The 61,045-nt window shown below is 40.9% G+C and overlaps 1 protein-coding gene across 1 annotated transcript; it reads right to left on the reverse strand.

Moving 5' to 3' along the window:
- Positions 1-807: 807 nt before the first annotated feature.
- On the reverse strand, positions 808-27,820 carry LOC118358502 (secreted frizzled-related protein 1-like). The gene is made up of 3 exons (XM_035736401.2): positions 27,030-27,820; positions 18,601-18,681; positions 808-6,360 (listed from the first exon to the last, which is right to left on the reverse strand). Exons 1-3 carry the CDS (start codon positions 27,553-27,555, stop codon positions 6,035-6,037), a joined length of 933 nt encoding a protein of 310 aa, XP_035592294.1. The 5' UTR covers positions 27,556-27,820; the 3' UTR covers positions 808-6,034.
- Between the last annotated feature and the right edge of the window lie 33,225 nt (positions 27,821-61,045).

A 61,045-nucleotide genomic window follows, 5' to 3' on the forward strand; every position in this document is an offset into this window, starting at 1 on the left:
AATTATGTGGATATATTGAAGCAACATCTCAAGACATCAGTCAGGAAGTTAAAGCTTGGTCGCAAATGGGTCTTCCAAATGGACAATGACTCCAAGCATACCTTCCAAAGTTGTGGCAAAATGGTGAAATGACAACAAAGTCAAGGTATTGGAGTGGCCATCACAAAGCCCTGACCCCAATTAGTATTTGGTCGCATTGCCTTTACATTTTTCAACTTGGGTCAAACGTTTCAGGTATCCTTCCACAAACTTCCCACAATAAGTTGGGAGAATTTTGGCCCATTCCTCCTGACAGAGCTGGTGTAACTGAGTCAGGTCTGTAGGCCTCCTGGCTCGCACACGCTTTTTCAGTTCTGCCCACAACATTTCTATGGGATTGAGTGTATGTAAACTTCTGACCCACTAGGAATGTGATGAAAAAAAATAAAAGCTGAATTAAATAATTCTCTCTACTATTTATTCTGACATTTCACATTCTAAAAATAAGGTGGTGATCCTAACTGACCTAACAGGGAATTTTTACTACGATTAAATGTCAGGGATTGTGAAACTGAGTTTAAATGTATTTGGCTAAGGTGTATGTAAACTTCCAACTTCAACTGTATGTGTTTTAATACACACTTGAACATTTGTGAAAAAACTAAATATATGAGCACCAAATTAATAACCAAAATTTATTTGAAATGTAAGTACTGTGGAAGTCATGTGCATGATTTACCGTTCAGCATGATTCCCTCTCTTGTCTCACATGTCTTGGTGTAGTGTCACGACTAGTCAAGGTGGGTGGAATCAGGCGCAGAGAGCAAATAATGAATATAGGTTTATTCTCCGGTGAACAACAAACACGGACAACCCAAAATACAAACAGGGTGAAAAATATCCAAAACAGGAAATAACAGACAAACGGAGAAATAAAACACAAAAACACCGACAGCCGAAACGAAATGACAAAAACAAACAATCCCGCACAAAACAAGGGCGGGACAACCTACATTATATACAGATACTAATTAACTAACACACAGGTGAAAACAATAGACAAAACCAACAGATAACCGAAAAAGGGATCGGTAGTGGCTAATAGGACGGTGACGACGACCGCCGAGCACAGCCTGAACGGGCAGGAGAGCCAACCTCGGCGGAAGTCGTGACATGTAGTTTATTTTACGGCTGCTTATATCATGGATGGGTGCCTACTCCAAACACCTAAAATGACCCTTTTATGTTGTTGGTTACTGATGGGGCTCCATAAAACAAGAGAATACAGCTATACCATTAAACACAAAGAATGTTTTTTACTGGAGTTCGAGGAATGGTTTTGATGTCTTTGAAGGCCCTTACGTGGATTAAGAACAGAGAACAAACTGCCTTACTTTTAAAAACCTGCAGGCTCAGCCATGGTAAAGAAAAGAGAAAACACTCTTCGTTTACAACGACCCATTTGCTGCCAAAAAAAGTCTAAATAACACTTGACAGTTTCCTCCAGTTAATGTAAGGGCGTGGAGATGCATCCTGACAACAACAGATAGTAATTACCATAAGGGTACAGATGTGGCGAGGAGGGCAGATTGTCTCCCAAATGTGCAGCCTGGGCACCTTTCTAAACGGAACAATTCCATACCATGAAAAATACATTCTTCCCCAGCCGTTTATTTATTTCACAGCGGACGTATCTGTAAGACTCATCTAACCCATGTCACGTCTTAGCGTGACGATAACATTGACATTTTAGTCATTTAGCAGACGCCCTTATCCAGAGCGACTTACAATAGAGCGCATGCATTTCCATACTTTTATTTTCTTGTTTTTATATTGACAGTGTAGTGCGTATGTGTAAAGACGTTATGTTATTGTTCCAGTGTGGAGTGGAATGATCTCGCCCATTTTAAAACCTTGTGCACCACGGGAAACATGCCAAATCTGCACAATCTTCTGCAAACAAATAATTTCATTTTGACAATTGATTAGACAGTGTTGCTTTATTCCCTCAGCATTTCACTGTCAACATGAGTTGTTAATGATGTATATCTCAATTGATTTTGTATAATATACACAACATGCTAGGCAACCAACAGCCTGTGAAACCACACTGGATGTTAGTGGAAGAGACAAGAATCTGTATACTTTGAAAAACAAGGTCTCATGAAAATAAATCAAAACAGCACGCATGATAGATCAATTCTTTCTATAAATATGGAGATGTAAAAATGGCTCCACCAAGAACAACTCCAATCTGTTTGACAGCCAAGACAGTCCTGCATGCCATGATGAAGACTGACTTTGAACTCCCACAAGTTATTCTGTCTGGCATAGGATCTCCTGTTTCTGTCTTTACAGCATCACATAACGTGCATCACATCATATTAAAGTTGACTGAACGTTAAGGCTTCACACTTATTTGAAGATAGACTGCTAGGCCACTCTTAAGAGCAGTGTCAATGCTAAAAGTCTCTTCATACATCGCTGCCAGCGATAACTGAGGTCCTCCTCATGTAGTGGAACTAATTATACGGAAACTGCAAATCCCTGACAATTAGGTCAGCATTAGCATTAAAACTAAAGCTCAGTATGTTAACCCATTGCGTACATGGTGCATACAGTATGTGTGAGGGCTCAGTTTTGTGTCAGCGTGTCAGTTCTTTAAGATGAGATAATGACTTTACCATCCCGTGGGGAAATGTTGTTTATGGCCCTGTGAATACTTTAACAAAACGGCAAACACACAAGCCTCAGGTCGCCACGGAGCAGAGCCCTTTGGAAGGTCTAGATTGTACTATGTTCTACATACACAGTACCTATCAGAAGTATTCACCCCACTTGGATTTCTTCACATTTTATTGTGTTACAAAGTGGGATGAAAATGTATTTAATTCTCATTTGTCAACACTACACAAAACACTCTGTAATGTCAAAGTGAAAGATGTTTTTTTACAAGATTAATGACAAATAAAGTGCTAATATACAGTACCTTCATTAGATAAGAATTCACCAATACATGTTAGAGTCAATACATGTTAGAAACACCTATAGCAGCAATTACAGCTGCATGTCTTATTAGGTAAGTCTCTAAGAGTTTTGCACACCTGGACTGTGCAATGTTTGCCCTTTATTGTTTTTCAAAATTCTGTCAAGGTGTTGGGGATCATGGCAAGACAGCAATTTCCAAGTATTGCCATAGATTTTAAAGCACATTTAATGCAACTCACCGGAACGTTCACTGTCTTCTTGGTAAGCAACCAATGTAGATTTGGCCTTGTGTTATACGTTATTGTCCTGCTGAAATGTCAATTCCTCTCCCAACCATTGAACTATGTAGCCATTTTAAAATCACCAATGGGCTCGTGGTGACATCCCTGAGCAGTTTCATTCCTGTCCTGCAGCTCAGTTCAGAAGATTGACTGTACCTTTGATGTGTTTGGGTGGTTTAATACATCACCCACAACATAATTCTTAACTTGAACATGCTAAAGAGATATTCAATGTCTGATTTGTTATTGTTGCCCATCTACCAATCACTGCCATTTTTTGAGGCTTTCGAAAAGCTCCCTGGTCTTTGTAGTTGAATCTTTGCTTGAAATGCAATAATTGAATGAAGGACCTTATATATATATATATGCTGTATGTATGGGGGACAGAGGAAGGGGTAGTCATTCAAAAATCATGCCAACCCCTATTATTTTACACAGTGAGGGAGTCCATGTAAATTATGTGATTTGTTAAGTCAAATGTTCCTCTCCCTGTGCGGGCGGCGCTCGGCGGTCGTCGTCGCCGGTCTACTAGCTGCCACCGATCCTTTTTCCTTTTCTTTTGATTATGTCTGTTTTGTGTTTCACCTGGTTTCATTTTGGTTAATTAGGGGGGGTATTTATCTCGACATTTCCTTTGGGGTTTTGTGCGGGATTATTTTTCGTTAAACTGTCAGTGAGTTTGGGTTTCGTTTTCATTAGTTCATGTTTAGCGGGTGGTTTTTCCCTGGAGTGTGTCTGAGTGGGGTTTCGTGGCTACTGCTGTAGTCCTGAATTAATTTAGTCTTGCCTAAGCAAAGGGGGTGAATATTTATGCAAAGACTATACTTTATTTATAATTTGTTTTGTACATTTTTTTTTATTTTCTTTTCAATTTGACATTATGGATTATTTTGTGTAGATCAATGACAAAATAAATCACAATTAAATCTATTTCAATCCCACTTTGTAACGCAACAATATGAAAGAAATCCAAGATGGGTGATATCCACTGTATGCTTAAATCTTAGAACTGAAAAAATCTCAAGCTGTACAAGCATAGCCAAGAATTCTCATCATGTGCAAATAGTTTGGAGGTTTGAAAATCATTATAGACATTACACGCAGGAAGCTGATATTCCAAAAATTAAACTGTATAGTACTGTGCCATGTATGTGGTTGTCACGCCCTGACCTTAGAGATCCTTTTATGTCTCTATTTTGGTTTGGTCAGGGCGTGAGTTGGGGTGGGCATTCTATGTTGTGTGGTTCTCAATCAGAGGCAGCTGTCTATCGTTATCTCTGATTGAGAACCATACTTAGGTAGCCTTTTCCCACCTGTGTGGTGTGGGTAGTTGTTTTCTGTTTTGTGTCTTTCTGCACCAGACAGAACTATTTCGGTCTTCTTCATTCTCTTCGTTGTTTTTTTTTGTTAATCAGTGTTCAGTTCAGATAATAAAGGATGAACACGTACCACGCTGCACCTTGGTCCTCCACTCCTTCCAACAGCCGTTACAGTGCTTTCCCATTTTATTACTGTGTTGTATGAGTATAAGCTGTGGGTATCATTGAAATACAAGCCACACTTGATACTTCATTCCAGCTTTAACTGCTTGAGAGCAAGCAGTACTGGGAGTAATATCTCCACAAAAATGGTTTAGGTCACACAATCTGAAATGGAAAGAGCATTCCAGACAACATGTCATTGTTTTCTATATTTATGTAAAATGTGTATGTACATAACGGGCAGCAATGCACTGCAGCCATAAAACAATCTGTAATTTAATGTGATAGTGCTAAGATGTACCATCAATACTGAACAAAACAATTAAAAATACAGATTTGTCAAGCAACTATATGCACTTTCATAGTTGTCACAAACTTAATAAACATCAATCTGGAGGGACAGCAATTGAAGACTGCATTAACAAAAAACAATAAGAAAACTTTTGGTCAAATATTATCTGACATCATATACAAATACAAGGGATTTATTGAATTATTCTATACTAGAGTGGCCACTCAAGAGAATTGAAACACCGAACAATGCATGCATTATAACATACAGAGTTTAGCACACAGTACAATTCATATACTGTACCATTAGGCTAAAGGTATTTTCACTCAGGTGATGCAGTTGATGTACTGGAATTGATTGGATTGACATTTCTACATATTTGTTAAAGTCAAAGAAAATGTCAAAGAAATGAGGCAACTGAAAAGAGGACGACATTCTTAATATCAACTGTAGTGCAGTCATTATTTTGATGAGACAATCAGGTGAAGGCACGCTATCATAATATGGTCAATAAGTTATTCAATGACCCTATCCATGCCTCCTCTATGATGTGGCTTTTAAAGCTAAAATACACGTTATTATTGATTCTGTCTAATCTATTCAATGTGATCTAATTGATGATTCTATGATCTACTTATCCATGTTCATAGCAAGTGAAGCAAGTCCATCCACTTCAGCAGAACTCACTGAATTGTTGTATTTTTACTGCACATTCAGGGAGTGTGTAACACAAGTATCTACATACACGAAGTGTAAATGGTTTCAATAGAGGAGGAAGAGGGTGCAGTGTCATTAACTTTTTCAGATAACTGGAAACCACTATAGCAGGAGGTATCAATGATCACAATGCTCCACTGCAAAATGGATGGTGGAAAAATGTAAAGCAGGACTGTAAATATAGAAAGATATACAGTTTATATAGATATATGAACAAAAACCAAATGTGGATTGTTGGTTGTGCAAGTTCTTGTGTATCATGATGATGAGATGCTTCTAAAAAAAGTTGGGTCTGATTATTTAAAGACATTCTCGAAAGCTGGACACTTGTGGGTCTTGAGTTTCTTGATGGCCTTTTTGAACTCTTTGCTGGACTTGTCCCACTTGTGGATGCCCGTCAGGAGGAACTGCGTGTCCACCTTGCGCCCCATGATCAGGTAAGTGTTGCCCAAGTTATCCAACTGCTGGCAAGGGCAGTCGGCTCCATTCTTCAGGTACAGAACCAGCTTTTTTAGGTCATTCTTCTTTAGGTTTCCCAGTTTCAATGGCTTCTTCCTCTTCTGCAGAATTACCTTGCGGTCCATGCCTTCCCGTCTCACCTCCTTGATCTTGGTCCTGATAGCTAAGATCAAAAGAGACATCAAAAGAAAGAAGGTGGTTGTTAAAAACAATAATATATGGTCACAGACATCAGTTCAACGTCTATTTTTTATTTACATTTGGTTGAGTTGTCAAGTAACGTGAATTCAACAAAAAATATCACCATGACATTGGATTTAGGTTAAAAGTTGCGTGAAAGACAAAATTCCCTTACGTTGATGAGTTTTTACAAATCCAATCAATTTTTCACGTCGATTCAACATTATCACATAGATGTTTTTGTTATTGAAATGACAATGCTGATTCAACCAATTCTTGCCTAGTGGGATGTGCCTTTAGAAAGTATTCATACCCCTTGACTTATTTCACATTTTTTTGTGTTAAAGCCTAAATTCAACATTGATTAAGTATATTTTCTCACCCATCTAAACACAATAACCCATCATGACAAAATTAAAACGTGTTTTTAGACATTTTAGCAAATGTATTGAAAATTAAATACAGAAATATATAATTTACATAAGTATTCACACCCTTGAGTCAACACTTTGTAGAAGCTTTGATTACTGCTTTGAGTCGTCTGTATCAGCTTTGCACATCTGGATTTGGTGATTTTCTCCCATTCTTCCTTGCAGATTTTCTCAAGCTCTGTTAAGTTAGATGGGGAGCGGCGGTCAACAGCAGTCTTCAAGTCTTTCCACAGATTTTCAAGTCTGAGCTATGGGGCCACTCAAGGACTTTCACATTCTTGATCTGAAGCCATTTCAGTGTTGCATTGGCTCTATGCTCGGGGTCATTGTCCTGTTGGAGGTCATTTACACTATGAAGCAGGTTATCGTCAAGACTTTGCTTGTATTTTGCTCCATTCATTGTTCCCTCTATCCTTACCAGTTTCCCAGTTCCTGCCGCTGCCACCACCATTGGGATGGTGTTAAAAGGGTGATGAGCTGTGCCTGGTTTTCTCCAGACATAGCGAAGAGTTACATTTTTGTCTCTGGCAACATAATATTTTGCCTTACAATCTCAGAGTCATGTGCCTTTTTCTCAGGAGTTGCTTCCATCTGGCCACTCTACCATAAAGCCCAGATTGGTGAAGTGCTGTAGAGATATATTATATATTAATATTATTATTAGGTCATTTTTGCCTGTTAAATATCTGGTGAGCTAGAATATTATGATTCACATTTAGCTAGCTGATAGTTATGAAGTAAAACGGTTGCTTTGTGTATATCTTGTTTCATTTCTACTGCCATTGTTGTTCTGGCTGGAAGATGGTTCAGTGAAGTCCATAGTAAGTCAATAGGGCTAACCGGCTAGCTATCTAGCCACAAAGAATTGGTGGATACCCACAAAATAAATTACATCTACCTTGGATAACATTGGTTTTAGGTCATCTTTGCCTGTTTAACTAGCTAGATTATTATAATTCACATATCTAGCTGATAATTATGAAGTAAAAAGTTTGCTTTGTGTATATGTTGGAAGAAGGTTCAGTGAATGGGGAGATGAAGCGTGAGGTAATACAATAGGGGGAACATGAGATTGTAGAGTACGGTAGTATGCATATTGAGAAACACCCATTAATGAACTTTGTCATCATGGGGTATTGTGTGTACTGTAAATGGGTGAGAAAAACATATAAATGTCATCCATTTTGAAATCAGGCTTTAACACTACAAAATGTGGAATAAGTCAAGGGGTATGAATACTTTATGAAGGCACTGTGTGTTGTGGTAAATATGTAGCTCGTGGGTAAGTTCAGCATGTTGTATCATGTCTATGGTTAGCCTGAGGAAGAGGAGTGTGCGGAGTATACAAGTATCGTAACGAATTTGGGCAATATTCTGGATGGGATTATGATCCGAGTATTTTTTTATTATCCTTGATCGGGGAAAAAATGTCTAGTTTGCCTGTCTGTAAAGAGAAGGGTGGGCTGTACACTGTACGCTGCTCTGATTGGACAGAGTGATGCTGTATTTCTCCATCCACTCGCTTCATAATTTGACACAATCACTTTTTCCTGCATGTTTTCGGTCTGATCATTTAGATCGCTGCTGCCTGCTACTATATGAATCACATGGAAGGACAGTTGTTATTAAGCGATCAATGTGCATAATATCTAACTAGTGGGGCAAGGGCAGGGAAAACAGATGAAATGCTGATGTGCAATCTAACTTAGTGCCAGGAAATTTGGCTGTAGGTCTGCAAGTTGAGGACACAGACATGCATAAATACACACACTGCTCCGTGGGGAAGGGTGTGTGTGTGAAAAATCTGTTGATTTTTTGCAGTGAGAACATGCAGGGTAGTATTCTGCCAAAATCTATTTAGTCATATTAAAACACTTCCGTTTTTTTTTCTGATCACCAGTATCAACCGATCCGACTGTCAATTTACAGATACGATTAAGAATACGAGTATGGCCATGTCGGCACACCCCTACTGAGGACTATGGTTAGCTTGAAGACTGTGGTTAGCCACTTTTCCTTTTAGCTGTGTTAATATTTAATGTCAGAACAGAATGACAGTCATATAAACAATGTGTATGCATTGTACCAGAGCCTGGGGCTCTGAGGAAAGATGGCAGGCAGAAGGGTTAGGTTGCAGAGCAGAGGGTATCAGTGGTTAGATAGCTAGGCCCCAGATGCCCAGGACCATTAAGGAAAGATAAGAGGGATTACACAGTGACTGCATCTGCATCTCAAATGGAACCCTATTGCCTATATATGGCACTACTTTTAATGTAAGCCTTATAGGTCCTGGTCAAAAGTAGTGCACTATAAAGGAAATAGGGTGACATTGCCAGAGGTATGGCTATTCTATATCAACCTCACCCTGCAAGGTCTTGGGGGTAGTTATGATAGGAAAAGTATTTATGTGTTTCATGACTAAGAGACAGCATCCAGACGTATTAATCTCTATGGGAAACTGATCAGTTTACATTTGCTGTCCTTTTCCATGGACAGGAATGTTCAAATTACTGCCTGTCTGCTCTGTGCCCCTCCAGCTGTAACAGGACTTGTTTTCTTCCCCCTTGAGTACCTCCTCTCTCTGTCTCATAGGCTTTTAGGGAAGTGGCCCTGTACCTCAGTGAGCTAGACTTCAAATATATTGAGTGAGATTAATGATCTATTTGTGAAATGCACCACCTAGAGTTGGAAAATTCTTATAACTTCCCCCAAATTCCTAGTGTTTTCCACAAATCCTGGTTGAACGATTCCGAATTTCCTGCTTATCTCTTCTGGTTCCGTGAATCTTCCAACCAGGCTTTCTGGAAGACCTGGACATGTTGGGAAAGTTACCATTTTGCAACCATACCTTTAAGTTCAATGGATGGGAGGGATGACAACTTCGCAAAAATGATGCGCACACATCTTGGAGGCTGAAGGCTGTGTGTTGTTAGGATTCTGAACGGTTTTCTTCTGGATCAAACGTGTCAAATAAATGGACATTTGGATATATACAGTGGGGAGAACAAGTATTTGATACACTGCCGATTCTGCAGGTTTTCCTACTTACAAAGCATGTAGAGGTCTGTAATTTTTATCATAGGTACACTTCAACTGTGAGAGACGGAATCTAAAACAAAAATCCAGAAAATCACATTGTATGATTTTTAAGTAATTAATTTGCACAAAGTTAGAGAATAACGCCTCACCAAAGGGAAGCATCAGGGAGTGCTTTTTTGTTTGGAGGTGATGTCGGGTCCGTCTATCAGTACCGGAGCTACCACGGAGGCCTCAGTGGGCTCGACAGGCTCCCATGCCTCAGCGGGCTCGACAGGCTCCCGTGCCTCAGCGGGCTCGACAGGCTCCCGTGCCTCAGTGGGCTCGACAGGCTCCCATGCCTCAGCGGGCTCGACAGGCTCCCGTGCCTCAGCGGGCTCGACAGGCTCCCGTGCCTCAGCGGGCTCGACAGGCTCCCGTGCCTCAGCGGGCTCGACAGGCTCCCGTGCCTCAGCGGGCTCGACAGGCTCCCGTGCCTCAGCGGGCTCGACAGGCTCCCGTGCCTCTGCTGGGTGAGCTGGTTCCCGTTCCTCGGTCGAAGCAACCGGGGAGTTTTCAGCTCTCACGCCTCAGCCGGTTTGTCAGGTTTCTGTGCCTCAGTGGAGTCGACCGGTCCACTCCTGATCCCCGGGATCATCCCTTTGGTTGGCGTCCTGCGGCTGGAGCCGCGTGCCGGAAAGGGGGTACTGTCACGTATGCTCTCTCTCTCTCTGAAGCTCTAGGTCGCCATGCTCCAGCACCTCCGCCGGATCGACAGGTTCCCGCGCCTCAGCAGAGGTGACCCGTCCACTCCTGATCTCCATCATCCCCATTGTCATTTTGGTCTGCGTCCTGTGGTTGGAGCCACGGGTCAGGGAGGGGGTACTGTCACGTGTGCTCCCTCTTTGGCCTCTAGGTCACCAGGCTGCTGATTATTGCGCACACATGTCACCATCGTCACATGCCTCATGACACTCACCTGGACTCCATCACCTCCTTGATTACCTGCCCTATTTATGTCGCTCCCTTTGGTTCCTTCCCCAGGCGTTATGGTTTCTGTTTCAGTTTCATGTCTGTGCGTTGTTCGTGTTTCTTGTTTTGTATTATGTTTCGTTCTTTTATTAAATTATTCACTCCCTGAACTTGCTTCCCGACGTTACACCCCCTATCTTCCCATTCTTACACCCTCTATCTTCCATTGCCAGAAAAAAGAGAGTCCCAGTGGTTTTCCAGCTATTAACAGTGCCTATGGTAGGGATTAGGACCTTCATCAACCATCTCTGGTCCCTGAAAAGTGTGTTAAATAGTGTTAAATGAAACCAAAATGGGCAGCTTTCATAATTAGCGAGTCATAAAATCATTTCTATGCCATCCCTGAAACCACTATCTGGATAAATCCATCTCAAACTGGATTCAGCTGAACTTTCTTTGCATCTTGGTTGTTTGTGTGCATAATCTCCCTTCCAGCCAAAGTGTATATAGTACAGTGACTGACCAGCTAGGCTATGGCACTTAATGTTTTAACTGTTAAGGGCAAAAGGCTCAGCCATTGATCAGTTGTGCCTTCAGGGCAGTTAAACTTGAAGTTAATCTAACACATTCTGGGCATGTGTTTTGGAAAACTATTCTCCCCAAACTATCATCTGACACGAGTTATAATCATTTCACAATTTTCCTTTCAATGTTACCAGGGCGAAAATAGGAAATAATGCAAAAACAGCAAGCTTCAACTGTCATTCTATATTCAACATCATCTCCATCTGTCAGAGGTCACAGGTTTGGACAAATTCAGAGCAATCAAACTCTCTCCATCAATCAGGCAATGCTGTACATTTTGTGGACATCTAGGCTGCAACCTTTGTCTCCGAAACTCAACCTGATTTCCTCTCCCGGTTTAAAAAGCAAGACAGGCTTTCAGCCAGCTCAGATGGTGTCATAAACCCAGCAGGAAAACAACCATGGAATAACACAGCTCTGGCACATTCACAACCATGGAACCTGTCTGCCCCCATGACCCAATGAATGCATCCCAAATGGCAACCTATTCCCTCCATAATAGAAGCCCGGTCAAAAGTAGTGCACTATGTTCCCTGGTCAAAAGTAGTGTACTATATAGGGAACAGGGTGCCATTTGGGAAGCAACCTATGTAATCAGTTTATAGCAGGGCCAGGGCTGCTGCACTTTTATTTAACGCGTTAAAATGGGGAGGGATGGATGGTGCAATTGCCTATACCACCAGAGAGAAAGTATCTGTCTGAAGTAGAGCAGGGTGGGTTTGAATTGAAGTATTCTGACACTGTAACAAAGAACTGCAGTTAACTATGGAGATAAATCACAGTGGGGAAAAAGTGTTGAGTTGGATGTACCATAAAACTATCAGCAGGTCAGAGAGCACCAATTACTCTGTTAAGAAACAGATTCATGAAATCAAAACTGGTTGGTGTTCAGAGATACATGTAGATGAGAGGGGTTAAGTGGGGTTGAATGGTGGGACTAAAAATGACAAGATAACTAATGTAAAATATACTGTTTCCGTAAAATGTATATACAGTGCATTTTCTTAAGTTACAGCGTTATTCTAAAATTGATGAAAAAAAGTATTATCAATCTACACACAATACCCCATAATGACAATGTAAAAACTTTTTTTTTTATAAATGTTTGCAAATGTATTAAAAACAATTGAAACTGAAATAACTAATTTAGATGAGTATTCAGAACCTTTGCTATGAGACTCTAAATTGAGCTCAGGTGCATGCTGTTTCCATTGATCATCATTGAGATGTTTTTACAACTTGATTGGAGTCCACCTGTGGTCAATTCAATTGATTGGACATGATTTGGAAAGGCACACATCTGTCTATATAAGGTCCCACAGTTGACAGTGCATGTCAGAGCAAAAACCAAGCCAAGAGGTTGAAGGAATTGTCCCTAGAGTGCCGAGACAGGGTTGTGTCGAGACACTGATCTGGGGAAGGGAACCAAGAAATGTCTGCAGTATTGAAGGTCCCCAAGAACACAGTGGCCTCCATCATTCTTAAATTGAAAAAGTTTGTAACCACCGAGACTCTTTCTAGAGTTGGCAGCTCGGCCAAACTGATCAATCAAGGGAGACGGGCCTTGGTCATGGAGGTGACAAAGACACCTCCATGAGGGTCACTCTGAGGGTCACGAGGGTCACTCACTTCCTGAAGGACAACCATCTCTGCAGCTCTCCACGGTAGAGTGGCCAGACGGAAGCCACTCCTCAGTAAAAAGGCACGACAGCCTGCTAAAGGACTCTCAGACCATGAGAAGCATTATTCTCTGGTCCGATGAAACCAAGATTGAACTCTATGGCCTGAATGCCAAGCGTCACCAAGCATCACGAAACCTGGCACCATCCCTACGGTGAAGCATGGTGGTGGCAACATCATGCCATGGGAATGTTTTTCAGTGTCAGGGACTGGGAGACGAGTCACGATCAAGGGAAAGATGAACGGAGCAAAGTACAGAGAGATCCTTGATGAAAACCTGCTCCAGAGAGCTCAGGACCTCAGACTGGGGGCAAAGGTTCACCTTCCAACAGGACAACAACCCTTAGCACACAGCCAAGACAATGCAAGAGTGCCTTCGGGACAAGTCTCTGAATGTCCTTGAGTGGCCCAGCCAGAACCCAGACTTGAACCCGATCAAATATCTCTGGAGAGACCTGAAAATAGCTGTGCAGCGACGCTCCCCATCCAACCTGACAGAGCTTGAGAGGATCTGCAGAGAAGAATGGGAGAAACTCCCCAAATACAGGTGTGGCAAGCTTGTTTTGCGTCATTCCCAAGAAGACTCGAGGTTGTAATCGCTGCCAAAGGTGCTTTAATAAAGTACTAAGTGAAGGGTCTGAGTACTCATGTAAAATGTGCTTTTTCAGTTTTTCGCTTTGTCATTATGGGGTATTGTGTGTACATTGATGAGGGGGAAAACACTTTAATCCATTTCAGAATAAGGCTGTAACCTAGCAAAATGTGGAAAAAGTCAAGGGGTCTGAATGCTTTCCGAATGCACTGTAGGTTCATGACTTTTGTGAAACAGCACAGTGGAAAAATATATGTCAAATAGAAATCAAAACTGGATGTTATTCAGAGATAGATCGGAGGGGTTGAAGGTAGCTGAAGGATACAATAAAAATAAACAAATTAGTCATGATCTCTGAGGGACCAGGGACTGGGAGGGGTTTAAACTAGCTAGATTGTTATATTCCTCATGGTTGATCATGGTCACCAACACGTAACATTTGGTTAACTGAACTGTTGATTTTTTTATTTGTCTTTGCATCTTCAATCTTCAATTGGAGCTGAAAATGCAGTTCAGTTACTCAGACAAACTGCGGTCCCTACTCAAGTCACTGCTAAATGGCATATATTATAGTACATATAGCATGGTCACACAGACCTTCAAGAAACATCCCCTTCTACTTACATTTTTTAAATTTAATTGATCTTTTCCTCCATGACTTTTTCAAACACATGTATTCTTCCTCTGCCAGATTGTCTTGTATCCAACCACAAAGCATAAAACAACTCTTGCCTCATCTCAAAATACTCCAACTTCATCAAGATAAATTCTCCTGAGAATGTCAAAACTGATTGTGAGATTGGAAGGAGGCAATTATTCATGACTTCAAACAATGGCACACAATATTAATAAGCCTCTCGTTCACACTTAACTTTCATGTTAAATGAGAACAGACCTTTCGCAGTGAGATGTTTCCAGGAACTGAGTGTTTCAGTGAGCAAAAATGCTCATTCTGTGCCAGCAGAGGCATTTTTTTGACATGATTAGTCCATGCAGATTAATAAAACTGACCTCGATGGAAGTCTCAGATTCCTCCAGCTTGCTGCCCTGACTGAGGTAACCTATCAACTACACAGTCTGAAGTTAGTCAAAATGTACCTATACCAGGCCTAAGGTTATGCTGTGGTCTCTACAGTACATGTAAATATATGGGTATATACATGTACCCTTTATGTGAATAGTAGTGATAAAAAGTGATACATTCAGCATCCCTTGCTTGCCAGGCAGGCAGGATATTTCATAGTGAAAGCCTAGAGTAGTGCACTTAACTTATCAATCGGTGTCTATTATAAGCTATCCCTCCCTCTTATCCATTTTGGTCTGACCAAAAGTGGCTTGATGAAAGCGTAATAATAGATTGGCTCACAAGTCACGACTGACATGACCAGATGCTTTGTTGAGGTCAAAACAGATCAAATCATGTCCTAATTGGTTTCACATTTGACTCATATCTCCCTCCTCTGACAAAAATGTATGACAGATCTTTCACACCATATAATAGTTGTTTTCGAGTCAAGCCCAACCTTGCATCAGTTTTAGGGCAAAATAAGAAGGGCTCAAGCCAGTTCGAAGGAACATCGTGTCAGACAAATTATAATGAAAATCATCTAAATCTGCACAATGTTAATGCTTTAAAAAAAACATGACCTAATGTTTGTCCCTCCAGAAGTTAAATCAAGCTAAAACTGTAGGTTACTGCTTACATTATTGATTAACCTGTGGCAGCCATCTTATTTATTTTTTACCTTTTACCTTTATTTAACCAGGTAAGTCAGTTAAGAACAAATTCTTATTTTCAATGATGGCCTAGGAACAGTAGGTTAACTGCCTGTTCAGGGACAGAACGACAGATTTGTACCTTGTCAGCTCGGGGGTTTGAACTTGCAGCCTTCCGATTACTAGTCCAACACTCTAACCACTAGGCTACCCTGCTTTCTCATTTCTTTAGTCAATTAGAAGATCTCTAGGGAGCATAAACATTGCTTGTTTACATGTTGCCCAACCGGTAGAGCAAAGCAAAGTAAACTAACCACCATATAGCCCATGGCATTGCCACACTGCAAGAAGATCAGCTCCTCAGCTCCTGACAGTGACCCAAATGTCACCCTATTACCTACATAGTGCACTACATTTTAACAGAGCCTTTTGGGTCCTGGTCAAAAGTAGTGCACTTTATAGGGCATAGTGAGCCATTTGGGACATACGCCCTGTTTTTTCTCATGGGAGTTGGGACTCTCCCTTTGTGGGCCACTCCTGCTGTGATTACATCTCATGGATGCAATAACAGTCTCATTTAACCGCCATTGTCAGCGGCCATGCTCAGTCTGCCTGGATAAACTCAGGCATCAAGCGTTAAAAAGATTATGACAAGAAATCAAAACAAAATCTATCTTAATCATAGATGAAACAGACCAATAATGTGCCACTCACTCTTGGCAAACCAGGGAGGGTTTCTGAGGACAGAAAAGTGAGGCCCATCATTACAGTGTAACAATGGGACACTTCATTTAATAGACCTAACTTTGTATTAGCTGTTCCTGAGAACCACTCTGAAAGAAAACTTGTTTTTAATGCACAAAGTCTGTCTTCCCAACGTCTGCTGCTTGGAATTGATTTGGAAACCACCAAAAATGTGAGAGGCCAGCTACAAGCAATAAAAAATAAGGCACAGCATCCTGTAAACTTGTGCACATTCTCACTGCACACAATCAGTGTCTCAAGGTGGGTTGAATTTACAGTGTCCCTGCATGCGAGAACCTATCAATGCATTTTAATTGCATTCAAAAACAAAACATTCCAACAGCTGTTGCTTCTCTGCATTGACACCCTGTGGATAGAATGGCATAAAGACATGTCCATACATGTGACATCAGTCCCATGTGACATCAGACAGTCTGTGATATGGACCAATAGGAATTAAACTTTAAAGGACACCTCCAGAATACCAGACAGCAAAACAAACATACCGATTTACAGCTTTAAATACCTGCCAAATAAAGACTTTAGGGCCACAATTCGATAGTTACAGAATATTAGCCTTTAAATGTTTTTATTTATTTTTATTTAACCTTTATTTAACTAGGCAAGTCATAACTGTGGTAATACATATGTAAAGCTATGAGAATTAAGCATCAGTTGTATGAGCAAGAAAACAAGTTTAACTGTACTTTCTCAAGAAAAGCCTGCCTTATCTCAGCTCACTGGTCACCATAACAGTACCCACCGGTAGCATGTCCTCTAGCAGGTATATATCACTGGTCACCCCCAAAGCCAATTCCTCCTTTGGCTGCCTTTCCTTCCAGTTCTCTGCTGCCAATGACTGGAACGAATGGCAAAAATCACTGATGCTGGTTACTCATATCTCCCTCACTAACTTTAAGCATCACCTGTCAGAGCAGCTTACAGATCATTGCACCTGTACATAGCCCAACTACCTCATCCCCATATTGTTATTTATTTTTTTGCTCCTTTGCACCCCAGTATCTCTACTTGCACATTCATCTTCTGCACATCTATCACTCCCGTGTTTAATTGCTAAATTGTAATTATTTCGCCACTATGGCCTATTTATTTCCTTACCTCCCTAATCTTACCTCATTTGCACACACTGTATATAGACTTTTCTATTGTGTTATTGACTGTACGTTTGTTTATTCCACGGATAATACTGTGTTGTTTGTGTCACACTGCTTTGCTTGATCTTGGCCAGGTCGCAGTTGTAAATGAGAACTTTGTTCTCAACTGGCCTACCTGGTTAAATAACGGTGAAATAAATAAAATACTCAGACAGAACAACTGCCCTGAGCACCGTCTGAGAGTAGGCTCTGTGAAATGTTGGTCAAAGCCACATAATTTCTCCGATAATGAAAGTTTTTTAAAAACAATAATGTCCCATCCATCCAACAAGCATGAAATTTAGCAAATCTTCTTGAAAATGAAACTATTCTTTGCTGAAAATATGTTTGGACCTTTGAAATGTAAAGCATGTTTATGCTCATTCATCACTATGCTAGTAAAGCAAGTTTATGCTCATTCATCACTATTCTGGTAAAGCAAGTTTATGCTCATTCATCACTATGCTAGTAAAGCGTGTTTATGCTCATTCATCACTATGCTAGTAAAGCGTGTTTATGCTCATTCATCACTATGCTAGTAAAGCGTGTTTATGCTCATTCATCACTATGCTAGTAAAGCAAGTTTATGCTCATTCATCACTATGCTAGTAAAGCATGTTTATGCTCGTTCATCGCTAGGCTAGTAAAGCATGTTTATGCTCGTTCATCGCTAGGCTAGTAAAGCATTTTTATGCTATAGAGTAGTAGAAGAAGGTGGGTTTGTATTTTCTTCACCTTGTAAATCTACAGTCAGCTGGAACTAAATCCATGAGCCTCTATGAGACTTAATGTCAAACTGATCCCTTTTTCTGTTTTTCTTACAGTTAATCTACATTAACTGGCTTTTCTTTTCAGAACCCTTCTGTTTCCAATAGACTGGTTGACCCCACTAAAGACCTCGCTTTTAAGATCATACCAAGAGATGCCTGTGCAGTGCTATGGGCCATCATCTATAGCTGAGATAAAGCAAGAGATAAAGCAAAAGGCAAGAGTCGGGAATGCATGTAAGTAAGAAAACCTAGTGCCGAGAGTGTCACTTTAACTTCTCTAAGCTTGATATGTAAATATCTTACTATGTACTTTGTCGACATAAGTTGGGTGGGAGGAAGGGATCATTAGGTCTGTCTGAGGCATATATTCCAGAGCTTTAAGGATAAACATACTGCTGTAGCCTACTGTATGTGGTTCCAGGTGTATAGGCTACTATCCTGTGGTGTTGGCAAACATGATCTACAGGTATGGTAGCCCATAGGAAAACATGTCATGACAAAACGTGTGTGTGCATGTGTATCATCGGTATGTAAATGGTAGTGTTAGGGTTAGGAGAAGCTTACCAAACTCGCTGGCACACATGTGCTCTAGAATGATGTCTGTTTTCATTTCATTGTCACATGGGGGACATATGGGGGAATAACCTGTGAAAAGGAGGGAGGAGATACAGTCTATTTAGAGGGTAAGACATGTAGCACTGACACAGTAATCTACCAGTTAACATAGCTCTGAAAGAAATGGAACAAGACTGAAAGGGTCAGCAGGAAATCCAGTATCCTCAAAACAGGATTTCTAGAATACCTATCAATTCAAACAGCTGTCAGGCAATACAACTGAATCCCTAACAGACCCAAGCATTGTTCACACCTCTATTTACTTCAACATCAGCTCATTTCCCATGGTAGTAACACCGTTTTAGCACCTATGTCCCTGCCTGTGCTTCACATCAGTCTTGCAGACAAAATCTTATGTAAACACCTACAGTACAGTTCAAAAGTTTGGGGTCACTTAGAAATGTTCTTGTTTTAAAAGAAAACCACATTTTTTTGTCCATTAAAATAACATCAAAATGATCAGAAATACAGTGTAGACATTGTTAATGTTGTAAATGACTATTGCACCTGGAAACGGCTGATTTGTAATGTAACGGCTGATCTGCATAGGCAAACAGAGGCCCATTATCAGCAACCATCACTCCTGTGTTCCAATGGCACGTTGTGTTAGCTAATCCAAGTTTATTATTTTAAAAGGCTAATTGATCATTAGAAAACCCTTTTGCAATTATGTTAGCACAGCTGAAAACTGTTGTCCTGATTAAAGAAGAAATAAAACTGGCCTAAAATAACGTACTTTACTCAGAAAAATAAACAGCCAATAAATCCACGCAGGGATAACAAACCCCAACACAAAACCAGGAACAATCACGCACAAAACTTAATGGGAACCAGAGGGTTAAATAGGGAAATAATAATAACTTAATGGTAACCAGGTGTGTACAAGACATAACAAATGGAAAAAGAAACGTGGATCGGTGGCAGCTAGAAAGTTGGTGACGACGACTGCCGAACGCCGCGCGGACAAGGAGAAGCAACAACTTCGGCGGAAGTCGTGACACGAATGCACACACGCACGCACACTAGGGCCGGCACAGTTACTATATAAGCGTGTATCTTACGGTAATGGATGAAGACCGCCGTCATGAAAATAAAATAACCGTCATCAATAGTCTTTCTTTTTTGGAAAAACAGAAGACTGAAGACTGGTATTGTGGTTTGCAATAATTTACATGATAATTTAGAATGTTCATTCAAATTATGCTAACTGATCTGGCTCATGCAATGGAATGTATGTTTGTAATGTCAGTTGAGTTGAATCAACAAATCACAGCACATACTGTATTCATGGGTACACTTACTGTTTTTACTTCCTGCTTTGCTCCTACGGGCACACTTGCAATGGCCGCCAGTCCAATCATTATGCCACAATTGACTTGAATGGGGACACCCCTTTATATTAATTATATTTCTATGGCAACACATGCAGAGGAGAGGAGAAAATGTGATCATTTGGGTGGCCAATTATCATCATCCAAAATTCCATGACTGTCACAGCCCTAACGTACACACAGCCACGCACACACACAGATACACATACAGTTGAAGTCGGAAGTTTACATACACTTAGGTTAGAGTCATTAAAATGTATTTTTCAACCACTCCACAAATTTCTTGTTAACAAACTATAGTTTTGGCAAGTCGGTTAGGACATCTACTTTGTGCGTGACACAAGTAAAAAAAATAAAAGAAAAATGTTTACAGACAGATTATTTCACTTATAATTCACTATATCACAATTCCAGCGGGACAGAAGTTAACATTCACTAAATTGACTGTGCCTTTAAACAGCTTGGAAAATTCCACAAAATTATGTCATGGTTTTAGAAGCTTCTGATTGACTCAAATGATGTCAATTAGCTTATTGGAGATGTACCTGTGGATGTATTTCAAGGCGTACCTTCAAACTCAGTGCCTCTGCATGACATCATGGGAAAATCAAAAGAAATCAGCCAAGACCACAGAAAAAAAATTGTAGACCTCACAAGTCTCTTTAATCCTTGGGAACAATTTCCAAACGCCTGAAGGTACCATGTTCATCTGTACAAACAATAGTACGCAAGTATAAACACCATGGGACCACACAGCCGTCATACCACTCAGGAAGGAGACTCGTTCTGTCCAAACATACTTCCAAAGTTGTGGCAAAATCGTTTAAGGACAACAAAGTCAAAGTATTGGAGTGGCCATCACAAAGCCCTGACCTCAATCCTATAGAAAATGTGTGGGCAGAACTGAAAAAGTGTTTGCGAGCAAGGAGGCCTACAAACCTGACTCAGTTACAGCAGCTCTGTCAGGAGGAGTGGGACAAAATTCACCCAACTTATTGTGGGAAGCTTGTGGAAGGCTACCTGAAACATTTGACCCAAGTTAAACAATTTAAATGCAATGCTACCAAATACAAATTGAGTGTATGTAAACTCCTGACCCACTGGGAATGTGATGAAAGAAATTAAAGCTGAAATAAATCACTCTCTACTATTATTCTGACATTTCACACTCTTAAAATAAAATGGTGATCCTAACTGATCTAAGACATGGAATTTTTACTAGGATTAAATGTCGGGAATTGTGAAAAACTGAGTTTAAATGTATTTGGCTAAGGTGTATGTGAACTTCCGACTTCAACTGTACATACACATTCCCTGTTACTTGAGACTTTTAAGGAAGATTCGGCCTTATTAATCACTGTCAGAACAGATTGTGAAGAAAAAGTATGTGAATCCTTTGGAATTACCCGGATTTCTCTATAAATTGGTCATCAAATTTTATCTCATCTCAATCTCAGTCACGGTAATAGACAAACATAGTGTGCTTAAACTAATAACACACAAATTATTGTATTTTTCTTGTCTATATTGAATACATCATTTAAACATTCAACAGTGTAGGTTGGAAAAAGTATGTGAACCCCTAATCTAATGACTTTTCCAACAGCTAATTGGAGTCAGGAGCCAGCTAACCTGGAGTCCAATCAATGAGACGAGATTGGAGATGTTGGTTAGAGCTGCCTTTCCCTATAAAACAAAATCACAAAATTTGAGTTTGCTGTTCACTTGAAGCATTGCCTGATGTGAACCATGACACGAACAAAATAAATCTCAGAAGACCTAAGATTAAGCGTCGTTGACCTGCATAAAACTGGAAAGGGTTACAAAAGTATCTCTAAAAGCCTTGATGTTCATCAGTCCACGGTAAGATAAATGTTTTATAAATGGAGAAAGCTCAGCACTGTTGCTATTCTCCCTAGGAGTGGCCGTCCTGCAATGATCTGCGAGAGCACAGTGCAGAATGCTCAATGAGGCTAAGAAAAACCCTAGAGTGTCTGCTAAAGACTTACAGATATTTATTGAACATCCTAACATCTCTGTTGACGAGTCAACGATACGTAAAACACTAAACAAGAATGGTGTTCATGGGAGGACACAATGGAAGAAGCCAAAAAAACATTGCTGCACAACTGGAGTTTGCAAAGGTGCACCTAGATGTTCCACAGCGCTACTGTCAAAATATTCTGTGGACAGATGAAACTACAGTTGAGTTGTTTGGAAGGAACAAAAAGGACAGCACACCACCATCAAAACCTCATCCCCACTGTAAAGTATGGTGGAGGGAGCATCATGGTTTGGGGCTGCTTTGCTTCCTCAGGGCCTGGACAGCTTGCCAACCTCTGACGGTAAAAGGAATTCCCAAGTTTATCAAGACATTTTTCAGGAGAATGTAAGGCTATCTGTCCGCCACTTTAAGCTTATCAGAAGTTGGGTGATGCAACAGGACAACGACCCAAAACACAGAAGTAAATCAACAACAGAATGGCTTCAACAGAAGAAAATATGCCTTCTCGAGTGGCCTAGTCCTGACCTCAACCCAATTGAGATGCTGTGACGTGACCTCAAGAGAGCAGTTCACACTAGACATTCTAAGAATATTGCTGAACTGAAACAGTTTTGTAAAGAGGAATGGTCCAAAATTCCTCCTGACCATTGTGAATGCATGATCTGCAACTACAGAAAACGTTTGGTTGAGGTTATTGCTGCCAAAGTAGGGTCAAGCAGTTATTATATCCAAGGGTTCACATACTTTTTCAACCCTGCACTGTGAATGTTTACATGGTATGTTCAATAAAGACATGAAAACATATCATTGTTTGTGTGTTATTAGTTTAAGTAGACTGTGTTTGTCTATTGTTGTGACCTAGGTGAAGATCAGATCGAATGTTATGACCAGTTTATGCAGAAATCCAAGTATTTCCAAAGGGTTCACATAGTCCTTCTTGCCACTGTATGCACTGACTGTGCAGATGGAGAATTTGACTGAATGAAGCTGGAAAATCTTCCACTCAGGGTTCGATATTTATTTTCAGTTACAGGAGCCAAGTTACCCATGAAATGTTTAGAATATTTTGACATTATGATTTAAAACAATGAACGATTGTGACTATATAGTGTGACAACTATGGATAGTGTCTTTGTCAAGTGATGTTCATGAATTTTCTGATAATAACTGTTCTGTTCTTTCTCAAACAACATTTGGAAGGCTGCAAGGTTTAACATCTAAACTCTAAACAAATGAACAGATGGTGAAATATAAATCAATACATATTAACACGCACGTATTCTGTTTTGTTGTGATTGCTAGTTGTCCATGATGTGTGTTTGACAAAACCTTGTGAAAGTTGCACCCAGGTGGAAAGAGCTTGTGAGAACAGGCACTGTTTACAGAGTCAGAGAGTCACTATTTTCTATTTCATCTTGTTTCTACTCTAAATCAATGACTGCTTGCTTCATACATGTTCAGCAGCAGTGGAGAGGCTCTTTAGATAAAATACATGACCCACTGGGCAAAACCTGGTTGAATCAATGTTGTTTCCACATAATTTCAAGACAAAAAAACTCAATGATGATGTTGAATAAACGTGGAAAAAAAGCATGCGTTCCAAATGGCACCTTGTTCCATATGTAGTGCACTTCTTTTGACGAGAGTCTTTGTGACACACATTGTGGAGCTCTGTGTGGTCCCAAAGCTCCAACAGGAGACCTTTCTCAGGCTGCTGGGCTACTGCCCAAACAGCACACACACCACCATGTTGGCTCCACAAACACCACCATGTTGCCCCCCCCTCAACCCAACACGTCCCAGTAACAGAGGGACTACCTCAGATATACAGTAAGTGCTGTGTAACAGCAGCACCATGGTGTGAGAAAGACCTCTTCATCGGGTGCTGGACTGTTAAGTCACCAGTCACCATATCAATGTAATCCTGCTGTAAGACGAGTCATTCATGTTCAGAATGGAGGAAATGTTTGAACACTGAGCTAACACTGTTTTGCCACATGCATATGTTATACAATGTAGATCAAAACGTAAGGAGGTTGATGATGGAAAGTCCCTTTTAATTTATGAGCAAATCTGGATGAGGTGGTTGTACTTCCCCTTCTCTGGGACACCTCTAGTTAAAGAGCAGAGCAGAATTTCCAACTCATCCAGATTCCTGCCAGGGACACTGGTATGGCAATAAAATACTACAACCCATGGCAGGAACAAGAATTGTAGACACAATTTGTTCTTTCATTGTGAAAGGCCTTCTGTAAGCATTGATTTCTGTTGTAATTTCGTGATTTTTGTTTTGTTTGTTTACAAAACATATCTAAACCATTGTTACTACCAAGCTCAATTTTGTCATTTTTACCACTGAAGTTGCATCCCAAATGGCACTCATTTCCCTTTATAGTGCACTACTTTTGACCAGAGCCCTAGACAGAAAGGCAGCATGGGTCTGAGGTCTTTTGGAGTTCACTGTAGCCTTGAAACACTGTTTATTACATTAGCGAAATTGACATAGCCTGTTTTTCATTTTTTTTTATCTCTCATCGTTGTCCCTCTGGTATTCACTCTTAGAAATACCACTGTATCTGCTCTTCAAATTAAGCTATAGGGTAATTCCACATTAAAGACGTGATGCCGAGACTCAGATTCTTCACGTTAAAATGTATGTCAAACAAAAACCAATGATTGCAAAGTTAAACAAACCATACAACTATTTGCACAAGGACTACTTTTAATAATTTCTACTGACTATTTGACAAAAACACATTTACTTGGTAACAGAAGGACAGCACAAACAGCACAAACTGTCGTTCTGTTACCAAGCTTTGCATCTGCACTGCTCTTCACCAGAAGCAGGCGGGCAGAGCAAACTGAGCGAGGCGGTGGAAAGGACGGGACAGGCAGAGCAGTGACTGTATGGATAGTCCATATCTCCAATCATCTTTCTTTATAGTGATGTTGTGTTTCCATAAGTGAATGAATTGGTCTAATTTACAGTGGCTTGCGAAAGTAAGTAACCCTTGGCATTTTCCTATTTTGTTGCCTTACAACCTGGACTTAAAATTGATTTTTGAGGGGGTTGTATAGTTTAATTCACACAACATGCCTAACACTTTGAAGATGCACAATATGTTTTGTTGTGAAACAAACAAGAAATAAGACAAAAAACTAGAAAACTTGAGCGTGCATAACTATTCACCCCCCAAAGTGAATACTTTGTAGAGCCACCTTTTGCAGCAATTACAGCTGCAAGTCTCTTGGGGTATGTCTCTAAAAGCTTGGCACATCTAGCCACTGGGATTTTTGCCCATTCTTCAAGGCAAAACTGCTCCAGCTCCTTCAAGTTGGATGGGTTACGCTGGTGTAGAGCAATCTTTAAGTCATACCACAGATTCTCAATCAGATTCTCAATTCTCGATTGAGGTCTGGACTTTAACTTGGCCATTCCAAGAAATTTAAATGTTTCCCCTTAAACCACTCGAGTGTTGCTTTAGCAGTATGTTTAGAGTCATTGTCCTGCTGGAAGGTGAACCTCCGTTCCAGTCTCAAATCTCTGGAAGACTGAAACAGGTTTCCCTCAAGAATTTCCCCGTATTTAGTGCCATCTATCATTCCTTCAATTCTGACCAGTTTCCCAGTCCCTGTTGATGAAAAACATCCCCACAGCATGATGCCGCCACCACCATGCTTCACTGTGGGCATGGTGTTCTCAGGGTGATGAGGTGTTGGGTTTACGCCAGACATAGCGTTTTCCTTGTTAGCCAAAAAGCAAAATTTGTGTCTCATCTGACCAGAGTACCTTCTTCCATATGTTTGGGGAGTCTCCCACATGCATTTTGGTGAACACCAAATGCGTTTGCTTATTTTTCTTCTTTAAGTACAGGTTGTAATACAACAAAATAGGAAAAACGCTAAGGGGGATGAATACTTTTGCAAGGCACTGTAGCATGTACAGTATGGTAAAGACAACCAATCGCCTGCCTGCCCAACTAGGTCATTATAATTCAAAACAATGCATTCTAAAATAAATGACACACTCACCTTTGGTGAGTTTAGGCCATAAATGTGTTTTTGTAAAATGTTCTGTTGAAATTGTTAAAAGTAGTCCCTAGGATTGTTTAACTTTGCAATCATTGGTTTTTGTTTAACATACATTATAAAGTAAAAAATTGGAGTCTCAGCATCACTCACTCCGTTACCGTGGAATTGCCCTTTGCACCTTTCTTGTGAGTTCTAAAGGAAGAGGTCAGTAATTGAGAGGTGGTTATTAATAGATGTATTAGTTATTTGGCTGGACTCCCAGTATTCAACAAACACCTTGAAATTCATTGCTACCATCTGTTAAGGAGTTTTACAATATAACTTGTTTGTCAATAGCGAGCAACTTAACATTTGCTCGAAAGAGAGGTTATCTCTTGGTAAAGACAGAAGCGTATATTGCTCTGAACTAACAAAGTAAATGCTTTACTATCTCACTCTTATATTCTTTGAGATAATCTAATCGAGAAATAATCTCTCACAGTCATGGGAAAAATGATCCCAAAAGGTTGGGAATGGTCATTTGTATGAGGTTTGAGATCAACAAACAGATTTTAACCCCTGAAACAACATTCTGCTGCCTGTAGAACTGCATGGGTGTTGATTCTCACACTTTGTCAAAGCAGTGACTGAGTGTTCTCAGTCAAGTACTGCAGCTATATGGTGTTCACATTAGTTTGTTCCCCAATCCAGATATTTGATAATGATTATTACAGATTATCATGTTTTATTCACAAAATTAATTCAAAAATGTTTATACAATTGAAAATAAATCATAATAAAACTGCTTCCCAAGTGAAGAATGTAATGTCAGTTGAACAATACAGTTGAACAAACTCCTAGCCAACTCCTCAGTTAGATCTGGTACCAGGCTGAGAGATCTTGTAAATCACATAGGGATTTTATATGTAATTATATATATATATATAGACATGATGACAGGCATGATGTCTGCTGGTAGGTAGGTAGGTAGGTAGGTAGGTAGGTAGGTAGGTAAGTAGGTATAGCCTTACCTGTGGGCTTGGTAGCTTCAGTGGCGTTGGGTGCAGTCATGGCAATGCACACGTCATCCTGGGGAAACTTGTCACAGGTGAGCATCTCAGGCCAGGGGAAGCCGAAGGACTCCATGATAGGGGTGCAGCCATCTCGTACAGCCTCACACAGCCAGCGGCAGGGGTATATGGGACGCTCCAGGCACACTGGGGCAAACAGGGAGCAGAGGAACACCTGGGTACCCGGATGGCAGCTCTTATGCACCAGGGGCACCCAGCTGCCCGCCTGCTGCTTCACCTCAGCCATAGTCTCATGCTCCAGTAGGTTAGGCAGCAGCATCTGGTTGTAGCCCACATTGTGACACAGCCTCAGGTCCTCTGGGATATCCACACATTGAGGAGGCTTGCCATAGCTGCGGCCACCATTGTACAAGTCCGATTTCCAGCTCAGGTATTCATACTCAGAGGCTCTGCTCGTAGACACCACTGCCATGGTCAAAGCCAGGGGGATGATTCTCCAACGGCACAAAGGTTCAATGGACCTCATTGTTCACAACAGAGGAGAGTCTACAGGATAAAAGTAAAATGCAACTTACTGGAGCTTTCAGTATAGAACAGAACAGACCTGCTTCAAGAGAAAAAAATAAATGTAGAAACGCTCCAAGAGTCCAGTGGATAAATGTTCTCTGAATAGAAAGTTTCAGGTTTCAGTATAACTCCACTCCTGCCTCCTCTTGTTGCACCCCCGCTGTTCTGTTCCCTTCTGCAGGGACTGACTCACACAACTGCCTGTAAAGATAACTGCCTGGAGTATGGCAGCTTGGAAACAAGAGGAAATTGTGAAGTGTGCTTCGGCCAATCCGAAAGCGTCTGCGCCTTTTGGCACTCACATGTCAATCAAAGTGCTCAATTACCCACTGCGTAGAACACGGCTCAACTTTCCCTACCCCCTTCATTAGCCTTTCTCTTCCTTTGTCAAAACAAAGACCTTTTCTTGACACCAAACCAAAAAAATATTTAATTGTGGGTCAAACGGACGCGCGCAATCAATTGACAGCCATTACGCACAGTAGCCTACATTTTTTAAACGATTTTGGACAGTTATTTGGAGAATTATATTTCACAAGAAACAGTATTTAGTTCCAAAGTCAATATGCAGAAATACAGTATGCTCAACAAATATAAGGAACTAGGCTAAAAACTTTCAAAAGTTTTAAGTCAATGTAAACTATGTTAAATATATCTGAAAAGAAAATGAGTTCAGACCAATAGTGTTTAAAGATACTTAACGTCACACATTCTAAATGTAAATGACAGTCATATTGTCCTGACGTGAAGAACAGATAATACTGTTAAATTAAATATACATTTTTATTTCAGTCTAGGCTACTTAGATGTAATTCGATTTTGTTCAAGTAAAAGTGACCATCTGCATGTCACTCCAAGTATTAATAGCTTTCCCAGATTAGACAGGACTAAGACAAAAGATGGGGAATCTACCAATTTAAATGTGCATTCATTTCCATGCCATTGTTTTGTTAAAGACGAAACCCAATGAAACACTCCACATTAGAAAACAAAGCAGACAAAGGTGGTCCCTATAGCCTAAATATTAAATCGCAATGGTCTTTCCATTTAGCAGAAATACTGTGAGCTTTAAAATCAAATACAAAAATCCATCTAGATTTGACATCACAGAGGCCATGGTCTTCCACTATAGCCACATGTGGTTAGTTTAGGTGACACGTACATTTTCATTTATAATGCAATTCCAATCTACAGGATCATCATAGAACTGCCAATAAACTGGGATAAGGGTTATGCTGACATTATGTCTGTTTAGCAGTGCTGCTACATAGACAGCTTAATGAGGTTTAGGCACCCAACTACAGTTTGCACACAGTAGGGATTGCTAAAGCAAACTCCAAGTATTTAAGACTGGGGTGGAGGTGAGGGGAGTCTTTTCAATTTATTTTCTTCTCTCCTCTCCAGACCTGGCTTCACTCAGATGAATGAGAAAACTGAATTCCTTGGCTGAAAACGCAAATGGCACCCTATTCCCTATAAATAGTATACTACTTTTAACCAGGGCCTGTAAATCTCTGGTTTAAGGAAGTGCAATATGTAGGGAATAGGGTGCCATTTGGGATTCCTACCATGTCTGTCAGGAATAATGTGCCTAACTGTGAAGCCAGCAGCTGAAAACAGTCTGTGACTGGGATGTTCCACATACATGGAGCTAGGTAGCAGCAACCAAAAACCAGTTCAGAGTACAGCCAAGAATAAACACGCAAAAATGACTATAGACCAATATATCAGCTTGTGTGACATTGGATGTCAGAGGCTGGACAATTTCTAATGATACCATGTTGAGTCTAAACATACAGTACCAGTCAAATGTTTGGGCACACCTTCTCATGCAAGGGTCTTTCTTTATTTACATTGTGGAAGACATCACAACTGTGAAATACAGATATAGAATCATGTAGTAACCATAGCCACCCTTTGCCTTGATGACAACGTTGCACACTCTTGGCATTCTCTCAACTAGCTTCACCTGGAATGCTTTTCCAACAGTCTTGAAGGAGTTCCCACATATGCTGAGCACTTGTTGGCTGCTTTTCCTTCACTCTGCGGTCCAACGCATCCCAAACCATCTCAATTGGGTTGTGGACATCTGATGCAGTGCTCCATCACTCTCCTTCTTGGTCAAATAGCCCTTACAAAGCCTGGAGGTGTGTTGGGTCATTGCCCTGTTGAAAAACAAATGAAATTCCCACTATGCGCAAACCAGATGGGATGGCGTATCGCTGCAGAATGCTGTGTTTGTCATTCTGGTTAAGTGTGCCTTGAATTCTAAATAAATCACTGACAGTAACACCAGCAAAGCACCCCCACACCATCACACCTCCTCCCCCATGCTTCACGGTGGGAACCACACATCCGGAGATCATCCATTCACTTACTCTGCGTCTCACAAAGACATGGCAGTTGGAACCAAACATCTCAAATTTGGACTCATCAGACCAAAGGACAGATTTCCACCAGTTTAATGTCCATTGCTTGTGTTTCTTGGCCCATACAAGTCTCTTCTTATTATTGGTTTCCTTTAGTAGTGGTTTCTTTGCTGCAATTTGACCATGAAGGCCTGATTCACGCAGTTTCCTCTAAACAGTTGATGTTAAGATGTGTCTGTTACTTGAAATCTGTGAAGTATTTATTTTGGCTGCAATTTCTGAGGCTGGTAACTCTAATCAACTTATCCTCTGCAGCAGAGGTAACTCTGGGTCTTCCTTTCCTAAGGCGGTCCTCATGTGAGCCAGTTTCATCATAGCGCTTGATGGTTTTTGCGACTGCACTTGAAGAAACTTCTTGAAATTTTTCACATTGCCTGACCTTCATGTCTGAATGTAATGATGGACTGTCGTTTCTCTTTGCTTATTTGAGCTATTATTTCCATAATGTGGACTTGATCTTTTACCAAATAGGGCTATCTTCTGTATACCACCCCTACCTTGTCACAACACAACTGATTGGCTCAAACGCTTTAAGAAGGAAAGAAATTCCACAAATTAACTTTTAACAAGACACACCTGTTATTTGAAATGCATTCCAGGTGAAATGCATTCCTACCCCATGAAGCTGGTTGAGAGAATGCCTAGAGTGTGCAAAGCTGTCATCAAGGAAAAGCGTGCCAAATATAAAATATATTTTAATTTGTTTTTGGTTACTGCATGATTCCATATGTGTTATTTCATAGTTTAAATATCATCCCTATTATTCTACATTTTAGAAATGATTGCAAATAAAGAATGAGGAGGTGTGTGCAAACTTTTGACTGGTACTGTATGTATATCTTTTTATTATAGAAATAGACATTACATCTGTGAAGTGGCTTGCAAGGTTTGCGAGAAAAAAAATCTTACGGCACACCACAACAGTCATTTGCAGAGAAGAAAAGGATATTCAACATACTATAGTCCTAGTTCTCCAGTGGAAGTCATTGTTAGCAACACATTGTTAAGCTAGAAATCTAGACTGATTCATATTCATGTTGTATGAACTTCAAAAGGAGCACTTAGATTGGGGTTGCATATGTTTTAACAATAGAGAGACTAAATATTAACGTTCAGGGCCCAAGAAAAACTTGTTTGCCATTAGATCTTTAACAATCATCCATCTATATTCAACAGTGTTTAACTACATAATCTCACATACAGTACATGTTCATGTATAGTATCCCCATTTTGGTAGAGCAGAGCTAACATATATGTTGCTGAACATCAGTCATTAGTGTTAGCTAAACACCAGATCTCCTCTAGGCCATAACGTCTTAGTAAGTGTGACAAGTTGTATGTACACTGAACAAAAATATGTTTATTGAGCTGAAATAAAAGATACCAGAAATGTTTAATACGCACAAAAATATTATTTCTCTAAAATATTGAGCACAAATTTGTTTACATCCCTGTTAGGGATCATTTCTCCTTTGCCAAGATAATCCATCTACCTGACAGGTGTGCATATCAAGAAGCTGATTAAACAGCAGGATCATTACATAGGTGCACCTTGTGCTGTGGACAATAAAAAGGCAATCTAAATGGTTCATTACACAACACAATGCCACAGATGTCTCAAGTTTGAGGGAGCTTGCAATTGGCATGCTGACTGCAGGAATGTCCACAATATCTGTGGCCAAATAATTTAATGCTAACTTTCTACGATAAGCCACTTCCAACGATGTTTTAGAGAATTTGGCAGTACATCAAACCGACCTCACAAGCGCAGACCACGTGTATGTTATTGTGGGGGCCGAGCGGTTTGCTGATGTCAACGTTGTGAACAGAGTGCCCCTTGGTGGTGGTGTTATGGTATAAGCTATGGACAATGAACACAATTACATTTTATCGATGGCAATTTGAATGCACAGAGATAACGTGACGAGATCCCGAGGCCCATTGTCTTGCCATTCATCTGCCTTCATCACCTCATGTTTCAGCATTATAATGCACACACCCATGTCGCAAAGATCTGTACACAATTCTTTAAAGCTGAAAATGTCCCATTTCTTCCATGGCCTGCATACTCACCAGACATGTCACCCATCAACGTGTACAACAGCGATTTCCAGTTCCCGCCAATACCAAGCAACTTCACACAGCTATCGAAAAGGAGTGGGACAGCATTCCACAGTCCACAATCAACAGCCTGATGCGCTGCATGATGCAAATGGTGGTCACTTCAGATACTGACTGGGTTTCTGATCCACACCCCTACCCTTTTTTAAAGGTATCTATGACCAACAGATGCATATCTGTATTCCCAGTCATGTGAAATCTGTACAGTGCCATGCAAAAGTATTCATCCCCCTTGGCGATTTTCCTATTTTGTGGAATCACGACCTGTAATTTAAATGGATTTTTATTTGGATATCATGTAATGGACATACATAAAATAGTCCAAATTGGTGAAGTGAAATGAAAAAAATAACTTGTTCTAAAAAATTATTAAATAAAAAAACAGAAAAGTGGTGTGTGCATATGTATTCACCCCCTTTGCTATGAAGCCCCTAAATAAGATTTGGTGCAACCAATTACCTTTTACCCTTGCATTTCATGAGTGGCAGGTAGCCTAGTGGTTAGAGTGTTGGGCCAGTAACCGAAAGGTTGCTAGATTGAATCCCTGAAATGACAAGGTAAAAGTCTGTTGTTCTGCCCCTGAACAAGGCAGTTAACCCACTGTCATTGTAAACAAGCGTTTGTTCTTAACTGACTTGTCTAGATAAAAAAAAAAAAATCTCAAAACATAATCAAAACCTCACAGGTAAACTTTCAGGGAAACCATAGTAAAATGTTCTCAGAACCCCAAAAAATTAAGTTCCCTGAGCACGCAAAATGTTCTCAGAATGTAAAGAAAGGTTTTTGCGGTCAGGAAACTTATGGCTTCGTTCCCAGAACCAATGGGAAACCAAATATGTACATTCCCACAACTTCCAAGGAACCAAATGTGCTAGCTGGGATAGCCCTGATACTGTATGTTGTGGCCAGGCACTCTCTACACAATGTGGGCCAGATAAGCAGTGTACTCTCCCCTGCTGAGCAGTAATCCTGGAGTTATGTGAGAGGTATTTTGGCCCCAATCTTCAGGAGAACAGAAGCTTCTGTAACCTTGAGTAACCGCCTTTTTTTGTATCCAATCAAAAATCTCAAATCACCTGCATTAGTCATGGACAGGGCAGTACATCCAGACAAGCCATCACAGGCCACGCTGCCATGCTACCTTACTGTCTTGTGAAATTCCCTCAAGGTATAACAGAAACATGTGTTTTGATTTGGCGATCACAACCCTTTAAGTAGCAGCAGAATGGAAATACAATGGCAACATGTGGGGTTTTCAGTATTCCTCTACTTCTGCACAAACAGACATTTAAAAAATGTAAATGCATATTTTGATAGGATTGTGATCTGTTTCAGTTCCATTCACTTCTACCAAGGTAAAGGTTCTATTTATCTTTACAGTTTATCATTGTAAAGATAGGGATCCAATCTGCATTTTACCCCCTAATTGACCTTTCACAATGGGCCAGCTTCCTATGTGTCCATCCTTTTTGCGTTAAGAATAAATTGTTTTTATTTCTTAGCAAGAAGATATGCATAATTTGATAAGGATGTTCATCATTACTCCTACAATAGCCTTACTTTAACATTAATGGACCATCAGCATGGACCTCCAGCTGTTAAGCTTTGTTTATTCTAATGTCATGCAAAGAGTCTTATCATGAGGGTGTTCTCTGTCTTATGATAAGTCAAATACCCACAATGCAGGTATTATGCAGGAACGTTAGCTTAACTATCTCAGACTCTACTCAATGCCCATGAGCACAACCCACAAAGGCTGTCAACTGTGACAGAGACAACACTTGGCTCTCTAAAGTAAGACATGAGCGAGGGCTACACTCTCCCAGCGTTAAGGGAAATTCCACCCCAAAACTAGGTTTTGGTATTTGTTTTATTAGTCCATTGTTGATACAGTCCTATAATATTTTGCATGTCAGCAATCAAGTTTTCAAAATCTACATCTTTCAAAATACAGCCGGTATAATCAATTTTCTATGACACATTTTAGCATTTGGTTTTGGGTGGAGTTTTCCTTTAGGTGCTACCTGACAAAAAGCACTTGTGGTTGCTGTTTCAAAACATTTTCCTTTTCCTCTCCCCCTCGGACATTCCAGTTTTTCAAGCTGATCATTTTGATGTATACATTCATGTATACAGTCTCAAATCTCTGGAAGACTAAAACAGGTTTCCCTCAAGAATTCCCCCGTATTTAGTGCCATCCATCATTCCTTCAATTCTGACCAGTTTCCCAGTCCCTGCTGATGAAAAACATCCCAACAGCATGATGCTGCCACCACCATGCTTCACTGTGGGCATGGTGTTCTCGGGGTGATGAGAGGTGTTGGGTTTGCGCCAGACATAGCATTTTCCTAGATGGCCAAAAAGCTAAATTTTAGTCTCATCTGACCAGAATACATTCTTCCATATTTATGGGGAGTCTCCCACATGCCTTTTGGTGAACACCAAATGTGCTTGCTTATTTTTTAATTTAAGCAATGGCTTTTTTCTTGCCACTCTTCCGTAAAGTCCAGCTCTGCAGAGTGTGCAGCTTAAAGTGGTCCTATGGACAGATACTCTGCTGTGGAGCTGTGCAGCTCCTTAGGGGTTATCTTTGGTCTCTTTGTTCCCTCTCTGATTAACGCCCTCCTTGCCTGGTCTGTGAGTTTTGGTGGGCGGCCCTCTCTTGCCAGGTTTGTTGTGGTTCCATATTCATTCAGTTTTTTTAGAATGGATTTAATGGTGCTCCATGGGATGTTCAAAGTTTCTGATATTTTTTTATAACCCAACCCTGATCTGTACTTCTCCACAACTTTGTCCCTGACCTGTTTGGAGAGTTCCTTGGTCTTCATGGTGCCGCTTGCTTGGTGGTGCCGCTTGCTTAGTGGTGTTGCAGACTCTGGGGCCTTTCAGAACAGGTGTATATATACTGTATCATCACGGCCCCTCTGCAGTGCAGGGGCGGTTCCTCTTGCAGGCAGAGGAGGGTCGGTAGTGATTGGAGTCACCGGGGCTCTGGGTATTTAAAAGGCTTCACTAATCACTCTGCTCTCTCTCTCTCTCTCTGCTCCTCCAGGTATGATCCTGTTTTGTTTGTTCCTTTGTGGTTTTGCATAGTTTTCACTCAGTCATTCACACACAGATTCATGCATCCCTGCACTTTACAGGGTAGCCTAGTGGTTAGAGCATGGACTAGTAACCGAAAGGTTGCAAGTTCAAATCCCCGAGCTGACAAGGTACAAATCTGTCGTTCTGCCCCTGAACAGGCAGTTAACCCACTGTTCCTAGACCGTCATTGAAAATAAGAATTTGTTCTTAAAACCAGTTATGCATTAGGGGGCGCTATTACAATTTTGGGATGAAAAACGATCCTGTTTTAAACAAGATATTTTGTTACGAAAAGATGCTTGACTATGCATATAATTGACAGCTTTGGAAAGAAACCACTCTGACATTTCCAAATCTGCAAAGATATTATCTGTGAGTGCCACAAAACTGATGCTACAGGCGAAACCAAGATTACATTTCAAACAGGAAATGCCCCAGATTTTGGAGGCGCTTTGTTCCAATGTCTCCTTATATGGCTGTGAATGCGCAAGGAATGGGCTTACACTTTCTGTCGTTTCCCCAAGGTGTCTGCAGCATTGTGATGTATTTGTAGGCATATCATTGGAAGATTGACCATAAGAGACTACATTTACCAGGTGTCCGCTCAGTGTCCTCCGTCGAAACTATTGCATAATCTCCAGGTACGTGCATGTTTCCATTTTGAAGGGAGGAGAAACTAAACTGCCACGAGTGACTTATCATCGAATAGATATGTGAAAAACACCTTGAGGATTGATTCTGAACAATGTTTGCCATGTTTCTGTCGATATTATGGAGTTAATTTGGAAAAAAGTTTGCGTTTTAATGACTGAATTTTTCGGGGGTTTTTCTCAGCCAAACGTGATGAACAAAACGGAGCGATTTCTCCTACACAAATAATCTTTTGGGAAAAACTGAACATTTGCTATCTAACTGAGAGTCTCCTCATTGAAAACATCCGAAGTTCTTCAAAGGTAAATTATTTTATTTGAATGCTTTTCTTGTTTTTGTGAAAATGTTGCCTGCTGAATGCTAGGCTTAATGCTATGCTAGCTATCAATACTCTTACACAAATGCTTGTTTTGCTATGGTTGAAAAGCATATTTTGAAAATCTGAGATGACAGTGTTGTTAACAAAAGGCTAAGCTTGAGAGCCAATATATTTATTTCATTTCATTTGCGATTTTCATGAATAGTTAACGTTGCATTATGCTAATGAGCGTGAGGCTATACTTAAGATCCCGGATACGGGATTGCTCGTCGCAACAGGTTAACTGACTAGCCTAGTAAAATAAAGGTAAAATAAAAAAATAAACATACACCTTACATTATGATACTTTCACACCTCATTCCTTTTTCTTTGTTTAAAGTTAACAGTTTTGGTTTACAATAAAGAACCTTTTTGATTGGCCTATACCTGTTGTTCGCGTCCCCTGCATCACTTGGAGACTTAACTTTACGTTCCATCATGTATGTAGCAGCCTGGTCAGACAGAATTTTGGAACTGTTCTAACAGAATAAAATTAGACAGACCCTCAAATGTACTAACTTCAGAAGCTGTACACCAACAATTAAATGCAGAAGTCAAATCACGAACAAACTCAGAATAGGTTTGTGAATCTGTTTCCTGTAATAAAAACATTGAGGATATGCACAAGCTTATACCTTCAGAACTGCTGATTTAACTTTAGCAAAAACTTTACAGTCAGCTACACTCAGTGCTCCAAAAGCCTCACGTGCTTTACCTGTAAGTACACATTGCAACAACATAGTCATGTCCAAATCTGACCAAGCTCTAGCTTCCGCAATACGCTCAAATAAAGCAAAGTATGTGTCTGGATCTGACTCAAATTTAGGCAACAAACGAAGATTCTGTGAAACATCAAACTGTAGTAGTCCTTCTGGTCTATTAGCATTTCGCAATCACAATCACAATCTCCAACTGCATTTGCAACAGCTCCCTCTGCTGCTCAAAAGTTAATGAAGTTGTAGACTGAAAACTTGCACCCCCACTACTAGCAGACTGACCCCAAAAAACACCCATTTCTCTAAGAACCTGCTTTAACCTCTTAAGCGCACCCGACACGCAGGCGTGCCATCTAGCCATCTGGAAATGCAAATGCACTACTCTAAGTGCTAATAGCACTCGTTAAAACTCAAACGTTCATTAAAACACACATGCAGGGTACTGAATTAAAGCTACACTCGTTGTGAATCCAGCCAACAAGTCAGATTTTTAAAATGCTTTTCGGCGAAAGCATGAGAAGCTATTATCTGATAGCATGCAACACCCCGAAATACCTGAAGGGGACGTAAACAAAATAATTAGCATAGCCGGCGCAACACAAAACGCTGAAATAAAATATAAAACATTCATTACCTTCGACGAGCTTCTTTGTTGGCACTCCTAGATGTCCCATACACATCACTATTGGGTCTTTTTTTCGATTAAATCGGTCCATAACCTAAATATCGATCTATGAAAAGTGTGTGATCCAGGAAAAAAACAGCGTTTTAAAACGCAATGTCATTTTTTTTAATTAAAAAAGTTGACGATAAACTTTCACAAAACACTTCGAAATACTTTTGTAATCCAACTTTAGGTATTAGTAAACGTTAATAATCTATCAAATTGATCACGGGGCGATGTGTATTGAATAGCTCCACATCTTAAAATCATGTTCGGAAATTTCTCCTCCAAAACATCCTGTCGGAGACCGGAAGGAATGGGCTCTCTCTTACTCGTTTGACCAAGAAACAAAGCCCAGGCAATTGACAAGACTGGCGACATCGTGTGGAAGCTGTAGGACTTGCAATCTCAGCCCCATGTAATTTGGTTTCCCATAGACAATACATGCAAGTGGCGGATTGATATTTTTTCCAGATTTTGGTGATCAGTTTTTCTTCCACTTTTCGATGAAACACACGTTCTGTTATAGTCACAGCCGTGATTTAACCAGTTTTAGAAACGTCAGAGTGTTTTCTATCCACACATACTGATCATATGCATATACTATATTCCTGGCAAGAGTAGCAGGACGCTGAAATGTTGCGCGATTTTTAACAGAATGTTCGAAAAAGTAGGGGGTAGGCAGGCTTAACAGGTTTAACTTCTTCGGGATCGGTGTCCCTTCCACGAGACTGCTGAGCTAACATAGGCTAATGCAGTTAGCATGAGGTTCTAAGTAATGAGAAATTTCCCAGGACATAGACATATCTGATATTGGCAGAAAGCTTAAATTCTTGTTAATGTTCTGAGATCCTGACATTAAATCGAACCATGAGGAAATCTGCAAAAAGTAATGAAACACCAAACAAAAACATGTTTTTTGTCAAGTTCCGTAAAGCAGAAATCTGCTGGTCACTTCTTGTGTTGTGTTTTTATTTTGAACCAAATTAACTGAGTTGAGGCCTGAGCCGCTTTGCACTGGCCTGCTGAGCAAGGTGTGTCTTTGCCCTAATCAAGCCTACTCTAATGACCCTGCTGCCCTGGAGCTGGAGAGGAAGTGAAAGTCAATTACACCCTAACGTTACAGCCACGAGATACAAAAAGAGCATGTAGACGAAGCCAACAAGCATCATTCTCTGTTCTTGGATTTGAATCAACTTGACCCCAAAAGAGAAAAAGAAGCAAGAAAAATACCTCTCTCACCAAACTATAAGAAACATATGGTTTAACGTTATGTGCTAGCTGGATTTACTGCCTGTTGTGTAGATTGACTCACCAATTATGACACCAGTGGAGGTGTCATAATACCCATAAAACCTAGCGGTCAAACAGGGAAATGTTTTTTCCACCCTTCGTACTGTGGTACTCTATGATATCAATTCCCAATTTCTGTGGAAATGGGTCAAGTTAGTTTGCATGTTAAAGTCATAATCCTCTCAAACATATTCTCTTTTACTTTACATAAAAAATGACCTTGACCTCACTGCAAAGTCAGCTTGAATGACATCTTCTGAAGTGAACTGCTTTTATAATTAATTTGGGATGTACTATTGATCTGCACACATAAATATTTCAAGTAACCACATGTAGGCCTAATTAGGCATGGAAAATGTGAGCCATTTATGACAATATCCTGATTCATGGTGAAAGTTGAGCACAATGCACGGCATGCTATCAGGGGTTGCCAATACCAGACACTACTTATCTAACCCTCTCCACATAAAGTGTCTTAACACAAGCACATTTTTTAATTATCCCTCAGACAGAAATGACAGATTGATTTGTGTAGAGGAAAAAAACAACAAGTCTTTGCTTTTATTTCTTATACACTGGTATAATCTGTTAGCATTGGCTGTCCTGAGATACCACTCAAGTGAGAAAACAATCTTTCACCCAGCTAGCCGCTCAAGGTGGAAGGGCCCTGAGCAGGTCTCTGGGTCACTGCCCAAGCCTGGACTATTAATGAAGGTACATCCCAGCTAGCACATAACATTCTGAGAACCATATGTTTCTTAGAGCTTGGTGAGAACGTGATTGTCCTATGGTTATTTGCATACAGTCACTGGTGGAAAAAGTACTCAATTCTCATACTTGAGTAAAAGTAAAGATACCTTAATAGAAAATGACTCAAGTAAAAGTGAAAGTCACCCAGTATTTGAGTTAAAGTTTTAAAGTATTTGGTCCATGATGGCTTGCACAGTATAAAGGTAAAATACGCCGGGACCCCCTCGATGTCCAGAGGGGGCGGAGGAACCTCCCGCACCTCAGACTGCTGGAGCGGACCAGCCACAACCGGCCTGAGGAGAGACACATGGAACGAGGGGTTAATACGGTATCAGGGGGAGCTGTAACCTATAACAAACCTCGTTCAGTCTCCTCAAGACTTTAAATGGCCACACAAACTGCGGACCCAGCTTCCGGCAGGGCAGGCGAAGGGGTCGGTTTAGGGTGGAGAGCCATTACACCGGGGCCTCACTGCGGTGGCGGTCGGCGCTCGCCTTCTGCCACCTGATGGCCCGTTGCACGCACACATGGGCAGCGTCCCATGTTTACTCCGAGCGCCGAAACCATTCGTCCACCGCAGGTGCTTCGATCTGGCTCTGATGCCACGGTGCCAGAACAGGCTGATGATGGGGTTGCTGTAAAACCCCCTCTCTCCCATTGTTCCATGGTTTGCAGGACACACTCCTCCACAGGTAGAGGAGGTCTGTGGGCACCAGCGGACTCCATTAGAGGTGCGTGTTTCTGTCAATAGTCTAGGTGATGTTGGTAAGGCGGAGTCCGGCGCAGGACACAGAGATGAGTAATTATCAAAACTTTACTCAATAAACAATGTTCCATCAAGGAGAACAAAATTCCAGAGCACATAAACGAGACAACTTGACAACAATAAACACACACAAAACCATGATGGAACCAGAGGGTTAAATAGGGAATAAATTATAACGTAATGGAAACCAGGTGTGTACAATCAAGACCAAACAAAAGGAAAAAGAAATGTAGATCGGTGGAGACTAGAAAGCCGGTGACATCGACTGCCGAACGCCGACCGAACAAGGAGAGGCACCAACTTCGGCGGAAGTAGTGACAGTAGTACTTTAATTAAAGTGTTTTTACACCACTGCATACAGCCTCCCACAACTTTCTAGAAATGGTGCAGGATAGTTGCTTGGCTTTGTAAAACTCTCACCCATTTAAAGAAATTGATAAAACATTTAGATTTTCTTGGTATTTCATTACTTTAACAGAACGTTTCTTAAAAGTTCAAACATGGTTATATTTCATAAACATTTTGGTAATTTTCTAGGAACAATTTCCAACTGGTTTGACATTGGGAATGTTTTCAAATTGTTCCAAGAACGTTAAGAAACAACATTGTATTGTGAGAATTTCAGTACTTCAGCATAATGTTTCTTACAGGTTTCTTTATAGTTCTATATAAAGTCATGATCTCAAATCGTTCCGAGAACATTAAGAAACAACTTGTCTGTGGGAATTCCAGTACTTTCACAGAACATTCCACACAAGATGTGGTTCTATTTAATGTCATATTTTTACTACATTCTGGGAACAGTGACTGAAGCAATGTTCTCAGAATGTTCAGAGAATGTAAGGTTCTCTTTTATGTCAGTTCTTGGCAATATTCTGGGAATGTAAAAAAATGAATTGTACACATTAAGATCAATAAGCTCTAGATTCTGTTCTCAGAACATGAAGAAAACATTCCATTCAAAACCACAAGAAAACTTTAGTAACGTTCATAAAACGTTATAAGAATGTTATTTAAAATCATATGCATTTTGTTGTCAGCAATAACAAAACTCTCTCTATCCTCTATCTTGTTAAGTGTGTTCAGGTATCTTGACCATGCCAATGATGTGTTTGCATCATTAATACCTAAGAAAATGCATTTCCATGTGTCTTATCTGTGCTTGCAGAATAAGCTAGCAGTGTTATTAAAACTCTTACTGAAACTTCCGGCTAAAGAAAAGGAAGTTATCGAAAACCTCCACATAACCTATCATTTCTGTTCTCAGAGCGTTAATTAAACCTCCCAGGAAAACATTTAAGCATTTAACATTTAACCTCCCTGCAACCTAAAAATACAATTTTACACAACAGGCGAAATATTCACTTCTGTTCTCAGCATACTTTCCCACAACTTCCAAAGAGCCAAATGTGATAGCTGGGCAAACATTTAGTGGATTCTTCTTCTACCTTTTTCAGTGGATGTTTTAGGTACCTTCTTGAAACTTTTGAAATAAATGGCTCTCTTGTTAGACGTAATATTAAACAGTGGGGTGTTTATTACAAATTAAGTTTGTTGTCGAACAGTAAGCAGACTCAAAATGTGGTGACTACCAAACTGCTGAATATCAATATGCTATTAACGATGATACAAAATCGCATGATGAATGACTTGACTTAGAAAGCACGGACATAAAATATTAGATTGTTTCTCTGGCTACATTATGCTGTTCTGGATATTATCATTCACACACAGCAACTAACATTTCCTGACAGGGAAATGTCTCTTTACAAGTTCTCTACAGGCTGACAGCGAGTTGTGATGAGTTACAGATTTATTAACTGCTTCAGAGAACAGTGTGGTGGTTGTAGTCGTTTGGGGGGTGACTGTAGCTTTTGACATCCATCTAAATGTAATTACTTTTGCTCTTTATGGTCACATTTGGATGTATTTATTTTGATCTGATATTTATCTTTGCGTCATTTATTTACTTTTTATTAATATGAATCTTGCTACATTCCTTTAAGTTGAAATCAGCCAATAAATAAAAGAGAGACATTTTTACTAGAGGGTGACTGCCTAGCTCCTGTACCTTTCCTTACTACTGATTTCAGTGTAGATAATTTGTTGCATTCAGGATCAGTTCACTATTATAATGATACAGATTACAACATTTTCTTCAGTATAAAAAATATACAGGTTTTGAGTTTGAGGTAGTTTTATCAGAATTCAGGGAATGCTCACTCACTGTCAAAGAGTGTAAAGGCCCATAGAAAGCAGCTGAACACTTGTAAAATGCACAGAGCATGATCATGATGTGAGCGAGTGTGGACAGAGCCAGAGAGATATGTGCCATGGCTCCTTTGCCCAGTGCATTCTGCAAAGACATTAGACCACAGTTCTGGTCTCTAGACTCCCCTCTCTGTCACATGCACGCTGTCTGTTTGACACAAAGCAGTGCTTGCAGGGCACTCTGGTTAACATTAACATGCATAAACATTCACATGAATGGGTCTTTTGTGACAGCGTAAGGCTAACACAACTCTCCCCCTAAAACAAATGTAGTGTCATTTTTCATGCAATCGATTATACCCCATCCTTCACCATGAGGCTAATACTACTACAGCCCTGTACATTTTAAGCAAACCCAGCCCACCCCCAACCCTCACCCCCAGCCCCAGGTTATTTGCCCCCCCCTCCCCCCTCCCCCACTAAGTGATTGTATGGTGTCTTTACTAGTTTTCCTACACATAGGATGAGGAAACTGGCCACAGTGAATTGCCCTGCCAACTTGAGAAAAGTAAAACAGCAGTTAAATCCTGCAGGTCGGTCGACCAGGCCGTCTGCACCCTACTAACACGATCTGGCTAATCTTCCCCGATTACACTGTTTGTTTAAGATCAGCTGGGGCATATGCTAATGCTCAAACGCGCACACATGCACAATCACACACACACAAAGAGACAGAGAGTTTCATCATGTTTTCTCACTGATGGAAAACTACAAATGATTTTTGACTTTTAATTAATGGCTGTACTGATTGCATTGTTGGTAGGGGGTAGAGTTAGTATTGTTGTACTATTCGCTCCAAACTGTACACAGTATATGTGATATATAGTACTGTAGCTTTTTCTAGAAAACATTCGATTTCCAGTGCTATAAAAAGCAATGTCTTCAAGAGTACGTCCCAAATGGCACCCTATTCCCTACATAGCACATTGGCCCCTCTCAAAATGAGTGTCTCTATCAGGACTGCAGACTGTGATCAGTAATGGGTGACATGAAGCAAATAATGATGTCATAGGCCAGTTTGGTAACAGCATCATTCCCCTCATCATCCTACAGCAACATCACATATGAGCAGAGTTAAGACAGTAATCAAGAGCAGATTTTTACTGGACATTTTGTCACACGCTGGTAAGTAACACCAAAGGAAATTGAGAACGTCTCATCCTTCCAACTTACAAAAAAATAATCCCTTACATAGCAACCCCAATGTGGTTTCATTAGGAACCCATTGCAGTTAACAAGGAAAGCATGTTGGCTTGAGTTTAGTCATCCTCACCACTGGATGTTTCTACCTACCCCACTCCCCACCCTATACTTGATAGAAATCATGTTACAGTGTTGAAAGTGTGAAACACTTAAACATTTTCTTGGACATGCAAGTTCCACTGCAGCTCATTGCAACCATCACATTTCATATACTGTAACTTCACAGTTAAAGTTTTTGTGTCAATTGCTTAGATCAAAGATGAATCCATTGATACGTATTGTACCTGTAACTACTGTATGTTATCAACAAGTTCTTTGTGTGCATCTGTGTAATGTCTCGCATAAAATATCACACACAGTCAAAATGCTCAACATGGGTGCTATAGCGAGATGACTAAAGAACAGCATTGGTTCCATTTCACTCTGCAGTGTCTCTCAAACACAAGAAGCTTCCACCATGCAAGCAGCATTGACTGACTGGCTGAGCTATGGGGACAACAGGACCAGGGTAGTCATTCCCAGCCTTTGAGCACCATGGGAAAGCCAGCCAATTGAGTATGGGTCAGGTCAACCTTGTCTCCTCGCCTGACTGTCAAAATAACAGTACTTCTCCCTCAGGCAGGCAGCACGGTCCCTTAAGACACAGCTGCTGAGTGCTATGGCACTGAGGGCTGGAAAAGCAATTAAATCAAACATGGGTGAGTGGCTGCAGGACAAATACCTCGTCAGCGTTTTTCAGCTCGGTCAGAGAAAAGCCTGTGGGGTTTTTGAAGGAGGGGTGTTGAAAGAAAAAGGAGTATTGAAAGTGAGAAAGAGAGCCCTCAGGGAAAAAAAAGACTAAGACATTTTGTGTCACCAGGCGACCAGTATAGGCTAAGCTATAGTGAAGGGGTAAGACAGACATTGGTCCAATTCAGCCCCTCTCTGTCTTTCCTCTGGATGGCCTAAAACTTGGGGTCAGACACATTGTCTGACCTTTAGCCCCCTGGTTCTCATCTCCTCTTAATTACCTTTTCGCATCAACTCTCCTGCAACCCCCAATGAAAGACAATGCAACAATTTGTCTTTTCAATTGTCTGTCACTCTCTCTCTTGCAAACCTTTTCAGTGGGCGTATGTGGTTTCTTTTTACATTTGTATTTATTTATTTATCTTGCTTGGAGAAGTGGGGAATATCTGGTCCCAGAAACAGGGAGTCTTTGTTTGGGCAGGTTTCACTTGAATAAACGCCCCCTCTTCTTCTACCCATGCCTTCACTCCAGCTCTAGACATTCAGGCTTTTCCCTTGGTTTGTTTAGGAGACAGCCTAAAACAGTCTAATCTCAGGGTCATTGTACATGGGATTTCCATGACCATACACAAATGAATTAGGCTTTTCTCTTGATTTGCCTGTAACTCATGGGGTGGCATGCAATTGTAAGCTGTGTGAACAAGGATGTCCTTCTCCTTTCCAACTCACTTTCAAATTATGAGTCAGCATAGATGTTCTATAGGTAGCATGCATAGAAGGCCTATTAAAAAATATACATCTAAAAGTTTGACCTCGAAAACTGAAGCTAACATAATAACAAACTGAGGTTATACACTCCCTCCTCCTTTGCTCCCAGACTTTTTTAGAGTTGAACAAGGAACACAAAAACCACGGTCGGTTTTAGTATACCAAGCCTTTCTATCTCCAAATGCTTGATCACAGGCTTCGTACTGTTCATCTATAATACAGCTTATGGACAGGCTCCATCCAAGGTCAAGTCTTTGATGCAGAATTCATGGTAAGTTCTCTGGCTTCTTACAGATCTCAGCCCTGCAAACAATTCTTATAGACAGAGCCATTTGGCAGTTCCTCTATCCAATACAGTACAATAGACAGAACACACGACACACATGCTGATTCATTTTGGTCTCCATTTTCCAACAAATGTCTCATGGTGGATGGGCCTCCACTCAGGTTCACTATTTGACATACTATTTGCTGTACTCTGGTATAGATAAGCCAATATAGTGTAATATATAATAAAGCCTCAACCTCTGACAGCCAAGGTCCAACACCGACAAGTATAGTTAAAGATATGTGAGTTGTGAATTTTCTAATTTTCTAATTGTGGGTATCAACACGGGCTGCCTATCAGGCACTAAAGTTAAAAACTGTGATTTGGCTGGACGTTGCATACTTGCTTATGGCCGTATGACGGCATGCCATAGCTCTCTGTTGTTCATGATAGCTGGTAGGTACTCTGTTCTGAGACGAGGGTCTCGGCAGATGTTGTCCATGTATGTTTAATGTGGTCTTCCAGGAGGTTTTTGGCCATGAGAGAGTACCCACAGTATGAGTCTCTAGATTGCTGGCAGCCAGCTCAGAATGCCTGAAACAGCGACCAGTGAATATCAGACTCACATAATTTATTTAATGGACACTCTCATTCTCAGTAACAGAATCTCAATCAGCTAGAGCAGATATTCACAAACCCCCAGGGGTACGAGCAATGCTGTCGTGGGTTCGCCAAATAAAAATGTGATTCACATTTTTTTTTTTTATAAAAAAAACATCCATACATTTGGATGAGTTTTTGTATCACCTGAGTAGCCTCATTTCACTGCCAAAAACAAAATTAAACCATCTAGTATTCAGCGAAATAATGTCAACACAATGTCAAATACAGGTAGACTAGTCAAATAATTAACATCCAATCACATTAACCGTTACTCTCGCGGGAATTCCACTTACGGTCCGTATGTAGCCAACCGTAGCTGCTGCTCATTCCGTTTGCTTGAAAATTGATAAATGGTTAAAGAAAGTAAGGCCCGCGTCCATAGGGACACACACCAGCTCTACTGGTCGTACAAGTTGTTCTGGTTCCACAAGCACATCAAATGCTAGCATCGGATATTCCACATTTGTTGTTAGCCCAGCTAGAATGGACCCTGACAGTTGTGAATCTGATTCAGCCTAAGAGCTACTGCCGCCTTACCCGGGAAAGCTCCGAACAACAGACAGGGATGTTGGACCATCGAGTAGGCACAAATATGATGAGAACTACATTAATTTGTAGTCATTTATATTGGGAGTAGTGCCTTTCCTCAGCCACAGTGTGTTATATGTGCAAAATTACTATCTCACAACTCAATGAAACGTTCACTCTTGCACAGGCATCTAGAAACAAACATGCCAATTTGAAAAATAAGCCACAATAGTTTTTTGAGCGAGAATTAAGACAACTTTCGAGTAGTAAGTCATGTATAAAAGCAACAGGTACGATTAATAAGAAGGGGCTTGAAGCATCTTATATGGTGAGCAACTGAGTGGCTAGGACAGGCAAGACCCATGCTATTGTGGAGGAATTAATTCTTCCTGCTGCCGCAAATATGGCTGGGAGAATACCGGGGGAAAAGGCCCAAAACAATATACAGACAATGCCTTCATCAAACAACACTGTTTCACGACGCATCAGTGACATGGCAGGAGATGTTTTGAAACAATTGCTGCTTCGCATACAAGCCAATAAATTCTATGCGTTACAGCTGGATGAGTCAACAGACCTGTCGGGCCTGGCACAGCTCCAGGTATATGTCTGTTAAGTTTATGTGGGGTCAATTAAGGATGACATCCTCTTCTGCAAACCACTGGAAACCAAGACAACAGAAGATATTAAAAGTACTGGACAGCTTTGTGCCATCAAATGGACTTTGGTGGTCAAGACATGTTGGTATCTGTACTGATGGCACAAAAGCCATGACAGGGAGACATAGTGGAGTGGTAATGCGCGTGCAAGCAGTTGCTCCCAATACCATTTGGGTACACTGCAGCATCCCCCGAGAGGCTCTAGCTGCCAAGGGAATGCCTGCCAGCTTGAAAGACGTTTTGTAGACTACAGTGAAAATGGTTATCTTTGTTCAAGCAAGGCCCCTGAACTCTCGTGTATTTTCTGTATTATGCAATGATATGGGAAGCGACCATGTAACGCTTTTACAACATACAGAAGTGCTCTGTTATCAAGGAGCAAAGTATTGACACATTTTTTTTAATTGAAAGACAAGCTTAAAGTTTTCTTTACTGACCATAATTTTCTCTTGTCTGACTGCTTGCATGATGACGAGTTTCTCACACGACTGGCCTATCTGTATGATGTTTTTTCTCACCTGAATGATCTGAATCTAGGATTACAGGGACTCTCCGCAACTATATTCAATGTGCAGGACAATATTGAGGATATGATTAAGAAGATGGAGCTCTTCTCTGTCTGCATTAACAAGGACAACACACAGGTCTTTCCATCATTGTATGATTTGTTTGTGTGCAAATGAAGTCAAGCTTATGGACAATGTCAAATGTGATATAGCGAAGAACCTGAGTGAGTTGGGTGCGCAATTACGCAGGTACTTTCCCGAAATGGATGACACAAACAACTGGATTCGTTATCCCTTTCATGCCCTGCCTCCAGTCCACTTACCGATAGCTGAACAAGAGAGCCTCATCGAAATTGCAACAAGTGGTCCTGTGAAAATATAATTTTTATCAGATGCCACTGCCAGATTTCTGGATTGGGCAGCGCTCAGCGTATCCTGCCTTGGCAAATCGTGCTATTAAGACACTGATGCCCTTTGCAACCACATACCTGTGAGAGTGGATTCTCTGCCCACACTAGCATGAAAACTAAAATCAGGCACAGACTGTGTGTGGAAAATGATTTAAGACTGTGACTCTCCAATACAATCCAACCCAACATTGCAGAGTTATGTGCATCCTTTCAAGCACACCCTTCTCATTAACCTGTGGTGAGTTATTCACAATTTTCGATTAACAAATATGGTTTTATATGTAAGATGGTTAAATAAAGAGCAAAATCATTGATTATTATTATATTATTATTTGTGCCCTGGTGCTATGAGAGCTCTTTGTCACTTCCACTAGCCGGGTTGTGACAAAAACTCACACTCATTCTTATGTTTAATAAATGTATCGTATAGTGTGTTTGTGGCAGGCTTACAACGATGGCAAAAAACAACACTTGAGAGTGCGCTGACCCTGGTGCTAGATGGGGTATGCAGCTGGAGGTTGAATGTTTGAAGGGGTACGGGACTATAAAAAGTTTGGGAACCACTGAACTAGAGGAATGCCAGTATCAATTAAACAAAATGTAATCTAATCTGGAATCATCCTTGTGATGACATTCCTGAGTGAGAAATTGCTCTTCATGTTGCAACGAACTACTGCATGATATGGTATGTGTCCCAAAAGGCACCCTATTCCCTATTCCTTATTTCCTAGAGCCAAAATGTTCCATGGTCAAAAGTAATGCACTACATAGGGAATAGGGTAGCATTTAAGCAACCATGAACTGCTGTCAGAATGTTCCTTTGGACTTGATTGTCTCATGATTGTCTCAAAGTGGTGGTCCCGTCAACTTTTGGAAAGCTTAAAGTACAATAGAAAACCTCAGGGAGGTTAAACAAAGCAGAGGAAATGTTGACATGTAAAGCGAACATACTGTAACTGCTGTAAATATCTCAGGGCCCTGCCGCTGCGGCCACGGATGATGACCCTGCCCCAGGACTAGTCTGACCATTGGCTCCTTGGACCTCTTATTGTTTGGTAATCATTGCGTGAAATCAGATGGAATGGAATACTTCTAAGCACAGAAAGCACAACATTCCAATGGTTCCAACAGCGCTATGTGATAAAGGTAGCCAGAGGAAAGGAGAGATTTCAATGTAGGACCATGTAATGGAGTGTAGATGCGGCAGGTAGCCTAGTGGTTAGAGTGTAGAGGCGGCAGGAAGCCTAGTGGTTAGAGTGTAGAGGCGGCAGGTAGCCTAGTGGTTAGAGTGTAGAGGCTGCAGGAGGCCTAGTGGTTAGAGTGTAGAGGCGGCAGGTAGCCTAGTGGTTAGAGTGCAGAGGCGGCAGGAAGCCTAGTGGTTAGAGTGTAGAGGCGGCAGGAGGCCTAGTGGTTAGAGTGTAGAGGCGGCAGGAAGCCTAGTGGTTAGAGTGTAGAGGCGGCAGGAAGCCTAGTGGTTAGAGTGTAGAGGCGGCAGGAAGCCTAGTGGTTAGAGTGTAGAGGCGGCAGGTAGCCTAGTGGTTAGAGTGCAGAGGCGGCAGGAAGCCTAGTGGTTAGAGTGTTGAGCCACTAAGCGAAAGGTCACTAGATAAAATCCCTGAGCTGACAAGGTAAAAATCTGTTGCTCTGCCCCTGAACAAGGCAGTTAACCCACTGTTCCTAGGCTGTCACTGTAAATAAGAATTTGTTTTTAACTGACTTTCCTAGTTAAATAAAGGTTAAATAAATAAATGAAAATCTCAAGTGGTTTTGGAGGGTTAAACACAATCCTTTCCCCAACCCATTTGGTATGAGCAAGCCCTTCATGAACCACAAATGTATGAACATTTTTAAGAGACAAAATCGAGTGAATACTGTGGTTTTGCTTTGATCAGTCTAATTTGCATTGAGAAAAAGTAATTTGATAGTTTAATTGAAGACGATGTAAGAGCTAAGTTAAAAAACAAAGCAATTTGACTATTACAAAACTTGTGCAATATCTAAGTATTAGCAAGATTGAACCTAAAGAAATGTCCTTAATTTCATGCAAAACAAATAAAATGGTGTAGGTTCAATCCCCGGGCCACTTGACTGTGCTGCTGCTCCAGTTTCAACTGTTCTGCCTTGTTATTATTCGACCATGCTGGTCATTTATGAACATTTGAACATCTTGCCCATGTTCTGTTATAATCTCCACCCGGCACAGCCAGAAGAGGACTGGCCACCCCACATAGCCTGGTTCCTCTCTAGGTTTCTTCTAGGGAGTTTTTCCTAGCCACCGTGCTTCTACACCTGCATTGCTTGCTGTTTGTGGTTTTAGGCTGGGTTTCTGTACAGCACTTTGAGATATCAGCTGATGTACGAAGGGCTATATAAATCAATTTGATTTGATTTGATTTGATATAGGATTACATAAACCAGGAACATACTGTGACGGATATTGATGCCTTTTAACATATTTGGATGACAGTTGTATTGTGCTATACCCACTACTAGACAAAAGGAGAAGCAGGATTTAAGTGGTATTGGTGGTCCAAGTGTTTTGGTCAGTGATACTGTTTAGGAATGTGCCACTTAAGAGATTGCTGCTTGTTAAATTAGACATTTTAGGGAGCAGTAGAGTTATGTGGGTCATAGGCAGGTACTCACACACGGGGCTATGAAACTGTCTCGATTTAACGGGATGATTAACGCCTCTCAGTCTGCTGAGCAAAATATGAGGTAATCTGATTCCCCAATCCCAGTCAAAACATGCCTACTATGAGGGTAACCCACATCCTGGCTCCAAGAATGAATGATAAACATTTGTGATTATGTAGGCTAGGGTTACACCTCCATTTTAATATTTGGATTACAAATACTACCATAATCACTATTGGTGTCAGGTTATTGATTTCATTTTTGGGGGGACACATTCATTTTTAGTCATTATTTTATCTTTCGAACCCTAAAACCATGTCCTCGATAAAACAGTAGATTGTCTGACTGTTAATGAATAAGTATTCTATGTAAATAAATAAATTACGCTATACCAAAACTACGGTTGAGATACGTATTTTGCATATCTTTGAAAATGTCTGTAGTAAGAGGCACAGTTTAAACACAGCGATATCTGAGTAGGTCCACATAGGAGGGGAGAGAGAGGGAGGGGGAGGCTTTGGTAATTACGGGAAGAAGTGACTCAAACAAGAGACTAAAATGCAGCAAACTGATAAAAGACACTTTAAACAGGATATTAAACAGCTAATAAACATTTAAAGCCATATAATAAAATGTATCCATAAATGCCTACATGGTAGCTTGAAGAGAGTCATTGTTTACATTTTCAAACTGACGACCACATTTGATGCAGTAAATCACAAGGATGTGAGATGATAATGAAATCACGTCATTATGTCTGGAATTTGGGGTAGACCATGGGATTCCTGGGGTGGCACGCTTCACTTTCCATTAACCTCCTGCATCTGTGATTACGTGAGTAGGAATGATTGAAGTTCAGAGAAATCATTCATAAATTCCACAAGGCTGTTGAATTTTCCAACACAAATACGGGCAGGAACAAAATGCAGAACTCTTCTCAGTATAATTGTCCTTTGCTTCATGAAAGATTTGATATTTTGCCTCAACCATTTTTTATTTAACCTTTATTTAACTAGGCAGGTCAGATAAGAACAAATTCTGACTTACAATGATGGCCTACTGGGGACCAGTGGGTCAACTGCTTTGTTCAGGGGCAGAATGACAGATGTTTACCTTGTCAGCTCGGGGATTCGATTCAGAAACCTTTCGGTTGCTGGCCCAACGCTCTAACCACTACGCTCTAACCTGCCGCCCCTAGCATGTTGTTTAGCAAGCAAAGAAACAATATTTCCACTTGCTCCAGATCGGCACAAAGCACACTATGCTATTCCATCTTGGCTTCCACAGCGAGTCCACAAGGAGGCTGTTGGGGCAGAGTGGACATTAAGGGATATTAAACACAAGGATCTCAGCTTAGCAGCACACGTAGCAGGTTTTATATTTACTCTAGGAAAGAAATTGAAATCTCTTCCAGTTGTGTGTCTTCACTTATTAGTCTCATGGCTGTAAATCTGTTTTAAAAGGAACCAGCTTGTATCACCCCTCCTGGGCTTCAGGATCTCAAGCCAAGGCAAAAGGCTGGCCTCTGCCTCACGAAAAGATCTGCATGCCTTTAAAATGATAATAACCCCAAGCAGTCCAAGTGGGCGTGGGGGCCCATTTCACGCTTGTCTCCTGGAGAATCATGCTGGTATGGAGTGCTGCAGACAGCACTGAGACTCTCTGGCTCACAAGATGACATACACAGTATGCATCGACTGAATATGCACCCCAAATGGTACCCTATTCCCTATATACTGTAGTGCACTGCTTTTGACCAGAGCCTACCTATATATGGAATAGGGTGCCATTTGAGATGGATCACTGGAGCCCCCAAGACAACCTCCATTTATATCCCATTGAACATCAGACTTGTTTCTTCATGCATCACATGAACCAACACTAATGTTTCTGAGTTTTTTGTTAATTGAGCATGTAATAATGGAATAGGTTTGTGGGTGGGTTGTGCAGGCTTTCAACGGGATCTACGGTTTCTTCTACTGCATACTAAACTGATGATATCTGTTGGCCCCCATTTCCCCCCGTTTCCCTGTGTTTCCCTGACATTACTTACGTAGGCCCGTCCCTCTTTTGGGAGTTTGGGCCATTGATGACTCCTTTGTTCCAGCTTTTTTCACTCTATGCCTGTTTTGCTTGTATATGTCTCTGTAGTAAAGAAAAATCGAGTAAATTCATCAATAGTGTCAACAGGCATTTTCAAATAAATGTTAACATTCTTGAGGGATGTCATCTGATGTCATCTGGTATGTATTTGTAATATCTGACGTGTAGATCTACTCCAAAATGTGTCATACAAACAATCCTTTTTTCTAGCCTAATGCTACCATGTATAATGCTGGTAGCCTAATGCTACCAGGCCCCTTCAGTTCTAAATTAATGTAATTCATTAATTTTCTACATAACTAGATTTATAGAAACTGCAGAATAGGCTCAAAGACAAGTTGAGATGCTATGAAGTATATTGTGGGTAAACTACACTGAGTGTACAAAAAATCCATGACATAGACTGAACAGGTGATCCCTTATTGATGTCACTTGTTAAACCCACTTCAATCAGTGTAGATGAATGGGAGGAGACAGGTTAAAGAAGGATATTTAAGCCTTGAGACAATCGAGACATGTGTTGTGTATGTGTGCCATTCAGAGGGTGAATGGGCTAGACAAAAGATTTAAGTGCCTTTTAACAGGGTTTGGTAGTAGGTGCCAGGTGCACCGGTTTGTGTCAAGAACTGCAATTCTGCTGGCTTTTTTCACGCTCAACAGTTTCCCATGTAGATCAACAATGGTCCACCACCCAAAGGGCATTATCAGCTTCAAACATCTATATAGCACATTACTTTCTTAATTATTGCAAAACAAGTGGCTATATGTATTAGAAATTAATATAACATCACAAGTATCACTTGGGATCACTAGTATCTTTTGTTTAGTCAAGAATACTCCAGAACCTCAGAGTATGGCTGACTGAATCATATCCCTTTATATGGATGATACATAGTGGTAAACATTACCAATGACATTTAACAAGGTATTAGCGCTAGGCTACAGTAAGTAACAGGTTTTGCCAGGTTCAGAGCTTTTCACAGCCCAGGATAAAAGGGTGTTTACTTGGTGGATCTGTGTGACTCGCCAGGGAGGAATGCGTTTTCACAGCCATCCCTCCCATGCATCACGAGGGCTGGAGACTAGGTTTACGTCCCAAATGGCGCAATATTTCCTACTTAGCCCTTAGGGTTATGGTTAAAAGCAATGCACTATAAAGGGAATGTGGTGTCATTTGGGATGCTGCCTAGATTGGCTTTCAGGGAAAGGGTAATTAGAGTGAATCTACATAAATGTAAAAATCCCTATTTTGCTCCTCTACAGGGTTTGTTTTTCTCCTGGCAATGGGGCAGGCAGCAGGCCTTTAAAGCCCCAGCTCTCTCCCCTCTGTGATGGCCGGAGTCTGGGAGAGGAGGAGAGCCCACTAATGAGCACCATTTGGGCCCATCATTTACAACACATGCTGGTTAATAGCCCACGATGAGGGTTTTACTGCAGCTCAGTCCACTCATGCTGAAGTGGGGCTCTAATGGAAAGACTATACTTCCTTCTCACACACAGGCTGACCATTGCAGGCCTGGGATTGGGGAATTATATGGGTCACCTGCAGCTGAATTGCTCAGTAAAAGTGACTTCTAGAATTACTATTTACCTGGACATGGCCTTGTGTTAGGCCTAGACAGAGGGCTCACAGCCTGTTAAAGGGTACAGTAAAATGTGCAATGTAATGGTGGTGGTAGGTAGATCATGTTAAGGTGGTCTTTTTCACACATTCATGGTCGTATTTGCAAAAAACAGCTGTTTTGGTCTACAGTTCCATAATCCAACATGAAACTCATGCTAACTAATGACTAGATTGAGGCCTTTATTTTGTCACCAAAGGCTAAAAATACCATGCCCTTAATCTCTCAAATTCGATTGTGTCTATAAGATTAGTGTTGTGTGACATTCCTATTTGGTTACACAAACAAATAGCCCAGCGATTTCACTTTTAAACAGGTTTATCCAAATCGATTGGTTTGACTGCTGCTGGTCTATTTTAGCTGAGAAATCGCTGTATTAAGTCCAACTATTGGAGTAGTGGGGATATCTCTCCAACCAAGGTGCATAAATTGAGGAGAAAACTGATGTGAGAATGAAATTCAGCAACTATTGGAGGACAGTGGAAGTTGAAAAAACTGCTTATTTTTTGCTAACCCTAAAACCAATGCTTACAGATTGCATATTTCCAAATGGCTTCCTATGGGTTACATTTATTTATACATGTTTTTAATTTAACCTTTATTTAACTAGGCGAGTCAGTTAAAAACAGGTTCTTATTTACAATGACGGCCTACACCAGCCAATCCTGGATGTCGCTGGACCAATTGTGCACCACCCTACGGGACTCTAGGTCATCTGAACCCAGGTCTTCCATGGGAGAAACCAACATCTTGACCATTTTACCAAAAGGAACGGCAGAAGGGCATCACTTATTTTGTAGGCTCCACTAGCTCATCACATGACAATGAGATACCATGACCGACTCATGTCTGCTACACACACACCATAGGCCTCTAATTGCTCCCTGAGTCGCCATAATCATGCTGTTCTTAAACTGGTCATTCAGCAGCCTGGGTGGCAGTCTGTTGCTGCTCTTTTGCCAACACCTTTTAAGGAACTGTCATGTATAGAAATTAAATGGAGTAAATGGAGCGAAATTGTAGCTTAACATACTGATACTACAGTACAGTACTCTTTCCTTAAAATGAAACGTTTTCACCGTTCTGTCGAACTGAACGTACCCCTAGTTTGAGGACTGTAAACAAGATTGGCCCCGGAGGGGAGGGTGCCGTCTTATCGGCTCTCAACCAACCATGCTATTGTTTGTTTTTTTGGGTTGTTTGTAACTTGTTTTGTACATAATGTTTCTGCTACCATCTCTTATTACCAGACGGGAGGGATATACAGTGGCTTGCGAAAGTATTCACCCCCCTTGGCATTTTTCCTATTTTGTTGCCTTAAAACCTGGAATTAAAATTAAATTTTTTGGGGGGGTTTGTATCATTTGATTTATACCCCTTAAACCACTTGCATGTTGCTTTAGCAGTATGTTTAGGGTCATTGTCCTGCTGGAAGGTGAACCCCAGTCCCAGTCTCAAATCTCTGTAAGACTGAAACAGGTTTCCCTCAAGTATTTCCCCATATTTAGCGCCATCCATCATTCCTTCAATTCTGACCAGTTTCCCAGTCCCTGTCGATGAAAAACATCCCCACAGCATGATGCTGCCACCACCATGCTTCACTGTGGGCATGGTGTTCTCAGGTTGATGAGAGGTGTTGGGTTTGCACCAGACATAGCATGATGCAATCTCTATTGCACTCCACACTGCCCTTTCACACCTGTATAAAATTAACACCTATGTGAGAACGTTATTCATTGACTACAGCTCAGTGTTCAACACTATAGTGGCCTCAAAGCTCTTCACAAAGCTAAGGACCCTGAAACGAAACGCCTCCATCTGCAATTGGATCCAGGACTTCTTGACAGGCCTCCCCCACTGGTAAGGGTAGACAACAACACATCCGTCACGCTGATCCTCAACACGGGGGCCCCTCAGGGGTGCGTGCTCAGTCCCCTCCTGTACTCCCTGTTCACTCATTACTGCAAGGCCAGGCACGACTCCAAAACCATCATTAAGTTTGCTGATGACACAACAGTGGTAGGCCTGATCACCGACAACGAAGAGACAGCCTATAGGGAGGAGGTTAGAGACCTGACCCGGTGGTGCAAGGACAACAACTTCTCCCTCAACGTGATCAAGACAAAGGAAAAGGAGGATCGAGCATGCCCCCATTCTCATGAACAGGACTGTTGTGGAGCAGGTTGAGAGCTTGAAGTTCCTTGGCGTTCACATCACCAACAAACTAACATGGTCCAAAAAACACCAAGACAGTCATGAAGAGGGCACGATAAAACCTATTCCCCCTCAGGAGACTGAAAAGATTTGGCATGGGTCCTCAGATCCTCAAATGGTTCTACAGCTGCAACATCGAGAGCATCCTGACGGGTTGCATCACTACCTGGTATGGAAACTGCTCTGCCTCTGACCGCAAGGGACTACAGAGTACATCACTTGGGCCAAGCTTCCTGCCATCCAGGACCTGTATACCATGTGGTATTTTCAAAGACTCCAGCCCCCCTAGTCATAGACTGTTCTCTCTGCTACCGCACGGCAAGCGGTACCAGAATGACAAGTCTAGGTCCAAGAAGCTCCTAAATAGCTTCTACCCCCAAGCCATAAGACTCCTGAATAGCTTATCAAATGGCTACTCCTACTATGCTATCTATGCACAGTCACTTTTATACCTTATATTACATGTACATATTACCTCAATTACCTCGACACTGGTGCCCCCAGCACATTGAGATTGACTCTGTACCTGTACCCCCTGTATATAGCCCCGCTATAGTTATTTACTGCTGCTCTTCAATTATTTGTTATTCTTATCTCTTACTTTTGGGGGGAGTTTTTTCTTAAAACTGCAAAGTTGGTTAAGGGCTCGTAAGTAAGAATGTTCACTTGTAAAGTAAGCATTTCAGTGTTGTATTTGGCGCATGTGGCAATTTTTTTTTATTTGATTTTATCATTGGGATGTCCCTACTAGTGGTGCGCGGGTCAGCTGTTTGTTCACCTGCACCCGCCCGCAATTCCTAATACCCATCCGCAATCGCCCGACTATATGTGATGAAATGAAAATCAGAGGCCTGCACCCAACCCTAACTCTCAAATATAGAAAGTGCGCTATCGGCCATAGTCAAAGACTGCAGAACGCTTTTTTGACAGGATGTGCAGGATTTTTTTGTTGTTGCCTGAAATCGATATGTTTATGCTAATAATTTCTGACTTTTTGGTAAACTATTTGTAAGTCAACTTGTCTATAATTAGATACATGTAGCGTCTCTTTTGTTTATATATGTTGCCCTAGAAGACAAAATAAACACTTGCTCCACACATTAATGTAATATATCGAGTTGACCTGGTGAAGTTTTCTCTGTCATCTTTCACAGAGCAAAGATATTTTGGGACTGGAGAGAAAATACAATAAAATACAAAAAGATTTTCTGTGCAAAATTTCCAAATTACATCAGTTTGACCGATTGGAAGGAAAAAGAAAGCTGTGACCCAACGTGTTTCTGATGAGATTACAGTTCGGCTTCGATGCATATTACAATGTGGATGAAATACTATCAGATTGTTTTATGCTTTCATGATGAAGACAGCACCTCTACATATGGCATCTAACTGAGCATTGCATTCTCTCAAGACGCATAAATTAATTAATCGTATTCTCCACTCTTACTGCAATACATGTTTAATTCTGTAGGAGTTATTATTGAGGCTATAGCCCTATTTGCACAAGATCAGTATAAATAGAGAACATTGGTTATGTATTTACAGTTGAAGTCGGAAGTTTACATACACTTAGGTTGGAGTCATTAACTCGTTTTTTCAACCACTCCACAAATTCTTGTTAACAAACTATAGTTTTGGCAAGTCAGTTAGGACATCTACTTTGTGCATGACACAAGTAATTAATCCAACAATTGTCTACAGACAGATTATTTCACTTATAATTCACTGTATCACAGTTCCAGTGGGTCAGAAGTTTACATACATTAAATTTACTGTGCCTTTAAAAAGCTTGGAAAATTCCAGAAAAAGATGTCATGGCTTTAGAAGTTTCTGATAGGATAATTGACATAATTTGAATCAATTGGAGGTGTACCTGTGGATGTATTTCAAGGCCTACCTTCAAACTCAGTGCCTCTGCATGACATCCTGGGAAAATCAAAAGAAATCAGCCAAGACCTCAGAAGAAAAATTGTAGACCTCCATAAGTCTGGTTCATCCTTGGGAGCAATTTCCAAATGCCTGAAGGTACCACGTTCATCTGTACAAACAATAGTACGCAAGTATAAACACCATGGGACCACGCAGCTGTCATACCACTCAGGAAGGAGACGCGTTCTGTCTCCTAGAGATGAATGTACTATGGTGCAAAAAGTGCAAATCAATCCCAGAACAACAGCAAAGGACCTTGTGAAGATACTGGAGGAAACAGGTACAAGAGTATCTATATCCACAATAAAACGAGTCCTATATCGACATAACCTGAAAGGTCACTCAGGAAGGAAGAAGCCACTGCTCCAAAACCACCATAAAAAAGCAAGACTACGGTTTGCAACTGCACATGTGGAGAAAGATCATACTTTTTGGAGAAACGTCCTCTGGTCTGATAAAACAAAAATAGAACTGTTTGGCCATAATGACCATTGTTATGTTTGGAGAAAAAAGGACAAGTCGAAGAACACCATCCCAACCGTGAAGCACGGGGATGGCAGCATAATACTGTGGGGGTGCTTTGCTGCAGGAGGGACTGCTGCACTTCACAACATTAACGGCATCATGAGGTAGGAAAATTATGTGGGTATATTGAAGCAACATCTCAAGACATCAGTCAGGAAGTTAAAGCTTGGTCGCAAATGGGTCTTCCAAATGGACAATGACCCAAAGCATACTTCCAAAGTTGTGGCAAAATGGCTTAAGGACAACAAAGTCAAGGTATTGGAGTGGCCATCACAAAGCCATGACCTCAATCTCATAGAAAATTTGTGGGCAGAACTGAAAAAGCGTGTGCGAGCAAGGAGGCCTACAAATCTGACTCAGATACACCAGCTCTGTCAGGAGGAATGGGACACAATTCCCCCAATTTTTTGTGGGAAGCTTGTGGAAGGCTACACGAAACGTTTGCCCAAGTTTATCAATTTAAAGGCAATGCTACCAAATAATAATTGAGTGTATGTAAACGTTTGACCCACTGGGAATGTGATGAAAGAAACAAAAGTTGAAATAAATCATTCTCTCTACTATTATTCTGACATTTCACATTCTTAAATTAAAGTAGTGATACTAACTGACCTAAGACAGAGAGACTTTTTACTAGGATTGTCAGGAATTGTGAAAAGCTGAGTTTTCAATGTATTTGTCTAAGTTGTAAGTAAACTTCCGTCTTCAACTGCATTACTCCAGAATGTCCGTTATTTCAGAGTCGCAATCTTTTTTTATGATGCAATTGGCGATATTCAATTCGTTCGCACAAAATTTAGAAACAATGGCGTTCACTGTGAAAGTCGATACATGTAGGCCCTTCATCTATAGGCTACGTGCAGCACTTCATTCGATTTATCGAATCAGTTTTTGTTTTCTTGCTCAAACCGCAAGCAACACCTGTCAAACATAGACATTTCTCTCGATACACAGGGATGTCGTTTCGCACAGGACTAGTGTTATCAGAGGACTTTGGAATTTGCCAAAAGACAGTAGTTTATTCTGGTTAGTCAATGTCCAGATTTCAGTTTCCATTTAACCCATCTAAACAGTAGGCTACAGTTCCCTTGACATGCCATAGGCCCATTTGAAGTCCCGTCTTGTGATTGCGAATTTGTATAATCATCACACATACACCGGCACTACTATAATTCTCTTTTACCACTTCACCAAATGTTTTCCAAACATTATGTTTCTGGTCCTGTCTTCTCTTTATTTTCAACTCTCCTTTCGCAGCTTATTTTCTGTCTTATTGAGTTAAACTTCGTAATTTTTCCTACGTGGATTGATGTTAACTCTTTAACTTTAGCCACACAATAATTAATGACCTTAAACCCGTGTGCCCCGAGGAGTTAACCGTGGGGACTGCGGGTTATGAGTCAATCTGAGTATCACTAGGCCCTACCACAGGAAGCTGAAATTGAAAAAGGTTAAGGTAAGGGTTAAAGTTAGGGTTTGGTAAAGACTAAAATGAAGGTAAGGGTAAGGGTAGGAGTAAGACGTCCCAAGGAAACCGGATAGCATGGACTGGTTGGCGAGTATCTGAGAGAGGCTCGAGTGC

This window comes from Oncorhynchus keta, chromosome 25 (genome assembly GCF_023373465.1).
Source record: "Oncorhynchus keta strain PuntledgeMale-10-30-2019 chromosome 25, Oket_V2, whole genome shotgun sequence".
Taxonomy (NCBI): Eukaryota; Metazoa; Chordata; class Actinopteri; order Salmoniformes; family Salmonidae; genus Oncorhynchus; species Oncorhynchus keta.

Bases quoted from the DNA above. Each gene is read 5' to 3' on its own strand.
- LOC118358502 (XM_035736401.2), bottom strand. From the start codon at position 27,555: ATGAGGTCCATTGAACCTTTGTGCCGTTGGAGAATCATCCCCCTGGCT. The intron at 18,682-27,029 runs GTAAGGCTATAC...TCCTTTTCACAG, and splicing joins TGAAGCTACCAAGCCCACAG to GTTATTCCCCCATATGTCCC. The intron at 6,361-18,600 runs GTAAGCTTCTCC...TTTTGATCTTAG, and splicing joins CATGTGTGCCAGCGAGTTTG to CTATCAGGACCAAGATCAAG.